The sequence below is a fragment of the Vombatus ursinus genome, unplaced genomic scaffold (genome assembly GCF_900497805.2).
Source record: "Vombatus ursinus unplaced genomic scaffold, bare-nosed wombat genome assembly UNPS02014847.1, whole genome shotgun sequence".
Classification (NCBI taxonomy): Eukaryota; Metazoa; Chordata; class Mammalia; order Diprotodontia; family Vombatidae; genus Vombatus; species Vombatus ursinus.
In genome coordinates this window covers 5497523-5558470 of record NW_020954625.1, presented here as the reverse complement: position 1 = coordinate 5558470, position 60948 = coordinate 5497523, and the positions used below count along the sequence as shown (strand labels likewise).

Here is a 60948-nt window from a genome sequence, read left to right as displayed (position 1 = left end):
GTCTCACTGGGTGGGACAGAAGGGTGGGAGGGAAAGGGGCACATTGCATTTTATTGGTGTTAGTGAAACTTCCTCTTAGAATGGGGGTTCTTAATCTAGTGTCTGTGAACTTCTAAAAAAAGATTTTGATAACTATCTCGATTTAATCAGCTTCCTTTCTAATTCTGTCTTTTAGATATTTGAAAACATGATTCTGAGAAGGCTCCACCAGACACTGCCACAGGGTCCAGAACACAAAACAGTCTAAGAACCTTTGCTCTAAAAATATAGATTGATGTTCTTCGACCAACTCCCTTGGAGAGCAGCCCAGGGTGCCCTGGGAGGTCGCACAACCAACATGCGTCAGAATCAGAACTCGAATCTTGGCCTTCCTGACTTTCAGGCAGCTTTGATCTAGTCACTGTGCCACACACACGCCCCCTTCCAGAGGTGACATTTAGCAATAAGAGCAATGGTAGATGACACTTAGCACATAAGCATCACATGAAAGTTACTAAAGCTTAAAGTGGCACTAAGACTTTTGGGACAGCTTGTGTTATCCCATCTGAGCCTCACAACAACCCCACAAGGAATGTTTACTATAGGCATTATTAGCCCCATTTTATGGATGAGGAAACTGAGGTTCACAGAGGTTAAGGGACTTACCCAGGGTCCCAAAGCTAGCAAATGTCTGAGGTGGTATATGATCCCAGGTCTTCCTGACTCCAAGTCTAATGCTCAATCCACTGTTGCATGCTGAAGTGATCATATGAACTTTTAAAAAAAATTTGTTTGCGTTGCCTAACCACTGACTATAGGAAGAAAGCTCTTATAAGCTCTCTCTCTCTCTCTCTCTCTCTCTCTCACACACACACACACGCACACACACACACACACACACACGCACACACACCTCTCCCCTCCACCCCCAATATATAGATGTATCTTGTACTTTGAGTTCTGGACTCCCTGCCTCACCCTGCTCCCAATCTGTTTCCCAGGTATTAAGTGACTGGTTTGTCCTTACTGTTTCATCTTTGTATTTCCTCTTGCTATCTGTGGTGATAAAGGCTCTGGTCTGAGCTGAAAGAGTTGGGGATCTCTATGGATGTCACCCAGTAAGGTGCCTCCTAATTGAATGGGCCCACTAACAGGGTTCAAGGTGTCCCCTCTCTTATTTTTAATATAACTGACCTGGGGGCAGCTAGGTGGCACAGTGGATAGAGCACCAGCTCTGAAGTCAGGAGAACCTGAGTTCAAATCCAGCCTCAGACACTTGACATTTACTAGCTGTGTGACCCTAGGCAAGTCACTTAACCCTATTGCCTAACCAAAAAAAAAAGAAAAAAAGAATATAACTGACTTGACTCTGAAAACCTGGTTGGGAGGAGGGTGGAGCATGAGGAGTCCAGGCTTTGGACTGAGACCTGACTTTGCTTCTTGCTGCCTGCATGGCCCTGGGCCACATTCCACCTCTCTGGGCCTCAGTAGCTCCCTTGGAAAAACAAGGAGCTGGACTTCAGGGTTCTTAACCTGGGATCTGTCAACTTTTTTTTTTTTAAATTTTAAAAATATTTTTCCAATTACATGTAAAAACAATTTTTAGCATTTTAAAAAAAAATTTTGAATTCCAAATTCTTTTTCTCCTCCCCTCCCCTCCCCCTTCCTTGGGAAGGCAAGCAATTTGATATAGATTATACATGTGCAGTCATGCAAAACATAATTCGATATTATCCAGGTTGCAAAAGAAAATACAGGGGCAGCTAGGTGGCGCAGTGGATAGAGCCCTGGCCCGGAAGTCAGGAGGACCTGAGTTCAAATTTGGCCTCAGACCAAATGCTTGACACTTATTAGCTCTGTGATCCTGGGCAAGTCACTTAACCCCAACTGCCTTTAAAAAAAAAAAAGAAAAGAAAATACAGACCAAAAAAAAAGAAAAAGACAAAAATAAAGTGAAAATAGTCTGCTGTGATCTGCATTTCAGATTCCACAGTTCTTTCTCTTGGGTAGCACTTTTCATAACGAGTCCTTCAGAACTGTCTTATATCATGGTATTGCTGAGAATAGTTGAGTCATTCACAGTCAATCATTGTATGATATTGATATTGCTGTTACTGTGTACAATGTTTTCTCGATTTTGCTCACTTCACATCAGTTCATGTGTGTTTTCTCAGATTTTTCTGAAATCATCCTGCTTGTCATTTCTTATAGAACAACAGTATTCCATCACAATTGTATACCACAACTTGTTCAGCCGTTCTCCATTTGATGGGCATAACCCTCAATGTTCAATCCTTTGCCACCACAAAAAAAGCTGCTATAAATATTTTCATAAATATAGGTAACTTATTTTTTTAAAAAGCAATATTTTGATAACTGTATTTCAATCTGATTAGTTTCTGTTGTAATCCTAGGTGATTTATTTGATGAATTTAAAAACATGACTCTGAAAAAGAATACACAGGCGTCCTCAGACTGCCAGAGGAGTCCAAGAGAAACTATGATGAACACCGAGATCCCTCCTAGCGCAACTGAGAGTTCCTCTTTCCGAATACCAGAAACTTACTCATCTCTCCGTCCACTCCAGCCCCGACTCCTTTAATTTAGGTCCTGCCTTCTCCAGCCGAAGTTTTTGGCCAAAAGAAGGTTGGCAGAGGGTTGGGTAGAGAGCTTCGCATAGCAATTACTGAAAGAAAAAAAAAGACCTAAAATGGTCCATCAGCAGATCATTCCCCCGTCCCCCAACACACACACACACACACACTCACGCACACTTCCTTTATCCCTTGATGACCTGCCAAAGCCTTCCTTGTAGACAATAGAGAAAGTGTCACGAGAGAGGGAGGAAGGGACAGCAATTAAGGTAAAGTTTAATCATTGAACCATTTGGGCGGCGTGGAGATAGGCTCCTTCTCTGCGAAGGGAGCAGGGCTGTGAGCAAAGGAGGTCCGAGCTGAACTGTTGGCAGAAAACGCTGCTGCCATTCTCCGGGAAAGAGCGTGCCCTGGGGCCAGACCAGCTCTCCAAGGAAAATGTTTGCTGTACACTTGCTGGCTTTTTATTTCACGAAGCTGAAAGAAGACCAGATTAAGAAGGTCAGGTACGGGGGGAGCTGTAAGGGAGGGAGCAGCCTGGGCTGGGGAGGATGCTTGGGGGAAAGACCAGGATGACCAGGGGGCAATCCGAAGACATCTGGACTTCGGGGTAGACCCCTGAGGGGAGTGCCCTTGCAGATGTGGGGACACTGTGTAGGGACAGACATGGGGACCAGGAGGAAAGAGGTCCAAGCTGCTTAGATGGATGGATCTGTGATTTCATGGGTCTATTTTCAGCCAGAGCAGATCACAGTCCCTCTCTTTCTTTCCACCCTATTGGATTCATGGGATCCCAGGATATTAAATTCAGGGTTGGAAGAGCCCTGGAAGCCATCTGGATTGAGGCCCTCCTTGTACAATGGGGAAGCTGAGTCCCTAAAAGATTAGGTGACTTGCTTAAGGTCACATCAGTAATATGAATTAGGGGTGAGATTTGAACCCAGGTCTTTTGACCAGAAGGGGTTTATTTTCATCTGAGTCGTTAGTTCAATATTCAGTAAACGATTGGAGAGAACCATTATTGGCTCATGATTATTTTCTTGTGATGTTTTATTAGAAAAATCGTTTTACCGATTGCTTCAAGAAACCCCACCCCACCTCTACTGTTAACTGTGTGACCCTGGGCAAATCCCTGGGCAAATCCTTTCGCTTCTCTCAGGCTCCGTCTCAGCATCTGTAAAATGGGGGGCTCAAACAAATCAGCAAACAAGCATTAATTAAGCACCCTACCATGACAATTTTTGCCTGGACGACCATTGAGCTTCTCTGGGCCTCAGTTTCCTTGTCTGTTAACTGAAAGGCTTCAGGTGGACGGCTTCTGAGATCCCTCCCCATTCTCGATCTGCGAGTCTGTGTGTTAGGAAGTGTGCCAGGAGCTAGAGATACAAAAACAAACAATGAAACCGTCCCTGCCCTCCAGCAGCTTGTGTTATGTCGGGAAACGTACACAGAGAAATACAAAGCAATTTCTGGAAGGCGGGAAGGGTACAAGTAGCAGGGAGGGATCAGGCTAGGAGGGGATGGCCCCGAGCGGAGCCTTGAAGGAAGCCGGGGATTCTATTGAAGATCTCAAAGGTCTCTTGTAGCTTTAAAGCAGCCAGGTGGCTTTAAGTCAGAGTCTGAATTCAAATCCCTTAATAGCTGTGTGACTCTGGGCAAGTCTCTTAACCTTGCCCAGCCTCATCTTCCAGATCTATAAAGTCCTATGATTCTAGGACGCGTGATCTGCAAAGTCCAAGCCAAGCTGGGCTTTTTGTGGGGCTGTGTCGAATCTCCCCATCCAGGTGTTTGGGAAAGATCAGGCTCCTTTGCTGAGCATCCGCCCGGGGTTTTAAAGGCTTTCCCCTCCTGGGGTTCCGCTTGGGCTACCAGCTGCTGTATCTGGTCCATAGCCTAGAGCCATCAATGGCTGGGTGGTTGCCAGGCCCCTGCCAGCTCTGAGTGCCCTGTCTCTGCTCTGTAAGTGGTAAAAGCCCTATGACCCTTAGGATCCTTATTTATTAATAACCAAAACCTGTGTTTGGACTTTGATAGGCAGAGGTAGGAAACCACAAAGTCCCAGCCCTGAGGGACCTCAGCATTTAATTTCAAGAGAAAAAAGATGGTTGGAGCAAAGAAGTCAAGTGAACTCCAACCAAGATAGATGGGCTATGAAATTAAAAAAAATTTTTTAAAAATCTTACCAACTTAGCAAATGCAAATATATAAAATCTGAACCATTTTATGTAAATATAAATACATATTTATACATTTATGTACTTATGTAAATATAAGCATATTTATGTCAAGCAAATAAAATTTTATTTGTTAGTTTTCTGGGGCCCTCTGCTGACTAGGGAAGGGGTAGAGCTTTGCTTTACTGCATAAGAATGAATCTTCTGCTCCCTTCTGCTTAGATACTCTAATATTAGTTAGCACCATGGTAGTAATTCTTTGTAACTTGGGCTGACTCTTCACCAGCATTGGGACCCAGTGGGAAGGTTGCTGGATTTAGAATCATAGGCCTTGGGTTTGAATTCAAACCCTTCTTAGTATTTGTGTGATCTTGGATAAGTCACTTCTTGGGGCTGTTTTTTTGGCCCATCCCATTTGCCAGAGACAGCATTTTAATCCCATCTTGGTGACAGGACTCCATAGGTTGGAAACCCCAATTTATCTGCCTCCACACGTCCCTTCTAGATGTCTAGATTACAAGCATTTATTAGGTACTTACTGTGCCAGGGCACAGTACAATGAAGGGCAAAGATACTGGGGTATAAAGGATAAAACGGCAGATCTGGAATCAGCAATGCTCGGGTTCAAATCCTGCCTCAGATGTGTGACCCTGGATCACTCAACCTCACTAGGACTCAGTTTCCTCATCTGTCAAAGGAGGGGATTAGACTCACTGACCTCTCAGGACCTCCCCAGCTCTAAATCTCTGACCTGTGAATAAAGACCTGGGTGCCAATCCCTCTACTACTAATGCTTCCTGACTCTGTGTCTCCGGTCAAGTTTCCTCTGGAGCTCAAGGATGAACGGGGGGCATCCCCAGAATAGGTTTAGCTAAGACTTTTGGAACAACTTATATTTGTGCTACCTGCCATGCAGGGCCTTGCTGAGGAGAGCCTTTTGCCAGCCTCAAAGCCCTGGAGAATGGGATTTATTGTTATCATCATTATTACTTGCTGCCTGTCCCTGTCGGTGCTACAGGTTCAGTTTTTCTATCTGCAAAATGGGCATAACAGTCGTTGTACTTACCACCAACTCCCCTACAGAGGGATTATCATGAAGAAAGTTCTCTGCAAACCTCAGAACCTTAGAGAAATGGGTGGTGGGATAGAACAGAGCCCTGGGCTCAAATTCCAGCTTTGTCACTTCCTCATTATGTGCCCTTGTGGGCCTCAGTTTACTCATCTGTAAAAATGATGAGGTTGAGAAAGAGGCCATCTTAGGGTCTTCTAGCTCTGAGCTGACTGGAGGCTGGTGTGACTTCGAATCACTCACTTTCTCTGGGCCTCCCAGTGTGGCGATGGGGATTACAAATATGATTCCCATTTTACAGATGAGAAAACTGAGACTCAAGGACAGAATGCTAGCTTTGGAGTCGAGAAGACCTGGGTTTGAATCCTGCCCCATGATACAGTGGGGAGTATATATGCTGTATCTGGAGTCAGGACTTAGATTCCAATCCTACTTCTGCTGTTCCATACCTTTGTGACCTTGGGACGTCTATGAGCCCCTGTGTAGTTTCATCTGTGAAATGGGAGCAGGGAAGATAAAATAACCTTTAAAGGCTCCTTCCATCTTTAAAATTCTGTGATTCTAACCCTGGAGCATTAAAAGTTAAAGGGGCATTTTGTGGACTCATTTTAAGTCAGAAAGTCTTAAACAGGACCATGGACAGATTGGGGGGAGGTAAAAATGTAAAAAGGTATAAAAAGTTGTATCTTCATTTTCCCTAACCTCTGGCTGAATGTTTATAACTTTTCTTCAATTATTTAAAAACATTATGCCTGAGGAGTCCATAAGCTTCCTTGATGGCCAGAGCTGTCCTTGGCACCCAAAGCGTGGAAGGCCCTGCTTTAGGCGGATGAGCCAGCCTGACATAGTGACCTTGGGGGTGGTGCGTTCCTTCTGCGACGCCCAGGAAGTCAAAGATGACTTTGTAACCCCGGGCGCCAGCACCCCCTCTTTTACTGCACCCATCAGAAGTCAAGATAGCCCGGGTGACTCACCTTCCTATCTGCCAGGGGAGCTTCACGGGGCTGGCCGCCTGCAGAATCCGGTGCCCCTGCCCTGAAAGCTATGAATACTGCACTTTATTCCTCGTTTTGTTTCTTTGGCCTCCGTGAATTTGAAAGTGCCACAACATCCCCACCCTGCACCCCCAATCATACTATGTCCATCTCCTTTAAAATTTAACAAAGGGTGGGTCTCTCTGGTCCCTTGAGGAGTGTGGGGTGGGGGTCCACAATTTTCTGGCCAGTTTCCTGTCTGTCCACCCTAGAGGGTGGGTTGGCTGGACTCTGAACTCTGGGCGCCCAGCAGCACTGTTCCCAGGCTTACCGGCGGCACTTGCCAATTTGCATCTCAATTGGGCTTTCTTCTTCCGTCTCGTGTCTCATGAGTCATGGCAGAAGCAGGCTCGGCATTCTCAGAGACAATGCCATCATTTTCTGCCCACAGCCCAAGCCCCGATGTAATACATGGCTTAGCACTGTGCTTGGCACTTAGTAAGCACCTAATTAAATGTGTTTTTCACTTGTTCATTCACTATATGGCAGCAGAAACCTCGCCTATTTGTGTTTAAGTTACAGCCCTCCGCTTCCTTAATAATGATTGTTGTTATTGTTTAGTAAGTTACTCATGTCTGACTCGGTAGCCGCATTTGGGGTTTTCTTGGCAGAGATACTGGAGAGGTTTGTCATTTCCTTCTTCAGCTCCTTTTCTAGATAAGGAAACTGAGGCAAACAGGGTTAAGCGACTTGCCCAGGGTTCACACAATTAGTAAGTGTCTGAAACTGGATTTGAACTCAGGTCTTCCTGACTCCAGGACCAGTGCTCTATTAACTAACGCATCTAGCTGCCCCACATTGGATTGTAAGTGACTTGGATGTCACAGTCGGCAAACTTTACAGCACTTTGCATTCACTCTCTCATTTAAAGCCCCACAACAATCTTGGGAGATAGGGGCTACTATTATCCCATTTTTCAGGTGACAAAAAAGACAGAAAGGGGGAAAATGACTTCTCTGAGGTCACACACTTTGGCAAGGTCAGAGGCAGGATTTGAATTCAGGTATTCCTGACCCTAAGGCTAAGCAGTGAACACGCTCTTGGTAGTAGCCTACTATGTGCTAGGCCCTGGAGATTCAAAGGAGGAAACAGTCCCTACTGTGCCAGAGCTCCAGGGGTTTATTCACGCACTACAATACAGCCTTTGTAAGGGGCAGCTCCCATTAGAACTCAGCTGTGTCTGTCCTTGTGAGACGTGTTGGGTGGAGGGGAGGGGGCAGGAAAGAGGTTTCAGTCATTCAATAAGCATTTATAAAGCACCTGCTAAGCTCTGTGCTGGGGACTGGGGTTCCATAGACAAAGACTGAAATAGTCCCTGCCCTCAAGAAGCTCCCATTCTATTAGACTGGAGTAGTATGTGCACAGGGAGGCCAGTTCAGAAGCTCTGCAGAAGAAAACCGAAGGAATCTGAAGGTTGGAGCAGAGTCGGGGAGATCCCGTAGAGCCAGCCTGTACTCGAGGTTCCGAGCTCAGGTCGCTGTCCAGAGAGGTGGGTGAGGGCGAGTCCGCTTCTGGTCTGGCTTCCGGGGTCACTGGTGATTGTACTGCCCGGGCACTTGGGGCAGCACTGCCCAGGCTCGGGGGTCAGTTGGGAGGATGGACTCGAACAGATGTGTGAATCCTTCACCGAGCGCCACTATGTGCTTATAGCCTGCTCCCTGAAATCACGTCAGCTACCCGTTAAGGATTCAACCTCTTCCTATTGGGCCCATTGGTGAATATTAATAATAAATACTGAAAGTCCTCTCGTGCTTTAAGAGAGACCTTTTCTCTTATAATTACCCTATGAGGAAGGCAGTGCGAGGAAGATTAGGGGATAATTAACAATGTAATCGTAACAGCTAACTTTTATATTGCATGCTAAGGTTTGCAAAGTGTTGTACAAATGTCTCATTCAATGCCCACAAGATCCATGCGAGGTGGGTGCCGTTATCATTCCCATTTTACAGATGGGGAAACTGAGGCAGACAGCGGCTAAGTGACTTGTCCAGGGCTATAGAGTTAGCATCTGAGGCTGGATGTACACTCAGTGGACTTCAAGTCCAGGGTTGTCCCAATATTACACACCTAGAGCCCTGAGGTCGTCCTTTACAGATGAGGGAGGGATGAGGGAACTGAGGCCTGGAGAGGGGATGGCCTGTTAGCATTGTGGAGTGGCAAGAAGCCACCGAATTCAAGACGGCAGGGGGTGGTGGGGATGGGGTGAGGGTGTGGTACAAGGGGAGCCTCAGGGCTCCTCTGGTCACACCCTCGGTGTCTGTTTCAGGTGGACAGGTTTCTGTATCACATGCGACTCTCGGATGACACATTGCTGGACATCATGACCCGGTTCCAAGCTGAGATGGAGAAAGGCCTGGGGAAGGACACCAACCCCACCGCGTGTGTGAAAATGCTGCCCACTTTTGTCAGGGCCATCCCAGACGGGTCAGGTGAGTGCTCCCGTCTGGACCACAGAGCTCCTCCAGGCCTGACTGAATCTGCCCTCTGGGCTGCCAGTCTGGGGAATGGTGGATGTAGACGGAAAGTGAGTTATCAGCCCCGTCCACTCACCAGCGACTCGGAAGGAGGGTGTTGTGGGACTTAGTGCTTGCAGGTGATCTTAGAGATCTTTTTACTGAAGCCTCTCATTGTACAGATCAGGAAAGTGAGGGCCAAGGTTAGACAGCTAATCAGTGACAGACACATTGGGGGTTTGAACTCAGGCCTTCTGATTCCAAAACCAGCCGATTTAATATACCAGTATGTTGACTCTCATGTTTAGCATACAGTAAGTGTTCAATAACTGTCTTTTCATTCATTCATTCATTCATTCATTGCTGATTGGTCTTATTTTAAGTTGGTAATTCTCTATTTACAAAGGATGAAATTGAGGCACAAGGATAATAATAATAATGATGATAAAAGCTGGCGTTAAAGAGCAGCTTAAGGTTCGTAAAGAGTTTTACAACTATTCACAGCAGCCCTGGGAGGTAGGTGCTGTTATTATCCCCATTTTACAGATGGGGAAACTGAGGCATAAAGAAGTTAAGTGAGTTGCCCAGGAGTACACAGAATGAGAAGCGTCTGAGGCAGGATTTGATTTGGTTTCGTCTGAGTCATTGATCGCTTGCAGGCGAAAAAGGTCTTGTAAGGCCCTTCCCCTTAGTGTCCCAGCAGCTCTCAAAGCCTGGAGGTTACAGAGTCTGTGCTCTTCTGGGCCGGCAGAGGAAGGCCCCCCCAGAAGCTTCCTTCATTGATGGAATCACAGGGATAGGTCAAAGATACCAAAAAAATGTCTAATGGAAGTAGAAGAGGCCTTGCCCCGGAGCTCCTGAGAATGACCCTCATCAGGTGGGCTCTGGCTTAGTTTAGAATTGTGGTCCTCAGTCCACCCAGTCTCCCCCAGAGAAGCATCCCCAGGAGAGGCAGTCTGGCTCAGTGGGAAGGGCTAGGCTGAGAATCAATCAGGACCTTGAGTTCCAATGCTGACATTCTTGCCTGTGTGACTTTAGGCAGGTATCTTCCTCTCTGGCTCTCAGTTTCTCCACTTGTAAAGTGAGAGGTTTGAACCCAGTGATCTTTAGGGTTTCTTTAAGCTCTAAAATTCTAAGAATCTCTGGAAATATTGAAGACATCACTCTGTGTAAGGCTTTCAAAATCCCCTGTTTGGACTTCACCAATTTGTGTTTGGGCTCGGATATTCTAGTTTACTAGCAAGCAGAGGATGGCTGTGGGTGGCTAGGATCAGTGGTGTGGTGTCAGTCAGTGGGCATTTATTAAGCACCTACTGTGTGTCAGGCACTATGCCAAGGCTGGGGATACAAAGAGAGACAAAAGACAGACCCTGCCCTCAAGAAGTCTAAGGGAGGAGGCAACACACCAACACTGTACAAACAAGAAAAAGTGGAGATAGTCATCAGAGGGATGGGGCTAGAGTTAAGGGGAAATACTGCTGTAGAAGGTGGGATTTTAGCTGGGACCTGAAGGAAGCCAGGAGCCCAAGGTGAGTAGGGAGAGCATTCTGGGAATGGGAAACAGCCAAAGAAAATGCCCTGGGCCACGAGACGGAGAGTCTGGTTAGAGGACCAGCCTGGAGGCCAGTGTCCGGATCGCTGGGCACTTTGGGGTGGTTGCGGGAGAGGTTGTGAAGGGTTTTAAAAGTTAAACAAAGGGTTTTATGTATGATCCTGGAGGTAACGTGTGTGTGTGTGTGTGTGTGTGTGTGTGTGTGTGTGAGACGTGGTCAGCCGTGTGCCTTAGGAAGATACCTTTGCCGACTGAATGGAGGAAGGACAGACTGGAGCAGGGAGAGACTTTGGGCAGGCAGACCTCCCAGCAGCTACTGTAGTAATCCAGGCATGAGGTGGGGGGGTCTGCATCAGGGTAGTGGCAGCGTCAGAGGAGATTGTTCGAGGGATGCTGCAAAGGTGAAATCAGAAGGCCTTGGCACCATGTTGGATGGGGGAGCTGAGAGAGGATGAGGAGGTCAGGATGACTCCTAGGTTGAAAGCCTGAAGGACTGAGAGGAGGGTGGCGCTCTCTGCCGTAATAGGGGTGCTTGGGAGGAGAGGAGATTTTGGGGAAAAGATGATGCGTTAAGTTTGGGACATGTTGAGTTTGAGATGTCTGCAGGACATCCAATTGGAAATGTCCAACATCCAATGAAGAGATTCAAGACTGGGGGTCAGGGCTGGCTAAACAGACCTGAGAATCTTCACCACAGGTATTATAATTGAATCCAGGAAAGCTGATGCCCACCAAGTGAAATAGTATAGAGGAGAAGAGCAGAGGGCCCAGGACAGAACCCTGAGGGACTCTTGGAGCCAGAGGCACTGGGTTCCATTTCCTGCCCTGCTATTGGCTACCTGTGTGACCTGGGGCAAATCAACCCGTCCCTCAGTTTCCCCAAGTGTAAAATGAGTCATCTGGACTGGGGTGTCTTTCAGCTTTAAGCCCTGTGATCCTTTGAGAGTAATCACACAGCCTGTCTAGCTGAGGAAGGGACAGTTCTCCGGGGGATGGTACGTGTCCAACCTGTGTGAGGCTGTCAGCATCCCCACCCCAATGCCAGGCTGAGCTCTGATCCCCTGAGTCATCCTGGGGCCAGGACTATGTCCTTCAGACTTCCTGTGCTGCTGCTGCTGCCTCACCCCTGCCCGGTGGATCGGCCCCGAGCAAAGGTAGGAGGAAGCGTTTGTGGGCAGGATGTGGAGGCAGCCAGGATCCCACCTGCCTCTCCTGGAAAGTGCCAGCTGCTGCTCTGCGCCCAAGCACCCTGTGGGATCCCCTCCACCACCGCCATTCCCTCAGCAGCCTTGGAACCCAGTGCTTCCCAGGGTCTGACGTGCTCTTTCTTTTTTAAAAGGTGTCTGGGATTTCACACAGACTGTCCTGCTTCTGATTTCCCTCCTTGTCTCCTCTGGGAATTGATTAGCAAACTCTAATTCTGAGGGTATTTGGCCAGAACTCTGGCCGCTTAGGTCTCTGCCTCTGCATCCACTCAGTGCAGGAATTAATCCTCTGACCCTCAAACCACAGGAGGTCAGAGCTGGGGCTCCCTTGGAACTTAGAACGTAAGAGCGACAAGAGACTAAAAGGGACCTTGGCAATTCATTCATTCATTCATTCATTCATTCATTCATTCATTCATTCATAAAGCACCAAGAGCCTCCCCAGTGCAAAGTCCCAAGCAGCAGCGTAGGGCTGCTGATACAGAGCTGGCCTCACAATATAAAAGACCTGGGTTCTAGTCCCACTTGACACATCCTGTCTGTGTGAGCCTGGACACTGTGTGTCCAGTGTTCCCAGACAATTCTCTATGATGAAATTACAGAGCAAGGTGCATTGGTAGAGGGAGCTCCCCCTCCAGAAGGACCCTGCTGGTGAAATCTCAGGTCATGCCCCATGAGCCAAGGTTCAAAGGGAAAGAGAGAGAGCTTGGGAAAGCCCTCTGAGGAAGGGGGCGCTTTCTAAGGGTGATGGTGGGAACGCCTGGCTGGAACGACTTTTAAAGGCCTTACATTTTACAGATGAGGAAAGCAAGTCCTGGAGAGGGGGAGTGACTTGCTCAAGGTCACACAGCTAGGAAGTGTCAGACCAGGGTTCAAGCCCAGGTCTCCAACCCTGCCAGGCCAATGTTCTTTCTCCTGTCCCAGTCGCTTCGTTAAACAGCCCTTTGAATTCTTCATTTAGGGCCAAAGCTGAGGGTCCTTTAGGCGGCTGCTGCTCAAAGGACTGAGTGTGGAGCCTGGCGGGGTCATCCAGCCTCCTCCCTCAGGGTCGCCTCTAGCTGGACAGATCCCAGTCTGAGGTTTATGGGAAACCGAGGGGTGAGTCACAGATTGCCTCCCTGGATGTTTGAGAAGTGATAACAGCACTAATCGTACAAGGAAGCGACAGTCTTTCCCATCTTCCCTGTCCCGGGTCCTGGGCGCTCGGCGCCACGTGAAGCAATCGGGGTTATTACCCTATGTCTCGTTTCCACCAGCCCCTTGAGTCCCTGGAGCTGGGGGCGATTGGCGGCTGGAAGACTGAGGAGAAGCACAAGTCAGAGGCCCTGGGTCCAGATCCGAGCTCGGCCCCGTGTCCCTCGCGTGCCTCCCGGGAAGTGGCTTCCCTTATTTCCTGATCTGTGAAACGAGGGGTTCGTACTCCATGGTCCCTAAGATCTCCTCCAGCTCTGGCTGTGATCCTCTAACCCCCGGGTCCGTGGAGCGCCTTGTCGACGACCAGGGCTGAAAACGTCACCACCTGTGAAATCCTCTGAGAAAATCGAAGGGGCATTTGAGACCGCCTTACAAGCCCCGCTCCTTTTACAGGTCAAGAAACTGGGGCCTGAAGAAGTTACGTGACTTGCCCACTCGGGCCGTCTGGCTCTCTTAGCCCAGTGTTCTTTCCACTAAATCCTATGGACCGGCATTTACTCACCATTTTCAGATTTTCCAGTTGCTTTACATGCATGACCTCATATGAACCTCACAACAACCCTGTGAGGTACTATTGTTATTATTATGGCCCCATTGTATAGATGGAAAAACTGAGGCTCAGACCAGCAACTTGGTGTAATAGATCTATAATGCAATTTAAGATCTGGAATGGCTAGGCCACCTTCCCCTGAATTTCTTTTCATTAGTTCTCTTGATATTCTGGACCTTTTGTTCTTCCAAATGAATCTTGTTATTGTTTTTTCTAACTCTATAAAATAATTTTTTGGTAGTTTGGTATGGCACTGAATAAGTAAATTAGCTTAGGTAGAATAGTCATTTTTATTATATTAGCTTGGCCTACCCATGAGCAACTGATGTTTTTCCAATTATTTAGATCTGATTTTATTTGCGTGAAAGGTGTTTTGTAATTGTGTTCGTAGAGTTCCTGGGTTTGTTTCGGGAGGTAGACTCCTAAATATTCTATAATGTCTATATTAAGTTTAAATGGAATTTCTCTTTCTATCTCTTGCTGTTGGGCTTTGTTGGTAATATATAGAAACGCCGATGATTTATGTGGGTTTCTTTTATAGCCTGCAACTTTGCTAAAGTTGTTTATTATTTCAAGTAGTTTTTTACTTGATTCTCTGGGATTCTCTAAGTATAACATCATGTCATCTGCAAAGAGTGATAGCTTTGTTTCTTCTTTGCCTATTCTAATGCCTTCAATGTCTTTTTCTTCTCTTATTGCTAAAGCTAATGTTTCCAGTACGATGTTGAATAACAGTGGTGATAATGGACATCCTTGTTTCACCCCTGATCTTATTGGAAATGCTTCTAGCTTGTCCCCATTACATATTATGCTTGCTGAAGGTTTTAGATAGATGTTAATTATTGTTTTAAGGAAGACTCCATTTATACCTATGCTCTCCAGTGTTTTTAATAGGAATGGGTGTTGTATTTTGTCAAAAGCTTTTTCTGCATCTATTGAGATGATCATGTGGTTTCTGTTAGTTTTGGTGTTGATATGATGGATTATGCTGATAGTTTTCCTTATATTGAACCAGCCTTGCATTCCGGGTATAATTCCTACCTGGTCATAGTGTATTATTCGTGTGATAAGTTGCTGTAATCTATTTGCTAATATTTTGTTTAAAATTTTTACATCTATATTCATTAGAGAAATTGGTCTATAATTTTCTTTCTCTGTTTTGACTCTTCCTGATTTAGGTATCAGCACCATATTTGTATCATAAAAAGAATTTGGTAAGATTCCTTCTTTACCTATTTTACCAAATAATTTAGTATTGGAATTAATTGTTCTTTAAATGTTTGATAGAATTCGCATGTAAATCCATATAGCCCTGGAGATTTTTTCCTAGGGAGTTCATCAATGACTTGTTCAATTTCTTTTTCTGAGATGGGGTTATTTAAGTATTTTACTTCCTCTTCTGTTAATCTGGGCAATTTATATTTTTGTAAATATATATCCATTTCACTAAGATTGTCAAATTTGTTGGCATATAGTTGGGCAAAATAATTCCTAATTGTTGTTTTAATTTCCTCTTCCTTGGTGGTAGTTTCACCCTTCTCGTTCTTGATACTAGTAATTTGGTTTTCTTTCTTTTTTTTTAATTAGATTAACCAAAGGTTTATCTATTTTATTGTTTTTTTCATAAAACCAGCTCTTAGTTTTATTTATTAGCTCAATAGTTTTCTTAATTTCAATTTTCTTAATTTTTCCTTTGGTTTTCAATATTGCTAATTTGGTGTTTAATTGAGGATTTTTAATTTGTTCTTTTCCTAGTTTTTTTAGTTGTATGCCCAATTCATTGATCTCCTCTTTTTCTATTTTATTTATGTAAGCATTTAGAGATATAAAACTTCCCCTAAGAACTGCTTTTGCTGCATCCCATAAGTTTTGGTATGTTGTCTCATTATTGTCATTCTCTTGAATGAAATTATTGATTATTTCTATGATTTGTTCTTTGACCCAATCATTTTTTAGGATTAGATTATTTAGTTTCCAATTATTTTTTAGTCTATCTTTCTATGGCCCTTTGTTACATATAATTTTTATTGCATCATGATCTGAAAAGGATGCATTTAATATTTCTGCCTTTCTGCATTGCATTGTGAGGTTTTTATGCCCTAGTACATGGTCAATTTTTGTGTATGTGCCATGTACAGCCGAGAAAAAAGTATATTCCTTTCTATCCCATTCAATTTTCTCCACAGGTCTATCATACCTAACTTTTCTAATGTTCTATTCACCACCTTAACTTCTTTCTTGTTTATTTTGTGGTTAGATTAATCTAGTTCAGAGAGGGGGAGGTTGAGGTCCCCCACTAGTATAGTTTTGCTGTCTATTTCTTCCTGTAACTCCCTGAACTTCTCCTCTAAGAATTTGGATGCTATACCATTTGGTGCATATATGTTTAGTAATGATATTACTTCATTGTCTATGGTGCCTTTTAGCAGGATGTAGTTTCCTTCCTTATCTCTTTTGATAAGATCTATTTTTGCTTTTGCTTTGTCTGAGATCAGGATTGCTACCCCTGCTTTTTTTACTTCAGCTGAAGCATAATATATTTTGCTCCAGCCTTTTACCTTTACCCTGTGTGTGTCACTCTTTTTCAAATGTGTTTCCTGTAAACAACATATTGTAGGATTATGGTTTTTAATCCAATCTGCTATACATTTCCATTTTATGGGAGAGTTCATCCCATTCACATTTATAGTTATGATCACTATCTGTGTCTTTTTCTCCATCCTTTTTTTCCCCCTTGTTTATGCTTTTCTTTCTCCTTTCTCCTTTTCCTCCCCCCACTAGTGTTTTGTTTTAGACCGGCACCTCCTTGGGTCCTACCTCCCTTCTATTATCCCTTTCCCTTTTCTTTCCCTTTACCATTACTGCTTCTTCCCTCCCTTCTATCCCCCCTCCCTTTTCTTTCCCCTTTCCCCTCCTACTGCCTAAAGTGCAAGTTAGATTTCTATACCTAACTGATTATGTTATTCCCTTCTTGAGCCAAATCTGATGAGAGTAAGGTTCAAACAATGCTCATCCCCCTCCCTTCTTTACCTCTGCTCTAATAGATTTTTGTGTCTTTTCCTGTAATGTAATTTACCCTTGTGTGCCTCCTCCTTTCTCAGTACCTTTTCTTATCTCAGACTAATCCACTTACTTGGATCCATTTAACCCACTTGATTAATTTGTTTTTTCTCATTACATCAAAGTCAACTTATATCCACCCCCTTTACGTATACTCCTTTAACATGGTGTAATAACAATGCAGTTCTCAAGAGTTGCAAGTGCCATCTTCCCTTGTAGGGATGTAAACATTTTGCCCTTATTAACAACATATTGTACCTTTCTGTCCCATTTACCTTTTTATGTCTCTCTTGAATCTTGTACTTGAAGATCAAATTTTTTGTTGAGCTCTGGTCTTTTTATCAGGAACGTTTGGAAGTCCCCTATTTTGTTGAATATCCATCTCCTTCCCTGAAAAATCACGTTCATTTTTGCTGGGTAGTTAATCCTTGGCTGCATTCCAAGCTCCTTTGCGTTATGGAATATCATGTTCCATGCCCTACAGTTTTTTAATGTAGAGGCTGCAAGGTCCTGTGTAATCCTGACTGTGGTTCCATGATATTTAAATTGTTTCTTTCTGGCTGCTTGCAGTAATTTCTCTTTTATCTGGTAATTTTGGAATTTAGCTGTTATATTCCTTGGCATTTTCAATTTGGGATCTCTTTTACATGGGGAGTGATGGATTCTTTCTATAGTTATTTTACCTTCAGGTTCTAGGACTTCAGGGCAGTTTTCCTTTATGATTTCCTGAAGGATATTGTCCAGGCTCTTTTTTTCATCATGACTTTCAGGTAGGCCTATAATTTTTAAGTTGTCTCTCCTGGATCGATTTTCCAGGTCAGCTGTTTTACCCATGAGGTGTTTTACGTTTTCATCTATTTTTTCATTTTTTTGTTTCTGTTTGACTGATTCTTGCTCTCTCATAGAGTCATTAGTTTCCATTTGTTCAATTCTAATTTGTAACATATTGTATTTTTCTGTTAGATTCTGTACTTTCTTCTCCAATTGGTCAATTGTATTTTTAAGGGATTTATTTTCTTCATTGTACTTTTTTTCCAATTAGCCAATTGTGTGTTTTAGGGACTTGTTTTCTTCAGTGTGTTTTTTTTCCAATTGGCCAATTGTACTTTTTAAGGACTCCTACCTCTCTCATTTGACTTTTAAAATCCTTCTTGAGTTCTTCTAAGAAGGCTTTTTGGGCTTCAGACCAGTTCATATTCCCTTTTGATGTTGCAGATGTGGGTTTGATGACAGTGTTGTCCTCTTCAGAATTTCTGTCCTGATCTTCACTCTTCTCATAATAGGAATCTATCGTACGTTTCTTTTTACTCATGGTGTTTCTTTATTCCCTGGCCTTTAAAGAGATTAAGCTCTCCTGCTGGGGAGCAGAGGGCACTGACCCAAGCTTCTTGTGTTGGGAGCCTAGGTCTTGGTCATTGGCTTTGGGAGCTGGGGCCTCTTATGTTGGCAATTGGAAGTTGTAGGGTTCCGGCAGCTTATCTGGTGTTGGGCTGGAATCAGCAAGGCTGGGACTTTCAGGTAAATCTAGGTTGCCTGCTTTTCCTTTCCTTTAGCTTTGTTTAGCTCCTTTTAGATAAGTGCTGCCAGGTGTTTATCTGCCTGGGGCCCCTTGCAGTGCTGCCTTCCTTATTTCTGTTGAGGTACTGGCAGACTTCTTTGCTGTAGAATGCTGAGGCACCTGGTGGTTTTCTGAGCTGGTTTCCACCAGTTACCCCACCCTCACTGAGGCACTCGGAGGTACAGCTGTTGGCATTTGCCTGCTCGACCACCTGGGCTTCAGGATCTCCTCCTGGTTGGCAGTTGGAAGCTGTAGGGTTCTGACAGCTTACCTGGTGTTGGGCTGGAATCAACAAGGCTGGAACTTTTTGGCACCTTTAGGTTGCTTTCTTCAGCTCCTTTCAGACAATGCTGCCGGGTGCTTATCTGCCAGGGGCCCTTTGTCGTGCTGCTTCCCTTATTTTTGCTGAGGCACTGGGAGACCCGTTTGCTGTAGAATGCCGAGGCACTAGAATCTCCTCCTGGTGTGCTAAAGTGGGTCGTTCCACCAGCTGGCTGGGCGACTCCTGTTTCGTACTGCTCCCCTTCCCCCAGGGTAAGAGGGGCCTTTCCCGTTAATCCCTCTAGCTACCTGGGCTACTGCATTGCTGCACCCCGTCTTTGTTCTGGTTCAGCTGTTCCAGGGTTTTTTCTGGGGTGATATTTTCTGGGTTTTCAGAGGTTGATAGGAGAGGGTGAGAGCAACTACCTTTTTACTCTGCCATCTTGGTTCCTGGAAGCAGCCTTGGTGTAATAGATCTGGAGACAGGAAAGTGTGACATTAAATCCAGCTTCTGGCACTTGCTCCTGGTACGACTGTAGACAAGCCTGTTGCTTGCTTGGCCTGGCCTCTCTCCGGCCACTTCACAGTTGTCATGAACCCCAAGATCCAAGGAGGCTTTTCCCTTTTGCAGAGAAGGGGGAGTTCCTTGCCCTGGACCTGGGCGGCTCCAAGTTCCGTGTCCTGACGGTTCAAGTGTCCGAAGAGGGCAAGCGGAACGTTCACATGGAGAGCCAGTTCTACCCGACCCCCAAGGAAATCATCCATGGCAGTGGTTCTGAGGTATGCGGGTTGAGGGGTGGCAAGAGGGCGGCAGGCCACACTGCTGGCCCTGTTCGGCCTTCACGCCCTCTCCCTTCCCTTCCTTTCCCTTCCCCCCAGCTCTTTGACTACGTAGCCGACTGCGTGGCAGATTTCATGAAGACGCGGAACATAGAACACAAGAAATTACCCCTTGGTCTGACATTTTCTTTTCCGTGCCTGCAGAGTAAGTTAGAAGAGGTACGTGGGGCCCGCCTGGTTTCCATTTTTATTTTTTGTTTCTGACCAATGACCAGAACAGCGGGAAGAACAGAGTTTGGAGTCTGACGACCTTGGTCTGAGGCAGGTAGGGTAGGCATTATTGGGGCTTTTGGACTAGAACTGTGATTTCGTTGGGGTAAGGATTCCCAGGTGAGGCAACTAACTCCTTCTGCTGATGTAATTTGTCACGTCCTCTGAAACTTGGGTCTCTTAGAGATTTTCCTGGGACACTAAGAGGTTAATGACTCAAAGTCATTCAGCCATTAGTGGGCAGTGGTAGGTCTTTCTGACTCCAAGGCCAGCTCTATGCACTCAGGCAAATTGCTCCACTTTACAGAGAGGGAAACAGAATGACAAAAACATGGTGGCTCCACCTAGGTCCCACTGCTAGGAAGTGAGGGAGTCAGGCTGGGGATGGAGGGCTGTGGATTCCCAGGCCTGTCCTCATCTCCCTGCCCTGTGACCCTTCAGAAGAGAGTCTTAAAGGTGCTCAAGAATGAGGAAGGACCTCTGGAGAGGGTGAAAGAAGGAGGATCATTGGGTCTGAGGAAGAGAAGGCCAACCAGCTGTTTCAAGGTTATGTTCAGTTGTGAAATTCCCAGGCATTATGACGAGGTCTGAAACCTTCCCCTAGGGAATCCTGCTTTCGTGGACTAAGAAATTTAAGGTTCGGGGAGTTCAGGATACAAATGTGGTGAGCAGCCTGACCAGATCTCTGAAAAGACACAAGGTAAGGCTCTTGTACCATTCTGGAGACTCCTGTGTGTGTGTGTGTGTGTGTGTGTGTGTGTGTGTGTGTGTGTGAGCATCCAGGCATTCATTCTGCCCATGGCTAGGCCTACATGACCACCCAATTCCACCACTCTGGCCCTTTCAAAGAGGGCTTGATGACAAAGACATGATCCATTGGGATGACTGCCCATATATATATATACATGTGGCTGCATTTGAATTTGCTGTAAATCATGGCAGAATGCGAGGCAGTCCCTTCCGTGCCCACTTTCCAGGCATAATGGATGCTGAGTTTTTTGTGCATACAGTACCCAGGTAGGCTTTCAGAAGACAGATTCAGAACTCAAAGTGGGGCAGTTTTTGCTAGCTTTGGCTCTCTTTCTTGCTACCATCTTCTCTCTATTTTCCTTTAGGATTTAAAGCCAACTTTCTCTTTATAATTACCATCTCTTGCCTTCTTGGAACTAATCATTTCTTTTCAAAACATCTTCTTGATCCCAAAACCTTGAGTACGAATGTATGTATAAGGATCAATAGGAATCAAAGTTTCCAGTGTAGAATAATTAATTCTGTCACTCAGAATGGTCTCATATGAAGATGCCCACAGATTGGCATGGATGTAGGGGACCATTTCTGATTCTCAAAGTCCTTGTGTTATTCTGTAACAAGGAATTTTTGTACCCTGGACAAAGGGTATGAAAGGCACCTTCGGTGGTGGAGTGGAGGATGGAGACCCTGGAATGTGAGGCTGATATAGGGAGGCCAACATAGTGGGAAAGCCTGCATAGAACCCCATGGAAGGAGATGGGTCTCAAGATATTGGCATGAGGTGAATGACAGAAAGATTAATGAGTTGACTGGAAGACCACTTGTCCATACAATGTTCCATGGAAAAGAAAACAAACTTTATGAAACCAATGTGAGACTGATACTGGAGAGGTAGAGTTTGATTCTGGCTAACTAGGTATTTCAACTTCATTGTTTCTATCCTGCCAAAGGACTGTAAGCACTATCAATGCCCTCTAAATTTAAGGCCCTATGTCAAAGCTCTAGCCACCCAACCCTAGTTACTCTAGTAGGTACTCTGGTATCTTCTTGTAGAAACCCCTTAGTTCCCAAGATGAAAGAGCATCTGTTAGACGCATCCTGAGGTCCCCATTTGAGTAACAGAGATGCTGAATATTCTGCTCACTCTTTGAGATCTGATTGTCCAGGAAGTTATATCCAGGGACCTTGGCTGCCATCTTCCACATCGTCTTTTACCACTTTTAAGCCTTTATTACAGCCAAGAAGTAGGCAGTTCCTTAGACTTTTCTTCTAATAAGACAGAGAAAGTAATGAATGGTGGCAATCTGGCATGATGGTGGATTCTGCTTCTCTCTATTGGTCAAAAAGAAGACCATGTCTCTTTGTAGGAAGGAAAAGTGTGTTGTGAAAACTAGGCCCATCATCTCTCTAACAGGTAATATGACTTCTGCCCCTTTAGGATATCGATGTGGATGTCCTGGCCTTGGTCAATGACACGGTGGCAACCATGATGACCTGCGCCTATGATGACCCACGCTGTGAAGTTGGAGTCATCATTGGTAATTTCTCTTGGAACTTGTTTTGGGGCCAGGATAAGCAACAAGTAGACAATCCAACTGACCAGAACAATTCTCTATTTCAGCAGTGGGAAACCTGAGTATTCAGGCTGAGGGGAGCAGTGTGGGCTGAATTAAGAGGGAAGAGAACACAGGGAAGGGGTGGTCAGCATGGAAACCTGGAATAATGGGAAATGGGAGCAGATGTTTCTGAGAGAGACAGTCATGGGTCAAGTGTTCCTGAGGACCATGGAACTCAGTGCAAATGTTTATTAAGCACCTACTATGTGCAAGGAACTGTGATAACAACTGGGAACAGAGTGATGGAGAAAGACGGTCTTTGTAGTCACCTACTGTAGGGGATGAGAGCTGGGGGTTTAGTGAGCCTCAAACGCAGATTGAGTCAACAGGGAGTTACGGCAGCCCGAAACACTGATAGGATTATGGGCTGCTCTGAGAGGCATTGCTTTTGGAATCCAGAGGTGATGGTCCTGCTGTACTCTGCTAATGAAACCTTAGTAATCCATAGTAAGAGAGAAGGGGGCAGGGCCCCACTTCTCTCTGCCCTGCACAGGCTACATCTGGGCTTTTGTGTCCTGTTCTGGCCGTTCCAAGGTCAAGAAAGACATTGATAAACTGGAGAGTGTCCAGAAGAGAGATGTTGGGAGGGAAGGGCTTGGCATCTGTGCCATGTGGGGGTAACTGGAAGAAACTGGGCACGTTTAGCCTAAAGAAAAGAAGACATGCCAGGGCCGTGCTAGCCGTCTCTGAGTGTCTGAGGGGCTGTCATGGGGAGGAGGGATTTGATGGGTTCTTTGACCCCAGCGTGGAATGGGCAGCTTCGCCCAGTGGGGTAGAATGCCTTTGCCCTCTCATTGGGCATTCAGGCAGAGCCTGGAGGACAATTTGCTGTGTTGTAAAGAGGAATATCTTTCAAGTGTGGGTTAGACTAGAGTACAAGGCTCTGGCCGTCCCTTCCAACTGGGTGATTCTGAGTAAGGCTGTAGTACTAATAATAGCAGCCTGCTTTTACATGGGACAGCTAGGTGGCGCCATAGTGCATTGAGTCCATAGACTCATCTTTCTGAATTCAATCTGGTCTCAGACACTCACTAGCTGTGTGACCCTGGGCAAGCCACTTTACACCTATTTGCCTCAGTTTCCTCTTCTGTAAAATGAGCTGGAGAAGAAAATGGCAAACCACTCCAGTATCTTTGCCAAGAAGACCCCAAATGGGGTCGTGAAGAGTGGGACACGATCGAAAATGCACTTTACTCGGTTACAAAGCTTTTTATATAGATTATCTCATTTGATCTTTACCAGTTTTAAACCAATGAGGAAAAGGGGCTTTGGTTGCCATGTTCCTCAAGCTCCCTTCTCACATCTAAGTCTTTATCACTGCCAAAAAGAAAGAGAGAAAGAAAGAAAGAAAGAAAAAGGTTGATCCTTCAACTTTCACCTTCTTGTAGCCAGAGAGTTCACTCTGGGAAATATTTATTGGCTGATGTGACTTTATTATTTTAAAGAATGTTTCTATTTTATTATTTCTCAATTGCATGTAAAAACAATTTTTAACATTATTTTTTTTATAATTTTTGAGTTCCAAATTCCCTCCCTCCCCTCCCCCTTCCTTAAGAAGATAAGCAATGTGATATAGGTTATACATGTGCAATCATTCAAAATGTATTTCCATATTAGCCATGTTGCAAAAGAAAACACAAACACGCCCATCACACACACACACACACACACACACACACACACACACACTGACACACACTCAAGAAAAATAAAGTTAAAAAAGTATGCTTCTATCTGCATTCAGATTCTGTCAGTTCTCTCTCTGGAGGTGGACAGTATTTTTTATCAAGTCTTTCAGAATTGTCTTGTATCGAATTGCTGAGAATAGCTAAGTCATTCATAGTTGATCATCATACAATGTTGCTGTTACTGTGTGCAATGTTCTCCTGGTCTGCTTGCTTCACTTAGCATCAGTTCATGTAAATCCAGATTTTTCTGGAACCCTCCTACCTATCTTTTCTTATCACACAGTAGTATTCCATTACAATCATAGTAATATAGTTTGTTCAGCCATCCCCAATTGATGGGCACCCCTTCGATTTCCAATTCTTTCCCACCACAAAAAGAGGTGCTATACATATTTTTATACATACATAAGATCTTTTCCTTTTCCTTCTATCTCTTTGGGATACAGACCTAGTAGTGGTATTGCTGGGTCAAAGGGTATGCACAATTTGATAGTACTTTGGGCACAGTTCCAAATTCTCCGTTTCAACCATTCTCCAGAATGGTTGTATCAATTCACAACTCCACCAAAAGTGCATTATTGTCCCAATTTTCCCACATTTCCTCTAACTTTTGTTATTTTTTTCTGTCACAGTCAATCTGATAGGTGTAAGGTGGTACCTCAGAGTTGTTTTAATTTGCATTTCTTTAATCAGTAGTGAGTTAGCACATTTTTTTCATATGACTATAAATAGCTTTGATTTCTTCATCTTCAATACTGCCTATTCATATGCTTTAACCATTTATCAGTTGGGGAATGACTTGTATTCTTATAAATTTGACTCAATTTTCTATATATTTGAGAGATGAGGCCTTCATCAGAGAAACTTGCTGTAAATTTTTCCCTCAGTTTCCTGCTTTCCTTCTAATCTTGGCTACATTGATTTTGTTTGTGCAAAACCTTTTAAATTTAATAAAATAAAAATTACCCATTTCACATTCCACAATGCTCCCTATTTCTTATTTAGTCATAAACTTTTTCTTTATCCATAGTTCTGACAGGTAAATTTTTTCCATCCTTCCCTAATTTACTTATGACATCAACCTTTATGTGTAACGCATGTACTCATTTTGACTTTATCTTGGTATGTAATGTGAGATATTGGTCTATACCTAGTTTCTGCCAGACTGCTTTCTAATTTTCCCAGCAATTTTTGTCCAATAGTGATTTCTTGTCCCAAAAGCTTGGATCTTTGAGTTTGTCAAACACTAGATTACTGTGGTCATTTGCTACTGTGTCTCATTCCACTGATCCACCACTCTATTTCTTAGCCAGTATCAGATTGTTTGCTTTCTAATACAGTTTGTGATCTGGTGCAGCTCAGCCACCTTCCTTTACATTTTTTTCTTTGATTCCTTTGATAATCTTGACCTTTCGTTCTTCCAGATGAACTTTATTGTTTTTTTCTAGCTCTATAAAATAATTTTTGAGTATGATGTGACTTTATTCTATCACAACCTGGAGGAACAACATAGAAACTTCCCACGGACAAAAGTACCTAATCGGAGGCCGTCGGGAACACGTCCCGGAGCTGTGCAGAGAAACCCTAAAGGGGTCCTCCAAGTCTGGTGGTCTCCCCTTAGCTTTATGTGACCGTCATCCTTTCAATGTGACAGCCAGTTTCTTTCTGACTTCTCATGTAGGAACTGGTACCAACGCCTGTTACATGGAGGACATGAGCAACATCGACATGGTGGAAGGCGACGAGGGCAGGATGTGTATCAACACCGAGTGGGGCGCCTTCGGGGAAGACGGCTCCTTGGAAGACATCCGGACCGAGTTTGACAGGGAGATAGACTTGGGGTCCATCAATCCAGGGAAACAACTGTGAGCGATTTTCTGTCTTTCAAGCACTCCTTGGGTTGGAGGCTGGCTGCTTGAGCCTTCGTGCTTTGGATCTGCAGAGGTTTTCAGTGGTTGCTGGTGAAAAGGAGACAAATTGAGATTTCAAAGCTTAAGGACATGTCTCCTTAATAATATCACTGTGTCTTGCCCAGTGGCAATCCCAGTCTTGCCAAACTTTCTCTGTCTTCCTTCCCTTACTCTCTTTCCTTTGCTCTGGCCCCTATGTTGCCCATTCCCCTGCCTTGCACTCTGGCTAGAAAGACATTTACCTGGCCTTTAGAGTTTACAAAGCCCCTTACATATGCAATCTAATTGAAGCCTTATAACAACCCTGGGAGGGAGGTAGGGGCTGTAGCTAGCCCCACTTTACCCATAACTGGGGTCTTTAGTGGAATACTTTTCTCATTGGCTTGAGCCAGATGGGGAAACTGAGGCTCAGAGACATTCGGCGATTTGCCTGTGGTCTCACGGCTGCTAAGTGTCAGAGGCAGAATTGATCCCAGTTTTTCCTGACTCCAACGCCAGCCTTCTACCCACTAGGCCACACTGCCTTTATGACTATTGTAATGGTCTCCTCACAGATCTTCCCACCTCCACAGTCTCCCCACACCAACCCATATTCATGCTTTGCCAGAATAGTTTTTTCCCCTTTATACCTTTGGCCATGCCCCACTTCTGCTCCAATATCTTCCGAGGTTCCCTATTATTTAAAAAACAAACTCAAACTCCTTATGTCCTGGCATTCAAGGCCTTCTGCAATCTGACACCACCCTTCCTTTCCAGGTTCAGCTCGAATTACTCCCTTTCATATACTCTATGGTCCTGCCTCACTGACCTAATCTGTGCCCTTAGACAGGCCCTGTCCCCTCTCTCCTGGGTGCCTTTGCACCTGAGATATCTGAGTAGGAAGAGCTTTTTTTTTTTTTAAATTAAATGTTTTATTAGAATAACCAACTAACCTTGGTTAATATTTCCATTTCAGTCACTTCATTTCAGCACCTATAGAGAGTATCCTAATACTTCCCTAGTCTCTCTGTCTAAGGCCCCACAGGATTCTTTGTCCATTCCTTTTTATTCACTTTTTCTCTTCTACGGCTGTTGCGTGGTTATCATTTTTCTGGACCTGTTTTTTTCCCACTTTGCATTATTTTAGAAATAGCTTTCCAGATTTCTTTGTGGGTCTCATCTTCTGTCTGCATTTCGTAGCTTTGCTCTGTAATTTATTGAGCATTCTGTTGTTGCTGTCCAGGCTGTTCACAATTTGGGGTCTGGACACTTTCTTTACATATTACTTTTTTTAAAAAACAATTATACATGATGCTGCTCTGGAAATCTTTGAGCCAATAACTGCTCCCCCCTTTTTTGGTCATTTTTGATAACACCTACATGGCATCTTCCCAACAGCAGAATCATTGGGAGCGTGATTTTTCCCAGGTGTGTGAGGACACGTACCGTGAGTTCCTAAATGGAGCACACAGGACAAGTGCCCCAGAAGGCGCTGGGGCTGGGTGACTGTGGACAGGCTCTCAGGGCCTCAGGTCCCCTACTTCACAGGGCTGTCAGTAGGGGTGCGAACTTGACCGAGGCAGCTCGAAGAGCGTCCGAGGTCAAGGTTGTTCCCATGGGTAGATCATCTCTGGCCCTCTCGTTGAATCTCAGGTTCGAGAAGATGATTAGTGGGCTGTACATGGGGGAACTGGTCAGACTCATTCTTCTGAAGATGACGAAGGCCGGCCTCCTGTTCCGTGGTGAGAAGTCCTCTGCTCTCTACGCCAAGGGCAAGATCGAGACCCGACACGTGGCCGCGATGGAGAAGTGAGATGTTCTCTGTCTCCGCTGTCTTCTTTAGCTTATTGTACCTATGCTCGGCTCCTCCCCATCTTTCCTGACTTGGGTAACGATGCCGAATTCTTCTCAATGCTAGAGGCAGTCAGAGAGTGCCGTGGTTAGAATTAGGAAGATCCGAGTTCAAATGCAGCTTCAGATCTCTCTCGCTGTGTGACCCTGAGCGAGTCACTGAACCGCTGTTTGCCTCAGTTTCCTCATCTGTAAAATGGAGATGATAATATGAGAACTCTACCTTTCAGGGTTGTTGTAAGCATCGAATGAGATAATAATTGTAAAGCACTTAGCACAGCGCCTGGCACATAGTAAGGGATAGATAAACGTGAGCTGTAAGATGAAGATAACAATAGCATGTACCTCTCAGGGTTGTTGTGAGGATAAAATGAAATATTTGTGAAGTTCTCTGTAAGATCTTAAAGTTCAGTATAAAATGTTAGCTATTGTTATTATATACACATAGCATATGTTATTATTACATTATTGTGTGTTATGTTAATAATAATGACTGTGATGATGATGACGACAGATTCTGTGTTGGGCAGTTCATGGGATCACAAAATGTAAGAACTGTAGAGGACCTTAGAAGCCAGTCCAACCCACTCACTTTGCAGATGGGGAAACTGAGGCTCAGCGTGAGAGCGTGTCTATTCAGGTCATTCACTTCCTGAGTTTATAGAAGATGTAAAAGAAACTGACCCCCGAAGAGGAAGTGACTTGGCCACAGGCACGCAGCTAATAAGTGGCAAAGCTAGGGCTCAAACCTGGTCTCCCAACCCCGGATGCAGTGGGTATGCACTAAGGCCTGTGTCAGCAGAAGGGACTTTCCACGCAGCTCAGCTCCCTGGGTCTCACCCTCCTCCCCCTTTTTTTCAGCCCTTTTTCCTCTCTTTCCCTGCTGCCCGGGTCTGCCTGGGAGCCTGGCGGAGGGTTCCTGGCCCTGGGCTCTTAATTTTGTCTTTTGTTCTGTGCCCAAACACATCCTTTGGCTTGGAAGGTTTTTATTTGATTTTTAATCATGAATCTAATAACAACCACAACGTATGTAAACAACAAAAAAACAGCAATGACTAAATCCCAAAACAAATCCCCAAATCTGCATGATTTAATTGTGGCCAAAGCAGAATCTTAACCCAATAATCTGTTCTAGGCCCCTCCCCCTCCTTTCCACCTCGTACTTAGAAAATATTGTTGCTGCTGTTTTTTCTTTTTTAACGTAGATAGAGCAGGGGTGTTTGGCCCATTCTCTTCTCTCGGCCTCACGTCACGTAAAGCTTTTCATCTTTTCTTGTAGAGTTTGTGTTTTCTCACATCTTAAAATGCAGAAATCTTCAAGATGACACACACATATCACTCCTAGCCTCAGTTTTCCTTCCCTGTAAAATGAGAGTTGGGTCAGGTGATGCCCGGGTCTTAGGTTTAGGGACAGAAAGGACTTCAAAGACCATCAAATCCACCCTCCTCATTGACTTGCCCAGGTCTCATACCACACTTTGTTGAGCTATTTCTCAGTTGTTGAACATGAGGGCTGCTCCCAGTTTTTTCGCTATTACAGATAAGCCTGCTTTAAGTAGGCAGCTTGTGGATAGGCCACAGATTTAGAGCTGGAAGGGGCATTAAAGGCCACTGACTCCAGCCTCCTTTATTGGACAGCCAGGCAAAGGAGGCAAAGTGACTAGCCCAGGATCACACAGCTAGCGAGTATCTGAGGTAGGATTTGAACTGAGGGCTTCCTGACTCCAAGCCCAAAGTTCTACCCACTGGTCCACTTCCCTAGTGTTATCAGGTTTCCCTCACGGCCACCCTGTGAGGCACATCATTTAAGTATTATTATCCCCATTTTACAGATGAGGGAACCGAGGCTCAGATAGTGAGTTGCTCACCCATGGTCACACGGCCCAGCTAGTAAGTGTCAGAGCAAGGATTCCAAACTCCACAAACCACCTCTCTCCCTCACCGAGGTAGGGTGGGGCAGTAGGTCAATCAAGATGTTGTTTGCTTTCTTGGTTCTTGGCCAGGTATAAGGAAGGCCTCGGGAACACCAGAGAAATCCTGATGGAGCTGGGCCTGGAGCCTTCGGAGGAAGACTGCTTGGCAGTCCAACACGTGTGTACCATCGTCTCGTTCCGATCAGCTAATCTCTGTGCAGCCGCCCTGGCCGCCATCTTGACCCGCCTCCGGGAGAATAAGAAGCTGACCCGGCTCCGGACCACTGTGGGAATGGATGGCACCCTCTACAAAATCCACCCTCAGTAAGGAGCACCCCGCACCCCACCTCATCACCCTACAGCCAGTGGGAAGGACGCTGTTGCCTCCCAGTACTGGCTCTGCTGCTCCCTACCTGGGTAATGTAACCACCCTGGCCTCAGTTTCCTTAAAATGAGTAGATGACAGTCTTGGGGCCCATCTGGCACTGAAGAGTTGTCATCTCTATGGCTGGAAGGGGTCATTTCTAGCCCTGCCTTCCTCATTTTACAGAGGAAACTAAGGTCCAAGGTCATCAAAATAGCAGGATTTGAACGTGGGTCTTCTGGCTTCAGAGCCACCACTTTTCAACTATCTCACCTGGGCAGACTCATGGAGGAACCAACCCCTACAGGTTATGGAAGCTCAAGTGGATCCAGGTCAGGAAGGATGAATATAGGGAATGTCTTTAGATTCTGATGAGAGAGAGACAGAGAGACAGAGACAGAGAGAGAGAGACAGAGAGACAGAGACAGAGAGACAGAGAGAAAGAGGGAGAGAGAGAGAGAAAGAGAGACAGAGAGAAAGACAGAGAGAGAGGAGAGACAGAGACAGAGACAGAGAGAGAGAGGAGAGACAGAGAGAGACAGAGAGAGACAGAGAGAGAGAGATTCAGAGAGTGAGAGAGACAGAGAGAAAGAGGGAGAGAGAGAGAGAGAAAGACAGAGAGAAAGACAGAGAGAGAGAGAGGAGAGACAGAGACAGACAGAGACAGAGAGAGAGAGGAGAGAGACAGAGAAAGAGGGAGACAGAACACGCTCAGTAACCACGGCACTGCCAGGGACTCTGGGGCTGCTTTCATTTTGTCTTTGCACCCCTAAAGTCTAGGGGGCAGGAACAGGCGTTTACATAACACTTACTATGTGCCAGACACTGTGCTAACACAACGCTACCTCATTTGATCCTCATCTCAAGTCTGGGTGTCGGGGGCTGCTATTATCCCCCTTTTACAGTTGAGGAGACAGAGCCAACAGAACTTAAGTGACCTTCCCAGGGTCACAGCTTGTAAGTGTCTGAGGCAGGATTTGAACTCAGGTCTTCCCGCCTGCAGGCTCAGTGCTCTAGTCATGTGGCACAATACGTGGTACATGGCAGGATGAATTGAATTGAATTGAATTTGCTTACATTACCCACGTAGAGGTCTTCTGCCAAGGTCAGGCAGGCCCTATGGTCACACCCATCCAGCGATGGTTTACCTAGCGCAAGTGAAGGATGCTTCAGGGAAGTGGAGGCCGCTGAGGAGCTCCTCGGGGAGCTGATGGAGCCTTGGGAGGATGGGCTGTGGCGCCAGGGAGGGGCCCCACTCTGCTGTTTCCCAGCTGCGTCCCCGTGGGCCCGGCCCCTCCTGTCTCAGAAGCTCAGTTTGCTCATCTGTAGCGCGAGGGGGTTGGTATGGACGCCCACGAGGCCCCTTGGGCTCTAAATCCTTGCCTTAGGATCCTGGGTCACTCCCCCGCTGCAGGTACCCAAAGCGCCTGCACAAAGTGGTGAGGAAGCTGGTCCCCAGCTGCGACGTGCGGTTCCTCCTCTCGGAGAGCGGCAGCGCCAAGGGGGCGGCCATGGTGACCGCGGTGGCTGCTCGGGTGCAGGCCCAACGGAAGCTGATCGACAAGGTGCTGTCCCAGTTCCAGCTGACGCGAGAGCACCTGGTAAACGTGAGGGACAAGATGAGGGCCGAGATGGTCTACGGGCTGAAGAGGGAGACCCAGCCGCTGGCCACCGTGAAGATGCTGCCCACCTACGTCTGTGCTATGCCTGACGGGACAGGTACGGAGGGCCGCCGGCATCCTGCCCTCTGGCTGCCCTTTTGTGTGTGGCTTGATTCAGATCTTTGCACAGATGTCCAAAGCCTTGTTTTAGCCTTGAGATAATAAGCTTAGAGCCAGAAAGGTCCTTCGAGGACATCTGATCCAGGTCACTCACTTTGTAGACAAGGAAACAAACCCAGAGAAGGGAGGAGACTTGTCCAAGGTCACACGCCTGTTTACTTTGGATGTGTAGGCTGGGCAGGCATGCCAGGGTTGGGATCAGCTCCAGATTGATCCAAACAAAAAGTATTATACTATAAAATAATCCTTTATGTGGGGGCAATTAGGTGGCACAGTGGACAGAGTGCCAAGCCTGGAGCCAGGAAGTCTTGAGTTCAAATCTGCCCTCAGACACTTACTAGCTGTGTGACCTTGGACAAGTCAATTAACCCCTAAATGCCTCAGTTCCTCATCTGTAAAATGAGGACACACAGGAGAAGAAAATGTTCAACCACTCTAGTATCTTTGCCAAGAAAACCCCAGGACAAAAGTCCAGAGTCAGACACGACTGAACAAAAACAATCCATTCTTCTTTAAACTTCACACACAAATACTAATAGACATAGGGGCAGCTAGGGGGCGCAGGGGTTAGAGCACCGGCCCTGAAGTCAGGAGGACCTGAATTCAAATCCGGCCTCAGACCAAACACTTGACAGGTACTAGCTGTGTGACCTTGGGCAAGTCACTTAACCCCGATTGCCTCACAAAAACAAAACAAAACAAAACGAACAAATACTAATAGACAAAGAATGAAATGAAATAAGCTAAATCTCTAAACAAAGCCTCAAACTTTGAAGTACTTATGTTTTGGTGACAAAGAAAAAAATAAGAATATTATAATATTCAATTTAAACAAAATAAAAACACAGAACATTATTTTGTCCCCCTCTGAATCCCCAAGGTTCTCGGTCTTTTTAGAAAAAATGGCTGTTGTCAATATGTATCTTCTCATCTAGCATCCTCACTTTGCATCCGTCTAAAGCAGGGATTCTTAACCCTTTTTGTGCCGTGGGGACCTCCTCCACCCCCGACAGTCTGGTGACTCCTCAGAATCATATTTTTAAATGCATAAAGAAAATGCATAGGATTACAAAAAAACCCCGAGGGTTTCATATTCTTTACAGACACTCATTTTTAGGGTACCCGATGATAATAATAATAATAGCTAACATTTATACAGTGCTTTAAGGTTTGCAAAGTGCTTCACAAATATTATCTCATTTGACCATCTCAACAACCCTGAGAGGTAGGTGCATTATTATTTCCATTTTGCAGATGAGAAAACCAAGGCAGACAGCATTTCATTGACTTGCCCAGGGTCACACAGCCAATAAGTGTCTGAGGCTGGATTTGAGCTCAGATCTGCCTGACTCCAGACCCAGTGCTCTATCCACTGCACCACTTAGGTGTGTAAATGTAATAGGTATTTTTTGAGTGAGTGAAAAAGTGCTTACTAAGTCTCCCTCCTGCACTGCGCTTGGTACTGGAGATACAAATACAAGAGTGAGACACCCCCTACCCTCAAGGTGCTCTCATATGGGGCAGGGAGTTTGGGTCTAGGGGAAGTCCCAGGAAGGGCAGGCTGGTGACGCCGGTCCAGATGGGACCGTGTGAGCAGCCTCCTGTAATGCTTCTTTGTGCTGAGGTTTGCCGGGCACTGTTGGGGAAACGAGGGAGCAGGATATCTGGTCAGGGTTGGGATGCCCTTTAGAAAAGCTCCTCAAATTGTACAGCTATTTCAGCGGAAAGAGCACACTGGCTCTGAAGTCAGAGGCCCTGGGTTCAAATTCTCTTCGGAAGCTTATGCCTCGCGTGACCTTGGGCGAGTCACCTCTCTAGGTGTCTGTTTCCTCACCTGTAAAATGAGGACCTTAGACTGGACATCCTCTAAGGCCCCTTCCAGCTCTGTCTACGATTTCATGATGCTGTATTTGATTCACATTTCTGCCCGAGAAGCCGTGGGGTATCACAGTCTTGAACTCGGGGAGACCTGAGTTCAAATCCATCTTCTGACACATGGTGGCTGTGTGACAGTGGTCCAGTCCCTTTACCTCTCTGTGCCCCAGGAAACTCTCGCCCACGGTTAAGATACAGATGAGTCCCTGATCAGCATCAGCAGAGCAGCCACACCAGAAATTCCCGACAGCGATGACATCCAAATCCAGATTTTAAAAACCAAAGGCTGAGCAGGCTTCCGCCTCAGCTGGCCCTCAGGGTCCTGTGATAAGTCCACCACTTATCCTCCTCGGTCCTCAGCGCCCTCAGAAGGTCCTTTCGCTTTGAGATCCTTTGGTCCCTAGGCATAGACTTCAAGGCGTGATGGTTTTGTCTGCTCGGCAGCTCCCTCTGCTGGCAAAGATCCAATCCCGGGACGACCTGATAATTCAACTCAATGCAATGATTTTTTGTTTTTTATTAAGCACCTACTACGTCCCCTGGGGATACAGAGACAAAAATGAACCAGCCTCTGCCCTCTGGGAGCTTACACTCTACTCGATAGAGTGTGGTTATTCATAAGTTACATTGGCCAAAGATCATCCCCCTGTGGCCAGTGTGGTCATGAGGTGGGTCCGTGGTAACAGCTGCGCCATCTCCGGACTCAGCCTTTGCAGCTTGGGTGGACTTGCCAGATTCTTGTGCTCCACAGGCCCAGCCTTGGAGATGCCAGCATGACCCTCGGGCCACTGCCAGTCATCAAAAGAAGTCATTAACACACCAGAGTTCATCCCACAATTTTCCACCGTTTGGATGTATTTGTTGTTTTTGTTAAGTCATTTTCAGTCGCATCTGACTCTTCATGGCTCCATTTGGAGTCTTCTTGGCCAAGATACTGGAGTGGTCTGCCATTTCCTTCTCAGGCTTATTTTACAGATGAGGATACTGAGGCAAACAGGGTGAAGTGACTTGTCCAGGGTCACACAAGCCTAGGAAGTATCTGGGGCAAGATTTGAACTCACTTCATCTATAAAATGAGGGTGAAGAGCCTTGGGGGGGGCCAGGGGAACCCAGGAAGAGATGACCTTGGAGGCCTCTTCCAGGCTTAGATCTGTGAGTCTGGGAACACATCTTTAGAACCCGAGGCTGCTGGCTCACATGCATAGCCGTCACTCACGAGACCCTCTGATTTTCTTCCCTGCAGAGAAGGGCAAGTACCTGGCTCTGGATCTGGGAGGAACCAATTTCCGGGTCCTGCTGGTGAAGATCAGAAGTGGGCGGAGATCAGTGAGGATGTACAATAAGATCTTTGCCATCCCGCTGGAGATCATGCAGGGCACCGGGGAAGAGGTAACTGGGCAAGTACCTTTGTGGGCCCTGGGCCATGCCGGCAGTGGGAAGCTTCCCCCGCGCCCTGCCTCCGTGTGACGCCCTCCCCCTTCCCCACAGCTGTTTGACCACATCGTGCACTGCATCGCCGACTTCCTGGATTACATGGGCATCAAGGGGGCCAGTCGGCTGCCACTGGGCTTCACGTTCTCCTTCCCCTGCAAGCAGACCAGCATCGACAAGGTAAGGCCTGGGCCCCTGCAGCCTGGGGCGCACTGCGGCCCTCCTTCCCCCAGGAAGGTCTCACGGACGCCCTTGAGTCACCGGCCAAGCAGCTGGGAGGGACCTCAGAGGGCTTGCAGCCTAACCCTCTCATCTGACATATGAAGAAACTGAGGCACACAAAGAGGGTCACACGACCACTGAGTGTCCGAGGAGGGCTTCAAACCCTGACTCTAAATCCAGTGCCCTGGAGACAGATGGGTGTGGGGGGGGGCAGGGAAGGGCCTTGCCCAGCCCCAAGAAGGACAGTGATAAGAGGCAGAACTAATATGCCTGTGTATGGTATTTATTAAGCACTTTCTGTGTGCTTTGGGGCCACAAATGCAAGCAAGCTAAACAATCCCTGCCTTCCGAGAGCTTATATTCTAGCAGGAGGAGATGACACATTTAGGGGTGTCTGAAAGGAGCTGCATGTGTCCGGGGTGCGAGAGCTGGTGCAGTTGGAGATGATGGAAAGGGCTGTGGTCGCCAAAGTCTAGTAGCCTCTCGGAGTCTCCTTCCACGTCCATAAAAACACAAGCTGTCAGAACTCAAGACGATATGCCCTGTGGAAGAACAATGGCGTTGGAGCAGAAGGGAAAGGAGAAGGGGGAGAAGCATTTATTAAGTGCTTCCTGTGTGCAAAGGGCTTTTTACATATGGTCTCATTTGGTCCTCACGACATCCTGGGACGTTATTATCCTCATCTGATAGATGAGGAAACTGAGGCAGACAGAGCTGAAGTGGCTTGCCCAAGGTCACACATCCATTGTGTGTCAGAGTTAAGATTTGGACCCAAGTCTTCCTAATTCTAAAACTTTCAGTCTGTGAACTTGTGTGTGTGCCTGCAACACCTTCCTTCCCCTGCCACTGGTGAATTCCTCCTCATCCTTCCCAGTCCAGCTCTAGGAAGGCTCCCCTGGTCTCCCGGGCCTGTCAACAATAACCTTCCCTGATAGAGAACCCCTGTTTTTACCTTGATACACCGACGTCATAGAGGATGTAGAGAGAGAAGGGGGAGGGTCCAGGACAGAGTGCCAAACTGTGCGTGCGAATGTCTTAATGCCATAAAGACAGATGTCGGGTCTTTTCAAACTGTGTGTCTCCTTGAGTGCTTAGCCCAGTGATGTACACAGTAGGTGCTTAATAAGTGCTTGCTGCTTCGAATCATGGCATTTCAGCCAGGGAGTAAGGAACCCGAGTGCCTCTGGGTCTTGTCTTAGTCTATCCCTCACAGGAAGGCTCTGGGGCATGCAGGCCTCTAGTACCAAGCTGCTGCTGCTGCTGCTACTACTATTACTACTGCTACTGCTACTATGACTACTACTGTTGCTGCTGCTGCAGTTATTTTTAGAGGATGCTGAGGATTCAATCAATTTGCATCTCAGATTGTCCTCTGCATATGTGCACCAGCAGTATTCTCGGCCATCACCACCATCTCTCCCCTCTTTGGGGAGTAGTTCTGGTGTATAACCATGCTCTTGCTTATTCTGCTGACAGGCAGGTAGAAAAGGGACCAGGATGGTCATTTCCATTTTTCAAAGGAAGAAACTGAGGCCTGAGGGTTAGATTGAAGACTTGCTAGAAACCACACAAGCCAGTGGCTGAGTTAGGACTCGAACCCAGTTCCCTAGCAGCTGAGGTCCCGGACCATACATTCCCTCTCCACCTGATACTCAGCTAACGGAGACCCAGAATATCATGTGGAACTTTTTTTTCTCTTTCTAAAAATCCTCTTGGATGGCGCTTCCCAGCTGTAGTGGCAGCATTATCATGTTGCACCTCTTAGAGCTGGTGGGGACTCTAGAGGTCAGGGGGTCCAGGCACACCGAGGCTCTGTCCTGGACCCTCCCCCTTCTCTCTCTACATCCTCTTTCTCTCAGTGGTCATCTCTATGCAGGTAATTCCCAGATCCGTATGTTTAGCCTTAGTCTGTCTTCTAAACTATAGTCCTGTGTCACCAGCTGCCTTGTGGACACTTCTCACTGGACATCCTATAGGATGTCCTGTATGTAGGACATACAAATTCAACACATCTGAAAACAATTTTTTATCCTCCCCTCAAACCCATCCCTTCTCCTGACTCTCCCAATTTCTGTCAAGGGCATCACCACCCTTCCAATCACCCAGGTTTGGAACTTGGGAGTCATGCTCAGCTATTCCCTCTTCCTCACCCCTCATGCTCTCAGTGGTCAGATTTTGTTGATTCTATTTTTCACCCCATTGTCTCTGTTCTCTCTCTCTCTCTCTCTCTCTCTCTCTCTCTCTCTCTCTCTCTCTCTCTCTCTCTCTCTTTCTCTCTCTCTGTTCTCTATTTCTTTCTCTCTCTGTTCTCTATTTCTTTCTCTCTCTGTTCTCTCTCTCTCTCTCTCTCCCTCTCTCCCCCCCTCCCCCACAGTCATCATCCTACTGGCCCCTCATCACTTCTCTCCCCTAGATTACTGCAATTGATCTTCCAGGTCCTAGTGACTTACCTTTCCCAATCTATCCTCCACACACTCATCTATTTTCCACATCTTGAACTTACTGAGTTAATCTACCCTGGTCATAATCAAGGAATAAAGGTCATGATGAGCTGTATGGACACTGGCGGGGCGGGGGGGGGGGATGGTTAATTGATTTTTCCGTTGTTCATATCAACTTCCTACCTTCTTTTTCAGGGGATACTCGTAGAGTGGACCAAAGGATTCAAAGCCACAGACTGTGAAGGGGAAGATGTCGTGGACATGCTCAGGGAGGCCATTAAGAGGAGAAATGTAGGTGCTGGGGACCCTCACCCGGACACCTGGATTTGTCCTCTTCCCGCCCCCCTCGTCCTTGTTCCCCAGCTCTCCAGGTCCCCTTCTTCTGAGTGCCTCTAGCTTAGGAGCACAGGGGTGATGAGATAGGAGGGAACCCTGGCTGCTGTGGCAGGCTCCTAGTGCTCATCGCAGAACTCCCTCTTGTTGTAGGAATTTGAACTGGATATTGTTGCGGTCGTCAATGACACCGTGGGCACCATGATGACCTGTGGCTATGAAGACCCTGACTGTGAGATTGGCCTCATCGCAGGTGAGCCTGATTTCATGTGTTACAATACTTCCTGCTCACTGGAACTGGTATGATTGCCCAATTCAGTGGTTCTTGCCACAGGACTAGAAGATTAGGGGTTTGTTATTGTCTCTGGGCTGTATCCCAGCTCCTACACCAAGGTGTTTGACCCTGGGAAATTCATTTAATTTGTTTCAGCCTTGGTTTCCTCATCTGCAAAATGGGGTAAATGATACCTGAGCCACCTACCCAAAAGTTGCTGTGAAGAAGGGTTATGAACAGAGCTTTTTAGATATGTGAATTGTTGTTTTATTGTACAGGTGGGGAGACTGAGGCACACAAGATAATTTGCCCAAGGTTGTATTGCCTAGAAATAACGTAGCCAGGTACAGGGTCTCTGATCTGATTCTTAATCCAAGCAATGGCTATCTCTTGCCAGGGACCTTTGAGACCAAAAGTTCCTCACCTGAGGTATGTGAACTTGTTTAGACAGACAGACAGATAGATAGATAGATAGATAGATAGATAACTAAATGGATAGCTAGATCAATAGATAGATGGATAGATAAATAAATGTGTGGATAGATAGATGAATGAATAGATAGATGAATAGATTGGCAGATAGATGCAGACAGATAGGTAGATAAAGAGATAGATGGATAGAAGAGATAGGTAGATAGATGAATATATAGACAGATGAATGGATACATTGCTTGATAGATGAATGGATAGATAGATACATAACTATTTCAATAGAACTGGTTTCCTTTGTAATCCTATGTATTTTATTTCATGCATTTAAAAACATGATTTGGAGAAGGCATCCACAGACTTCATTAGCCTGCCAAAGGGGTCCAGGACACAAAAAAGGTTAAGAATCCCTGAAACAGGAAAAAGGTGACCCTCTCGGTAGCCTGGTACAATGGGTGAAATGTTGGTTTGGGGGTCTAAGGAGCTGGGTTCCAAGCCCGCCTCTGTCACCTACTGGGACTCAGATTCCTCCTCTGTAAAATGAAGGCCTGGCCTGGATGTTTTCTGAGGCTCCTCCCAGGTCTCCATCTGTGATCCTTTTATCCTTTGATAGCCTTTGAGAGAGAAGGAAAACAAATCAATTCACTGGATGTGCATTAAGTGGCTTCTCTGTGCAAGGCCCTGTGCTGGTCCCTGAAGATGGGACAAAACCAAGCACACACACGTGTACATGCACATACACATACGTGTGCATGCACACACACTCACACAGTCAGAAAAGCAGTGAGTTTGCAGATCCTAGAATCTTGGAATCCTAGAGTTGAAAGGAACCCAAGAAATCACCAGGTTTAATCTGTCCCTGATCTCATGAGGATGTGTCCTTGAAGAAAGGAAGCTGAGGCAGATCATAGGGGAAAGATACCAAGGGCCTGAGAGGCTGTCTATCCCAACCCCCTCCCTTTATAGATGAGGGAAGTTAAATGAGGGGCTGAGGTCGCAGAGGACTCCACAAAGAGCGTTCTTTCCTCCACCATACCAATAACCCTGTCTATTCATTAATCGTTTAAAAACCAGACAGCTAAACGACCAAGACTGCAGGCCTCGAAACAGGACAAAATCAGATCGCTTTTCTTGTCTTTACTCTAAGCAAAGGCCGCTGCCCAAATTCTTTCATCACATATTTTTTACAACCCCCCTTTAATTGAACTCTGGCTTCCAGTCTCTCTTCTCTTTAGCCCATCTTCGACTCAGCTGCCAAAATAATTTCTCTAAAGCACAAGTCTGACGCTTTAATCTGGCTCTGGGGAGCACCATGTGTGACACCTGAGACGTATGGTTCTGTGCCACGGAGGTGAGTGTCTCTGGCTAGCAGAACACACTCCTGCTGGCCCTGTCACACGAGAAAGGTGTGGCATCCATTACAACCAAAGGATTATTCTAGGCCCGGCCTAACTCAATGTAGCCTAACTCATCACTTGAGCAAACACTGGGCATCAAGGCATGGATTTTTTGGCTGCAGCAGTTCATGGAACTCCGCTGCAGGGCAGAATGTTTGCCATGTGTGTTTGAGGCAGGTGTGTCCAAGCTATCGATATCGGGGCTCCTCAAAATATCATTGAGTCGTTGAGGCTGATGGGCACTGGGGCTTCTTTCAGGAACCGGCAGCAACGTGTGCTACATGGAAGAGATGCAGAACATCGAGCTGGTCGAAGGCAGCGAGGGCAAGATGTGCATCAACACTGAGTGGGGCGGCTTCGGGGATAACGGCTGCCTGGACGAGATCAGGACCCAGTATGACACCGAGGTGGACGAAGGCTCCCTAAATCCTGGCAAACAGAGGTAAAGAGGAGGTGGTTCTGAGGCCAGCTTCGTGTGCAGGCAGCATTCACCCCCCTCCAGGATAAAGGGGAGGCTGGCTGGGGCAGGGAAAGAGCCCTGGGCCTGGGCCTGGGCCTGGGTCTGGAGCCTGGTTCTGCTACTTCCTTATTCCTGTGTAACCCTCAGCAAGCCATTTCGTTTACCTGAGCCTCAGTTTCCTCATCTGTAAAATGAGGGGGTTGGGCTAGGTGGCTTCTAAAGTCCCTTGCAGCCCTAAATCTATGCACTTCAGGTCTGGAAGGGTTGTGTTGGGGCATAGTTCAAGAACTCACTGACCTACTCCCTCCCCCAACAAAGGGAATTGGAAGCCGACCCTAGTGTCTTGGACAACAGTCTTTTAAAAAGCGGTTGCCCTTCTATTTATATTTTAAAAAAAAACCCAAATAAGCATAGGAATCAAAAGATTCCTTCATTGTGATTATATTTATTTGTAACCAAGAGCTGACATTATATGTAATGGGTAAACATTAGAGACTTTGCCATTAAGAGCAGGGGAAAAGCAGGGCTGTCTACTCTTCCCCCTCACATTCAGAATAGTTTTTTAAATCCTTGCAGTAACAAAAAGGAAAGAACAGGAGATAAGGGATTAAGTGCCAGCAAAGAAGGGATTTACAAACCACTTTTTGATATGTTTTTATATACTCAGGAAAGTCAAGAGACTCAACAAAAACATCTGAGATAATAGATTGACTTTCCTCCACTAACTCCATCCAACTGTGATGCTTCATCACAATAGGGAGATGATTCAGGGTTTTTAAGGGCCATGCCAATAGATTGTGAGCTGGGGGGAAGGGAGTCCTACTAAGGTGGAAGGGCTCTGAGGATGGGCTGGTGACAGACTATACATCATCGGCATAGCTCAATTGAGAAAGGTCTAAATTACCAGGTTGGCCAACAGGGGAGGATTTTTTTTTCGACTACTGCCACTCAAAAATGGCTCTAGAGGGGATGCATTTAGATAAACACTATTTACACATCTGTAATTATTCTTGCGTCAGTCATTTCTTGGCTTTATTGGGGTTTACTGTTTCCTTGTCACCACACTGTGAGGTGGACAGATAGAGCGTCTATTAGGCACTTAGTATATGTCAGGCACTGGGAATGCAAAGACAAGTAAAGAAGATATTCTCTGCCCTCAGGAAGCTTACATTCCAATAGAGGTAGATCACATGTAAAGGGGAGCTGGAAACAGGAGGTACACCTAGGGCAGCATGGCTAGGGAGAGGAATGGCCAGAGTAGGGTGGAGTAGAGTGGAGACACACGGCGGACGGTGTCCAGGAAATGCTGTGGAAGCCCAGAACTGAGTGAGGCAAGGCAATGATTACTACCCCCATCTTACAGATGAAGAAACTGAGGCCCAAAGCAGTTTAATGACTTGCTTGAGGTCACATCACTTTTCATCGTGACTTGGTTAACATGACCCTTGCTCCCGTTTATTCTTCCTTGGAAAAAGGTATGAGAAGATGACCAGCGGCATGTACCTTGGGGAAATTGTGAGGCAGATTCTGATAGATCTAACCAAGCATGGACTGTTGTTTCGAGGGCAGATTTCAGAACGGCTCAGGACCAGAGGCATATTTGAAACGAAGTTCTTGTCTCAGATTGAAAGGTAATGACTTTGCTCGTGTGTCACCCTCTCAGGCTCATGCATACGCTGGTCTTTCTGGACCCGAGGGTGGGGCTGTGGGCAAGTGTGGCGAGAGAGTGGGAATTGTGCCCCGGGTTGATCACTGAAAGAGTCAGCACAGGGCGCCTTAAAAGCAACCTCTCCTCTAGTCACCTCTGATGGGTTTTTTCCGTAATGACAAAAATAACTTACGGTTCTTTATAAACTCATTGATCGGAAGATCAGAGATCCAGGGCTGGCAAGAACCTTAGAGGGCATGGAGTCTAACCTCCTCTTTCACAGATAGGGGAAGTGAAGCACAGAGAGGTTCAGTGACTTGCCCAGAGTCACACAGCTAGTACGTGCCTAAGTGCTGAGGCAGGATTTGAACCCAGGTGTTCCTAACTTCACATCCAGCACTTTACCCACTGCGTCATGCAGTATCACAATAGCCACAAGAGGTCACCTTTTAATGTGAATGGTGGAACCAGACTGTTCTCCAAATACTAACTTGGATCAGTTGCCCTGGATGACAGGTTGGAAGTGATGAGGAGAAGCATGGGGGGCAGGGGGCAGGGAAGACCCTGATGGGGCCCCAGAAAAGGCCCTGGGGCAGCCAGAGGGCATCATGAGGATCCTGGACACTTGGGGATGGGGGAGAGGCAGGATGTGGAAGAGGGACACAGGAATATCCACAGGAGCCGACGTTTGTAGAGCGCCTGATGGTTTACAGAGGGCTGTGTATACCTTCTCTCATTCAGTCCTGTGAGATGAGACTGGAAGTACTGACTTTATTCAAAGTGTGGTGTTCTGGAAAAAGTCTTGGACTTAACATCTGAATTTTTCAGTTGTGCTTGGTTGGGTCCATCCAAGCCATCTGTAAAGGACAAGGATGGGGACTGGACTTGTGATTCAATAGGTATAGGGAACTGCTGGGGGAGGTAAGCCTTCCCTGGGCCTCAGTTTCCTCATCTGTCATCGAAGAATTGGAGTAGATGGTTTCTTTCTAAGACCCCAGGACTTGGAGCAGGAAGTGACCTGAGAGAGATCATCTCGTTCAATCCCTTTGTTTTACAGAATGGGAAACTGAGTCTTCAGAGTAGTGACATAATCCGTCCAAGTGACAAGTCTGGCTCCATGTGGGTGCTCTGTGATCCATGCAGGCTTCTTCTGGGGGCGAGGAAGCCACTGTGTCCCTCTGGCGCTGCTGGAGTGGTCTCCCATGTCCGATAGAGCTGGGATCTCAGCCAGGCACACATTCCGTTCCCCTCAGCAGAGCTCACAACCCGTGGGTCCCTGCCCGTCATGGGCAGCTCTCATCCAAGGCGTCCCCTAAGTTCAGCATGAGGGATCCTCCCCACGTGGGAGGGGGCTTCGTCACTCATCCACCCAACTGAGGCACCGACATCGCCAAGTCTTTCCAGGCCAGTGCCCAAGACGACCCATCTGCTTTCAGAGAGCTGGGCTCCTCCTGTGTGGTAGGCACGTTGAATGGGAAGGAAGGCTGCTTTCATCTGGGTTTGACTTCCAGGGCCCTGCCACGTCGGAGATAAGAGGAAGGAAGCTCTTCCCTCCCAATTCTGCCCGAGACACGGGAGGCGTCTGGTCAGCCCAAGGAGCGCCAATCTCGAAGTGGGAGAGCCGGGGTTGAAACCTTGGTTCTGCTTCTCATTGCTTTGGGTTGTCGCCTTCTTCTCTCAGGATCTTAATTGGCTCATATACAAAACAAAGGGGTTTAACCGGAAGTTCTCTAAGGGGCCTTCCAGCTTGGTAACATAAGAGCACTAGACTCAGAATCAGGAAGACCCGAGTTCAAATCCAGCCTCAGACACTCATTACCTGTGTGACCCTGGGCAAGTCACTTGACCTCGGCCTCAGTTTCCTCATCTGTAAAATGGGAATAGTAATAGCACTTCCTCCCAGGGTTGTTGAGGATCAAATTAATTAGAACATGTACAGTGTTTTGCAAATCTTAAAACGCCACCTCAATGCTATTATTATTATCAGCAGTCCTCAGTCTACCTCCCTAAATTTCAGAAGATACTGTCCAATGTGGCATCCTCCCTGTTCCCTAAATATTACCCTGCTCAGAGTCTGGTGGTGCAATTAAAATTCGATAAACACTTATTAAGCATGTACTCTATAGGTGCTGTCATAGGTGCTGATACAAAGATGGAGTCCTTTCCCCTATGGAGACCCTAGTGGAAAGAGAGATAGGCTTGAGATGAGGGGGGAGCTGGGCTCAAATCCCGCTTGTGACAATCCCCGGATAGCCTTTTACAGTCTGCTCTCCTCTCTGAGCTTCAGTTTCCTCATTGGAAAAAAATAGAGGATGACACTTGGATTGTCCACCTCCCAGTGTGATTGTGAGCACCAAATGAGGTGATCGATGACGTATGGTGGCACAGAGAAGCCAACTCTTCATTACATACAGGACCGCCAGGAGGGATATGACACATAAGTGTAATGCAAGGGAAAGAATAACAATAATTGCTAGCATTTATATAGTACTTTGAGGTTTGCAAAGCACTTTGCAAGTAGTATCTCATTTGATCCTCACAACAACCCTGGGAGGGAGGTGCTGTTATTACCACCATTGCACAGATGAGGAAACTGAGGCAGGCAGCGGTTAAGGGACTTGCCCAAGGTCACACAGTTATGAAGCGTCTGAGGCTGGATTTTAAGTCAGGTTTTCCTTGACTCTTGATCCAATACTCTGTGCACTCTGGGGCCACCTAGCTGCCTCAGAGGAGGGTCGGGGCAAGATGCCCCCAGTAAACTTGAGGAAAGAGAGAACCCTTTCAGCTGAGACATCATAAAGGAGTTGAACATCTGAACATCCATGAGTCTTAAAGTAAGATGAATTAAAAATACATATTATATAATTACATATTATACATTATAAGCATATTTATATAAATATACAAATGTTTATATTTGTAAAAATATATAATTATATATTAATACAACATATTACATCTATAAACTTATGTCAAAATAATATATTTAATATATATGTATTTTTCTTCGTGTCTTTTATTTTTACATCACTATCATTTTCCATCACCATCCAGCAGATTGTCTTAGGACAAAGTAAAAAACAAGTGAGCAAAAACTTGCAATGCAGAAATAAGGTCTGACAGCTTATACAATATTCTATCCAAGCTGTCTCACATTTCTCTATTCTGAAGGTGGTGATATGTTTCGTTATCTCATACTTCACTGTTTTTTTTTTCTTTCTGTTATTCAGAGTTCAACTTCCTTGCAGTGATCATCAAATCTATTTTGTGGTAGTCATAGTGTAAATTGTTCTCTTGGTTCTACTTGCTTCACTTGGCATCAGTTTATACAAATCTTCCCATTTCTAGGAATTCCTTGTGTACCCTGTGGCTTTTTGTACAACAATAATCCATCACATTTGTCTGCTATTATTTTTTCAGCTGTACCCCAATTGGTACCAGCTTTGTTTCCAGTGCTTTGCAATCCAAGAAAGTCTTAAGACCATTTTTGGTACATATTGGACTCTTGTTTCTTAGATTTTGTTAGGGGTATATTTCCAATAGTAGAGTTAATGGATCAAAGAGTATGGATAGTTTGGTAGGAAGTACCTTCCATGCATGTGAGAAGCACTGTGTGGAGGTGGGAGATGGCATTTGAAGCTAAGGAGACAACCAGTGTTCTAGCTAGAGTGTGTGAAGGAGAAGGAAGTGAAACATAGGAGCCCAGCTGTAGAAGGCCTTCAATACTGTCTGAAGAGTTGATGTTTTACTCCATTGGTGATAGGGGGCCAATAGGGAAGGCATAGGAGCAGGAAAATGGCGCAGTCAGACCTGTGCCTTAGGAAGAATCCTTTGTAGATGAATTGGAAAAGGGACAGACTGGAGGTAGAGAGACCAATGAGAACTTTTAAGATGAGGACCTGAACAAGAGTCATGGTGGTGTAAGTGGAAAGGGATAGATGAGAAATGTTGCCAAGGTAGAATGGACGGTACTTGTTATGAGGGGCAGGAGAGAAAGAATTAAGGAAGATTCTAATATTTTGAACCTCAATGGCCACAAGAATGGTGGTGCCCTCCATAGAGATAAAAGAGTTGGGATGAAGTGGTAGGTTTGGGGGTGGAAGGTGAGTTGAGTCTGACATGCCCCCAGGACACCCAAGAGGCTATTTCCAGCACTTGGAGATGTTGACCTGGAGCTCAGGGCTGAAAATAAAGATTTGGGAGTCATTGGTATAGAAAGGATGGTGGAACACAGGGGAACAGAGGAGATAACCAAACGGTAGGGCATAAAAAGAGAAGAGGAGAGGATCTAGGACAGAGCCTTGAGGGACCCCAGATACACTTTGAAGATGGAAGGAAGAGAATAGATAAGCAAAGGAGACTGAGAAGGTGCAGTCACATCGCTAAGAGGAGGACCAGGAGAGGGGGTTGTCATCAAAGCCTAGGGAGGAGTGAGCAGTCAGGAGAGGAGTGGGTGACACTGTTAGAAGCTGCTGAAAGGTGAAGGATGTTGAGAACTGAGAAAAAGCCGTCTGACCGAATAACGAAGAGGTCAACGGTGGCCTTTGACATAGTAGTTTCATTCCAGGAGAGCCAGAATTCAGGTCACAAGGGGCTGAGAAGAGTGGGTGGTGAGGTAGTGATGGCAGTGGGTGTAGTTGATTGATATCAGGGGATTGTCAGTGAAAGATTATTGTTGTTTGTCCTCATTCTCAAAGAGGACCATGACATCAGGAAGTGATGCCATGACTTGCAAGTGAATTGAATTTAAGTGAAGGAGGGCTGTGCAAAGTCACCAGCCTCACTCTCTCCTCTAGAGCCATCTGGGTCCATGGCAAGATATAGATCAGGACGACTGGAGATGGCCCAGGATGCAGAGGGAGACCTTGGCCTTTTTGCCAGTGAAAGGGAAGCAAGATGTAAAGTACTTATTCGAAGGGAGAGAGTCAGGCTCACCTGCTGTTTCTTCTCTGAATCTAATTCAAATAATAGGCTGAGTCTAGAGGGCGACCCCAGCCATGGCTGGGAATTTATCTTCATGAACTTGCATGTAGTTGTCTCATGTTTCCTCAGGATGTGATTCATTTATTCATTCAACAGACACTATGTTGGTGCTGTCTGGAATACAAAGATGTAGGAAGCATTCTTTCTGCCTTTAAGGAGTTTACCATTAAGTTGGAGATAGAAGATGAGAGAGATCAAGCTTTTCTTGAACTCCAGGCCAAGTCAGCTCCCTTGGATTTAATCACCATCTCTGTGCTGATGATTGTCAGATCTACCTGTCCTGCCCCAGTCTCTCTGTTGACCTCCAGTCTCACATCTTTCCTTTCCTTTCAGACATCTTGAACTGGATGTCCAGTAGACATCTTAAAGTTACTATGTCCAAAATGGAGCTCATTATCTTTCCCCCTAACCAGACTACCCTCTCATGGGGACCAAGGGACCATCCAGGAGTCTCTGGTTGTGTTCAGCTTTTAGCAAGGGACTAGATTACGTGTCAATGAAAGGGGCCAACTCCATGGGAACAGGCTCAACTCCGTAAGAAGTACCCCCTGGTCAGCAGATTGGTGGCTCCTAGTTATCATATTACATGGAAAATGAGGAAGCCGGAGTGGCAGATTTTCCAGCTCTTAATAGTCCGTGAATCTTATATAGACAAAGTGAATAGCCTAGACATGGTTCCTCCTGACAGGGGCTGGAATATTTGGTCTCTTCCCAGGTCTTAAGCTCAGAGCCAAAGGAGACTCCAGGCCCTCATGTTCCTTTTTGATCAGATTCTTTCCTTTTCTCTGGTTATGACCTGTTCCAGTGATGGGCTGGCCCTCCTCCAGGTCCGGAGGATCCTGCAGCAGCTGGGTCTGGACAGCACCTGTGAAGACAGTATTGTGGTGAAGGAGGTGTGTGGGGCTGTCTCCCGGCGAGCAGCCCAGCTCTGTGGGGCAGGCCTGGCTGCCATTGTGGAGAAGAGACGGGAAGACCGGAACCTGGAGCACCTAAAAATCACGGTTGGCGTGGATGGGACACTCTACAAACTGCATCCTCAGTGAGTATCCTGACAGGCTTTAGTCACAGTGCTAGGGACACAGTAGGTGCTTAATAAACATTTCTTGACTTGACTTGACTTGATTGCCCAGTGTAGAGGGAAGAGACGTAGATTTGAAGCCTGGAGACCTGGGGGTTAAATCCTGGTTCTTCTATTGATCAACCAATCACTCAGTTAACAATCATTTATTAAGTGCCTAGCACATAGTAGGACAGCAAAGACAAATATGAAAGTGTCTGCCCTCAAGGAGCTTACACTCTGTCAGAGGAGACCAAATATACATATAGATGAATATTCAAAATAGATACAGAATAAGGTAGTGACCAGCTTTATAACCTCTCCAAGCTTCATCACTCATTTTTAAAGCAAGAAGCCTAATAATAATAGTAGCTTACATTTCCATAGCGTGGTGAGCTTTCTCCCAACACCGCTGTACTTGGCTGCCCAACCATGACACGTAGGGGTTCTTGGGCTCTCCAAAGCCACGCCAATGGAGGGTAAGCTTGGACAGCTTCTACCAGGCCAGGAAGGCTTTGAGAACAGGCTCAGTGATGATCCACATATCTGTCGTTCCAACGTCTGTCCAGCCAATAACAATAGCTAACATGAGTACAGTGCTTAATGGTTTGAAAAGCACCTAAGCTCAGAAGGTCAGAACCAACCCAGGTTGGCTATAAAATGAGGAATTCTATCAGCCTCAGTTTCCATTTCTGCATTGTGGAGGGGAGCAAAAGGAAGCAGTGTGGTGCATTGGGAGAAGCAATGTGGAGTCAGAGGACCTGAGTTCAAATTTTGCATCTGATGCTTACTGCCTTGGGCAAGCTACTCAGCCCTGCTGGGTCTTAGTTATGCCAAATTGATGCAGTATCTTTTAAAATGTTAATTATGAAAATGATTTTAGAATTTATAAAAATACATACATACATACATACATACATACAAAAATGTTAATTATGAGGAGTGGCTAGGTGATGCAACAGATAGTGTCGGGCCTGAAGTCAGGAAGGCTCATATTCCTGAGTTCAAATCTGGCCTCAGACACGTACTAGCTGTGTGACCCTGGGCAAGTCATTTAACCCTGTTTACCTCAGTTTCCTCATCTGTAAAATGAGCTAGAGAAAGAAATGGTAAACCACTCCAGTATCTTTACCCAAATAGGGTCACAGAGAGTCAGACACTATTGAAAAATGACAGAACAACCATAAACATTTCCTAATTTCGTGTTTCAGATATTTAAAATGTAAAATACTGGGATGTGATTTTTGTTTTTCCTGTACAAATTGTTGAAGCAGAGCCAGTGGTGCACTTAAGCCAGTGGCGCACTTAAGCCAGTGGCGTAAGGAAAGGCCAAATTCTCTATCCCATTTCCTCTTCCCCTTTTTTTTTTATTTAAAAAATTAAAAAATTTTTTTTATTTAAAAAATTAAAAAAAAATTTTTTTTCCTCTTCCCCTTTCTTGAGCATATGGACAAGTCCCTCAATGTCAGTGTCTGAGACAACTTTCTAAATCTAAATCTAAGTCGTGGAAAGTTCCCTCATAGGCATTGACAAAAGGAGGTTCCACATGGGGAATTCCCAACACCTTTGAAATAACAGCTCTAAACCAAATTAAAAATGGAATCTTATTATAGGCCTGGTGAGAGATTGCATGTCTGTCATTCCAGGGCTAGCCTAGATAAATTCAGAAAGAATCAGCGCCAAGTTGGTTAAAGAGGGATGAATTTTTCAGCCATGACAATTCTTAGAAATTGTCTATTATTATTACTATTATATTACGATCTTATATATATATGTAGCACTTCAGTGTTTGCAAAGCTCTTTAAACATATTCTCCCACTCAATCCTCCCAACAACCTTGTGGAATAGGTGGTATTATTAGTCCCATTTGACAGATGGGGAAACTGAGCCTGAGAGCGGTGAGGGGACATACACAGCAGTTGCAATAATCCAAGATCTCTGAATCTAAACTTTGACTCCAGCCAATGTCCTTTCGCTCCACACACTCACCCGATGTCTCCAATGTCCAGAAAAGGCAGCAAGACCTTTCTGATCATCTCAGAGAGCCGGGTCACAGGGGCGAGCCGCTGGTGCTTAGGAGTGGAGGTCATTTACAAACCAGGTTGTGTGAGAAAGGGAAGACCTCTGTCCGACTCACGCTTTTTCCCTTTACAATTTTCTGTAGCTTTTCTCGGATCTTGCGGGAAACCGTGAAAGAGCTGGCCCCTCAGTGCGACGTGACGTTCATGCTGTCTGAAGATGGGAGTGGAAAGGGGGCCGCCCTGATCACAGCTGTGGCCAAGAGGTTGCATCTGAAGAAGGACAACTGAGAACTGAGAACAGCCCAGGGTCAGCTGGGATCCTTCGCCAACCTCCTTCCCTCGGGAACTAAGTCGAGTACAGGCCAATGGGTCCGAGCTGCTCTTTTTGGCCAATAGAGGGAGCCCGGGGGCCTGGGCTACTTGTCTTGGTCTTGGCATGACCCAAAGAGAAATCTATGGGCTTCTAAGGGTTGGAGGTGCGAAGGGGTAGGTAGCCAGTGTTAGCTCTCTGTGGGACACCCTAGGGCAGAGCGTTTCTGGGGTGAGGCGTTGCCCAGTTTAGTGGGTGCTGAAAACCCTCGTAGTCCTTCCACAACTTAGAGCCGAGAGCGCTTAACGCTGATATAACCCGAAGGAATTAGCTGATTCAAGGATGTGTTTCATGCTGCTTGTTTCAGCTGAGGTTGTCTCATTCCAGGCACACACAAAAATGGTAAATTATAGCTCTGTCTGGGAGTTTCATCCCCCACACACAACCCTTTGCCACAGGCCACCTCAGAAATCTTTCAGTGAGTAATCTCATCAGGCCGGCTCCTAGGTCCTAAGGCAGCTTCCTTTCCCGTAGATGTGAGTTTAATACTTGGGTGGCTTGAAATTTATGACAGACGTCCCCATGGGGATGATGAAAAACTGCTCTCTTGCCCCAAGATCCTAGGGTCCCAACAGTAAATTTTGTCCCCTCCCTGTTAAGAGAAACAAATATTTAAAAGCTTTTTTATTTTTTGTTCCTGTGACCTTGACAAGACCCAGCAAATAGGAACATTCTTATATACAAAGAAAAACAGAGAGGATTGTATTGAAACTACTACTCCTATTGTATACAGCTCAGTGTTTAAAAAGCAAATAATAAATTTAACGTGTTAGTTTCAAAGAAGTCCTGATTGTGTCGGCTCTGAACTTCTGTGTGATTGCTCCTGTGCATTTCAAAATGCTTCATCAATGCTTTGCTTTCTTGTTTTTGGCAACAAAATCACTAGTACCCCCTCTGACACACACACACACACACACACACACACACACACTTAATTTAAAAAAAAAAAACTTCCCAGGTAACAAACATTTATAGTCAAGCAAAACAAATTCTTGCACTGGTCATGTCCAAAACTCTGCATCACATTCTGCAGTCTGAGCCCTTCATCTGTCTTTCAGGAAACGGCTAATATGTTTCATTATTGGTCCTCTGGAGTTTTGATTGGTCATTTCATTGATTAGAGTTCTCAAATATTTTGGAGGTGGTTTTCTTCCCACTGTTATAATCAGGCACTGTGCTAAGTTCTGAGGATAGAAAGAAAGGCAAAACCTAGTACCTCCTCTCCAAGAGGAGCCATATTCTAATGAGAAGACAACATGCAAATAATTGGTACCTATGAGAGCTATACAAAGCAGCTGAAAGGTGATAGCAGAGCAAAGGTCCTGGCAACTGCAGGAAATGCCTCCTGCAGAAGATGGGATCTGAGTTGAGTCTTGAGGGAAGCCAGGGAAGGAAGAGTGGGGAGGTGGGAGGGGTGTATTCCAGGCATGGTGCACAGCCAATGCAGAGACACAGTGTTGGGAGTTGGGAGGTCAGGGAGGCAGGACAGCCAAGAGGCCAGGAAGCCAGGGTCATTGGATTGTAGAGGATGAGGAGGGGAGTAAAGTAAGAAGGGAGGGGCAGCTAGGTGGTGCAATGGATAGAGCATCGGCCCTGGCGTCAGGAGGACCTGAGTTCAAATTTGGCCTCAGATACTTGACACTTACTAGCTGTGTGACCCTGAGCAAATTGCCTACCCCCGAAAAAAATAAATTTAAAAAAAAGTGGGAAAAGGAAGGAGAAGGAAGGGAAGAAAAAAGTGAATATTTCAGGAGACTAGCAAAGATTTGTGAAATAAACTAGAGCTCAAATTATAGATTCTTTGCCTTACCATGAAATTGAATTTAAAAAAATTAAGGAAGGGCAAAGACCTTCATGCATCTTTTTTGGGAAACTGTGGTTTTTTTTTCTTTTTCTTTTTCTTTTTTTTTTTGCATGTGTATATATATTTTTTAATCTGGTCAGTTGGGGGAAGGGGCACCAAGCAATAGCCCCCACACACTAACAATGTGAACCTTGTGCTTTTGCTGGGATTTGATGGGAAGAAATAGATTCCTGGTTCTACAGAAGGGCATCTGTTTCTTATCTTGTCCATGGTAGATTTTGCTGTTGTGCAGGAGTGTTCTATATGTGAAATATGATCAGTCATGTATATGTGGTTTCTCACCAATCGTTGCGTGAGGCGTTGCTTCTCAACCTCAGTGCCCTTCTGGCTGACGTCGTCACATTCCTAATAGCTGCCTCTAGCAGCTCTCAGAAGAGAAGATGACCCTAATGCAATAAAGCACTTTTCAGCTGGCTGAAAGCTTCTCCATTTGCCAGTTAAACAGCAGAGACTTGGCAACTGAACAGGCTTTCAACCAGCTTAAAATACTTTATTGTATTTATTATTTATTTGATGAAAGAATCAGGATTCAAAAAGATCTCCACAGGCTGGAATATTGAACATGCTGCTAAGACAAAATTTAATTGAAAAAAATGTAAAATCTTATTCTTGGGCTGAAAAAATATCAACTTCCCAAGTATAAGATGACTAGATGATTCATTTGAAGAAGATCTAGGGGTTTTAGTGGGCCACAAGTTCAACACGAGTCAACAGTGTGATATGGAAGCCAGGAAAGGCTGGCAGGCAGCAAGCATTTAAGTGTTTACTGTATACCAGACACTGTGGATACTGCTGTTTAGTCATGTCCAAATCTTGGTGACCCTGTGGGCTATAGCACACCAATGCTGTCCATGGAGCTTTCTTGACTGAGATACTGGAGTGGTTTGCCATTTCCCTCTCCAGTGGATTAAGGCAAACAGAGGTTAAGTGACTTGCCAGTCTGGAGAGACCGAAGCACAGCTGGGAGGAGAATGAATTGTGGGTAGGCCTGGGTCTATCCCCAAAATGGAGGCCCCTAGAAGGAACCCACCAATGGGAGAAAGGGATGAATGGAAAGACATTTCAGGGTGAGAAGGCAGCCGAATCATGGTGGCCAAGTCTGGAAGAGTCAGAAGCATAACCAGGAGGGGAAATTTTAGAGCTCATGCAATCTTAAAAATGCATGCTCTCCAGGACCAAGGATGGGGCAGCCTCACTGTTCTCAGCCCCGGTCTGACCACACCTGGATTGTTGTGTTCTGCCCTGCCCCCCATTTTAGGAAGAGCCTTGAGAAATTGGAGAGCTTATCCTCAGGAAGGGAACCGGGATGGTGAAGGGATCTGAGTCCAGGTTGAGGGCACTTAAAAGAACTGGGGATGTTTTGCTTAGAGAAGATTCGGTGGGGGCATGATGTGAGGGATGTGAAAGGCTGTTTTGTGGAGGAAGGATCAGACGGGTTTTGTGGGGCCTCAGGGGGCAGAAGGGGATCGATGGGGAGAAAGTGGGGAGGAGAAGTGTTGCTAACTTGGGCTTGAGGTGAGGAAGAACCGTCCTACCAGTCTGAGTTGTCCTGAAAGGCCCTCAAACTCAGGCCTTCCAACTCCAAATCCAGGGTTCTTTCCACTCCAAATCCCTGTTTCTCAAGTGTCTTCCACTGGCGAGGAACTTCCAGGGATGCTATTCCCTCTACCATGCAGCCTTTCTTTCTAGCTTTGGCTGTCACTTTCTCTCTCTGCGCCTCAGTTTCCTCACCTGTAAAATAAGTGGATTGGACTGGATGATAACCAAGATCATCTACCCTTCCAGACCCCTTCATCTCTGGTCTCTAAGAGAATGGGCGAGGAGGTATTTCCTCTTCTCTACTGTTGTGTCTAAGCCACACTGCTCCTGTTGTCTTTTACTATTCAGATCTCCTCCAGCTCCAAATCTCTGGCACATAGTGGGTGCTTAGTAAATGCTTGTTTGATTGACCACAGCGCTCCCGTTACTGCTCCATGTTGCTCTCCCTGCTTTGATTATCTTTCCCAGTCCTTTCCCTCTCCGTAAACCACCCCAGCTTCCCTGATTCTATCCAAGGTTGTTTCTCATAACCAGCTCCAACGGCCCAGGAGAGCCGATTGTTAAATGTTCATTGTGAGCATTTACACCTTGGAAATCTGCAAATGCCGCAGATCAGGGCTCGATTTATTGTTTTGTTGATTGTCTCAACTTAAGAAAGTGGTGGAGAAAATTTTAATAATGCAGATTAAATAAATGTAAAAGTGCATTGTATTTTCAGAGAGCCAATTGTTAAAAGCTGCCACTTCTCTGTTTCTTCTCTCCCAACTCTCTTCACAGAAGTACATGAGGAAAGACTTTACCAAGTTCTCCTACCATCTAGTCTGTCTCTCCACATGGGATCATGATCAGAGTTTTAGACTTGGAGAGGGGACCTTAGAGGTCCATCTAAATGATGTCCCACTGTCATTTTACAGGTAAGGAAACTGAGGTCTTGGGAGAGGCAGTGACTCACCAAAGGTCATCCAGGTAGTAATTATTGGGGCAGGCCCTCTGTCCAACATCCTTGCCACTAGACCAGGCTGAGTTTGTGAGACATCAATGAGTCTGGGCTTCCAGGGAATCCTGGTGAGGGCTGGAAAGCCAGAGTTGTCCAGGCAACCTTGTCACATTCCACCTGATTCATTGAGTCATAGGATTCTGGGCCTGGAAGGGAACTTGAAAGATCATTAACATCTAGGTCTTCAAGACACCTACCCCTGCACCATCTAGGGGAGATGGTGTCTACCATAGTTCTAGAGACCACTGGGGGAAAAGAAGCTACAACCACTTTAGGTAACCTTTGCTTGTGCTTAAGTGGCCTCTAATGTTTGGAAGTGTGTCTTTTCAACTAACCTCCTTTGCCCAAGAAATGGTTTGTCTCTTCTTAGCCTTAGCCTACTGCATAGATGAATGAATGGATGAATGGACGGATGGATGGATAGATAGATAGATGGGTGGATATATAGGTAATTTATTAAATGCTTACTCAGTGCCAGGCTCTGTGCTAAGCACTGGGGATAAAATACAAGCAATGCATTCTCTGCCCTCAAGGAATTTACATCCTAACAGAAGAAGACAACATATAAACTCCCTTTTAGGAGCTGGAAATGAGTTAGGGGGTAGGGAGCACCAGGGGAGGGAAGGAAAGGGGATGCAATTCAACGGATGATGAGGAAGAGGTGGAGGAAGAGATTTTAGCTGTATGAGGTGATAGATGGCTGGAGACCTTTCTAAAATGGTAGGCCCAAGGACGAAGCCACCAATGAGGAAAAGAGGGCTCTGGGGTGGAGGTTTCCCAGAGTGGCAAGGAGAAGATGAGAGCTGTTGAGTACTGACTTGGCTGGTTCCTTTCCAGGGATAATAACCTTAGGTGTTTTTTCAAGTTTTCTTCATGGGTTATCTTTGTTGGTGTTTCTATCATCTTCACTTGTCCTTGATTGAGTTTTTTCAGCTAAATTGGACACATTAATTGAGTGAAGGGTTTGCCTCCTGAAGTACTTACGACTAATGTTTCCTTCTAATGTCCTATTCATCCCCTCCAGAAACCTGATTTTGTGGGTGATCTGGTCAGCTTGTGGGCTGCCATGGAGCCTTATTTTCTCAACTTAAGACTCCCCAGAAATGAGGGGTAGCACAGTATGGCAGAAATAATCCTATGTTTGGAGGCGGAGAATTGTGGCATGTATGACCTCAGGCAACTCATTTACCTTTCACCTGCTAGCTTCCTCTTCTGTCAAATGAGCAGGTTGGATGATCCCTTCCAACTCTAAATCTCTGAACTGGATTTTCATCCAGGCTCTGTCACTTGCTACCTGTGTGATCTTGGTCGGATAAATCATTCAGCTTCTGTTTCTTCCCCTGTCAGATGAGGTCGGTGGGAATATTTGCCCTGCCCGTGAAAGAGGGCACCTGTGCTAAGGCTTGAAACTGCCATGAGGAGCCGAAAAATGGACGCCACCTCTGCACCATGTTAATAATGTCCCTCTTCTGTTGTGCCTTGGAAAGACAACTGGCTTTAGAGCCAAAGGACCTGGGTTAAAATCCAATTTCCTTCACTTAGTACCAGGGGGACTTTGGACAAGTCATGTTACCTCCTTGGGGATTCAGTTACTTTATCTGTAAAATAAAAGAATTGAACTATACCTATTCTATATGGACATATGTGTATGTATACATATACATACAATACATATACGCATATGTGTATATATATATATATACGAAGATATATATGATACATATAAAGAGATAATAAAAAAAGAAAGAAAGATAGATAAATAGATAAAGAGGTATATATATTTGTTGTCTTCCCTATTAGAACGTAAACTCCTTGAGAGCCGAAATTATTTCACTCTTCCCACTTGTATTGTCAGTTTACTAAAGGCTTGTTGGTGGCTTGATTATTTCACTAAATGGCCTAGAGGCTCTTTCCAGCACTAGGTCTCTGATCCGTGATATGGGAAAATCCGGTGTCACCTGTAACACCCTGGCAGGTGTGAGATGGTGGGAATGTTTCATGGATGAGCTACAAAGAGGGATTTTCCCAGGTGGCTTTTTCCATGACTACTTCTTTTAAAAAAAGTTTCTATTGATATCTTCTGTTTTTAGCATCATCATAATTTTGCCCAGCACCAATCCTCTTCCCTCTCCCAGTGAGCCATCCCATATAACAAATAGTATCTTTTTTAAGACCAAACCCCCCCCCCAAAAAACCAAAAAAAGAAAAAGAAAAAGAAAAAAAGGAAAGGAAAGGAAAAGGAAAAGGAAAGGAAAGGAAAAGGAAAAGGAAAAAAAATCAACAGGGAAAATATCCAAATGTCCAAAAACAGCACCTGGGGACTTCCCGCCTGCACGAAAAGGGGAGCTTGGGGAGTTCCTCTCATATTTCTTTATTAGAGTCCTGCCTAATTTTTATAATTTTGGTGTATTCACTTTGGAGTTTTTGGTGTAAAGTTGTTCTCATTTAAATTTTATTTTTTAAATTTAAATTTAAATTTTTAAAGTCATTATATCATTTTCTTGGTTTGCTTACTTCATTCTGTATCAATTCATATAGATCTTTCAATATTTCTCTGTATTCATCACACATATCATTTCGTATAGCACAGTAATATTCTGTTACATTGCTGTATCACTATTTATTTAGCCATTCCCTATTCAATGGACATCTACATTGTTTCCTTTTTTTCTATCACAAAAAATGCAGCTACAAATATTTTAGTGTAAAATATGGAGAGTTTCTTCTAATCGATGGCTTCCTTGGCATGTAAATCCAGCAATGGAGTTCAAAGGAAATGGATATTTTAGTCCCTTCCCCCTTTTCTTTTTACATAATTCCAAATTGCTTTCAAAAATGGTTGTACCATTTTACAGCTCCACCAACAATGTTTTAATGTCTAACTTCCCACAACCTTTCCAAAATTGCCTGTTGCCATTTTTTGTCATCTTTGCCAATTTTCAGGGTGGGAGGTAAAACCTCAGGGTTGTTTTGATTCGCATTTCTCTTATTATTAGTGATTTGGAGCATTTTTTCATGTAGTTGTGAATACTTCACAAATCTTATTTTGAGAACTGTTTGTTCATATACTTTGGCTATCAGGTAGTAGCTATTATCATGTCTATCTATCTATTTATTAATTATTTACATATTTTGGATACCAGACCCTTAGAGAAATTTGAAACAAAGATTCCCCCTGCCCCCATTCAACAGCTTCCCTTCTTAGGTGCATTAATTTTGTCCATGCAGAAACTTTTCAGTTTTATGTAATCAAAGTTATTATCTTTTGTAATTGTCTCTATCTCTTCTTTGGTTCAGAATACATCTTCTCTTCATAACTGTGAAAGACAAATAATCTGTTTCTCTTCTAATTTTTAATATTAAGGTCATGTATCCATTTAGAATGTATTGTGGCATTTGTAGTAAGATTTTGGTTCCATGACTGCTTCTAAGTGAAAGAAGCCAAGCTTCCTTTAGGATAGAGCCGTAATTTCTTTTGGGTAATATTTCATCCCAGGATGGTCAGTCAAGGACCTCGAGACCATTCCACATGAGGACCCGTCAAAGGAACTGGAAGTCTTTAACCTGGAGAAGAGATGATTTGGGGGGGGGGCAGGGCACGGTAACATGGAAGAGGGATTAGAATTGTCTTTCTTGGCCCCAGAAGGGTGGAAGTTGCAATGGGTGGCAAGAGCCACGGAAGCAAATTTGGGGTTGTAGTAAAGACGCTGTGTGCATCTTGTATAGCCATGACTGATGGACAATGAGCTGGGCCCAGAATAAATTAGAAGAGGAGAGAATTGACATTCCAAGAATTGGCCAGTGCCTTCAGAGATTCCCAAGGTATTCCCTCCTATCCAAACACACATTTTAACATCAGTATTTCTTTGGCAATGCTACAGGACTGTAACTCAGGGAGCACCCTAATCTCAAAAGAATCCAAACTGCAGGTGACCCAAAAGGCAATGGGAAGGTGCATAGTGGACGTCAGCAGGCTGCAGAAGTGTGTGCTCAATGATGACTCGTGCTTAAGAAAGGGAGTATGAGACACAGAATCATAGATCTAGAATTCTACTGGTCCTAGCCCCTCCCTCACTTTGCAGATAAGAAAATGGAGGTCTAAAGACTCTAAGTGACTTGTCCAAGGTCACGCAGGTATCAAATGGCAAGGCCAGTATTTGAACCCAGGTCTGCTGACTTCAAATTCAGCTCTCTTTCCCCTATGGCATGATGCCCCTCTGCTTATCAAGAACAGCTATCATCGGAGAAGGTCGTGAATCAGGTAGGTTTTGAAAGCAAAAGTGTTGTGGGCCAGGTCTGACTCAGTCTGATTTAGTAGGTCAGGTTCAAGATTGGAATGGAATGAGAATGACATTCATTGAACGTCTGACAGTCAACAGAAGCATGAGGTTGGATGGAAGGATATGGACCGGAGTTGACTGGATAGGATGTTGTTGAGTCATTTCAGTTGTGTCCATTCATGGGGTTTTCTTGGCAAAGATACTGGAGTGGTTTGCCATTTGCTTCTCCAGATCATCTTACAGATGAGGAACTGAAGCAAACAGGGTTAAGTGACTTGCCCAGGGTCACACGGCTAATAAGTGTCTGAGGCTGAATTTGAACTCATGAAGATGAGTCTTTCTGACTCCAATCCCAGTGCACTATGGTGCCACCTAGCTACCCTTTCATTGGCTAGGATGAGGAGACAAAGATGGACTTAGGTCTTCACCACAGCAGAGGGCGGAGCCACACGGATTTGGATCTTGGCTCCATTCAAGCTCTTGAGTGTCTTGATGCTTGTGGGAAGTGGCCCTGCACTTGGCCACTCTGGGTTCTGGGAAGCTAGGTCAATGGATGACAAACTCTGGCAGGCCCGGGCTTTGCCGATGGGCCCAGTGATGGCTTGTGTTCCCTTCTCCCAAGGACCAGTCCAGCTAAGTTTGGAGGAGCTGGCCACAGGGCAGGAGACATGGGGGCCAACGAAACTCCTGAAGAGGCTTGGGATTTCCATTGGTGGAGAGAGTGGCCACATGAAGGAAGTCACAAATACCTGAAATATTGATGTTTTAGATTTAAAAATAAACACCCTAAATACTCCATTCATGGGACTGGCACAGGAGAAGGAAACTTGCAAATTAAAATTTAAGAAAAGGTCAGTGCCTTGGAAGGGACTACTGGATTTGGGCTGGGATCTCAGTATTACTTGAGTGACCTCAGCTGAATCCCATACTTTCTGCAGGCTCCATGATCTGCTTCTGTAAAATGAGGCGGGGTGGGCACAAGTTATCTTTAAGCTCTAAATCTATGCTCTATAGTTACTTAAACTCTCAGATGAAGAAACTGAGACCCCCAGTGAGGAAGTAACTTGCCCACCATCTCCCAATGACTCAATCTCTGGTACCACCTCCTTTTTATTCTATATTGCTGTGCTCATTTTTGTTTCCCCCTCTGAACTGTAAACTCATTGAAGGCAGGGACCAGGCATCACCAGCCCTTTTCATGTCACCCACAGTTCCTGTCTCTGGCTGGGTAAATTGGAGGTGATCCATCCACGTTTATCGATAAAGTCCTGATTCATTTCAGCTAGCGTTTGTTCAATGTTTAGAGCGTGCCAGGGCTAAAGCCACAACAATCCCCTAGGTGGGGATTGAAGACTGAAGAAAGTGAAGGTTCTAAGAGGTGGAGGTAAGGAGGAAGCACCTTTGGGGAGCGCCTGGGGGGACCTTCAGCTGTTGGTAGATGAAACTCATTCCTCTGAACAGGACAGGTGCTCATCATTCAACTTTAAATGCCAATGAGAGGAATCTGGATTGTGTCCTAGAGACAACTGGAGTCACCGCAGCTGCTTAGTGAGGATTGTCCAGAGCAGGCGGAGAGAAGGGGCTGGGGGCTCGCCGAGCTGGGTTTGCCGGCCCGAGTTGGGCAGAGAGCTGAGTCACTTCTTAGCTTCCTGGGCTCCTCTGGAGATGGAGCACAGAGGCGGTGGCAGGGCAGCTGGGCCTGGGCATTCATATTGGCAAGATCCACTGGCGGTTCAGGGGCC

At 45.6% G+C, this 60948-nt stretch overlaps 1 protein-coding gene across 1 annotated transcript; it reads left to right on the top strand.

The window, feature by feature from the left end:
- Window positions 1-2683: 2683 nt before the first annotated feature.
- On the top strand, window positions 2684-51282 carry HKDC1 (hexokinase domain containing 1). The gene is made up of 18 exons (XM_027840660.1): window positions 2684-3074; window positions 9117-9279; window positions 19315-19463; window positions 19563-19682; window positions 20338-20433; window positions 21922-22021; window positions 25469-25652; window positions 27330-27485; window positions 29531-29764; window positions 31219-31523; window positions 34704-34849; window positions 34949-35071; window positions 37750-37845; window positions 38041-38140; window positions 40246-40429; window positions 41923-42078; window positions 47884-48117; window positions 50300-51282. The coding sequence occupies exons 1-18, from the start codon at window positions 3012-3014 to the stop codon at window positions 50442-50444; spliced, it is 2754 nt and encodes a 917-aa protein (XP_027696461.1). The 5' UTR covers window positions 2684-3011; the 3' UTR covers window positions 50445-51282.
- Window positions 51283-60948: the final 9666 nt, after the last annotated feature.

Coding starts and splice junctions, on each gene's coding strand:
- HKDC1 (XM_027840660.1), top strand. CDS start 3,012: ATGTTTGCTGTACACTTGCTGGCTTTTTATTTCACGAAGCTGAAAGAA. Junction 20,434..21,921: donor GATCTCTGAAAAGACACAAG/GTAAGGCTCTTG, acceptor CTGCCCCTTTAG/GATATCGATGTGGATGTCCT. Junction 22,022..25,468: donor TGAAGTTGGAGTCATCATTG/GTAATTTCTCTT, acceptor CTTCTCATGTAG/GAACTGGTACCAACGCCTGT.